The 61,484-nt window shown below is 32.6% G+C and overlaps 3 protein-coding genes across 3 annotated transcripts; 1 reads left to right on the top strand and 2 right to left on the bottom strand.

Annotated features, from left to right (window-relative positions):
* The first annotated feature begins 4,457 nt into the window (after positions 1-4,457).
* Positions 4,458-5,749, top strand: LOC107863987 (NAD(P)H-quinone oxidoreductase subunit T, chloroplastic). The gene is made up of 2 exons (XM_016710220.2): positions 4,458-5,011; positions 5,274-5,749. Exons 1-2 carry the CDS (start codon positions 4,683-4,685, stop codon positions 5,692-5,694), a joined length of 750 nt encoding a protein of 249 aa, XP_016565706.1. The 5' UTR covers positions 4,458-4,682; the 3' UTR covers positions 5,695-5,749.
* Positions 5,750-5,921: 172 nt separating this feature from the next.
* On the bottom strand, positions 5,922-9,098 carry LOC107863988. The gene is made up of 2 exons (XM_016710221.2): positions 8,869-9,098; positions 5,922-6,280 (listed from the first exon to the last, which is right to left on the bottom strand). The coding sequence occupies exons 1-2, from the start codon at positions 9,081-9,083 to the stop codon at positions 6,088-6,090; spliced, it is 408 nt and encodes a 135-aa protein (XP_016565707.1). The 5' UTR covers positions 9,084-9,098; the 3' UTR covers positions 5,922-6,087.
* Positions 9,099-27,963: 18,865 nt separating this feature from the next.
* Positions 27,964-29,575, bottom strand: LOC124897053. Its single transcript, XM_047409279.1, has 2 exons — positions 29,272-29,575; positions 27,964-28,318 (listed from the first exon to the last, which is right to left on the bottom strand). Exons 1-2 carry the CDS (start codon positions 29,295-29,297, stop codon positions 27,964-27,966), a joined length of 381 nt encoding a protein of 126 aa, XP_047265235.1. The 5' UTR covers positions 29,298-29,575.
* Between the last annotated feature and the right edge of the window lie 31,909 nt (positions 29,576-61,484).

Below are 61,484 nucleotides of genomic sequence, written 5' to 3'. Positions count from 1 at the left end.
TGCGCTATGGTGCTTTCTCTTATGTTACACCATAGGTTCAGAGGCACGAACTCCAGATCAGCAGTAGCAGTTCAGTGTTTAGAGTTTGCGGTGAGTCCTTCTCATTCGAGGATAATATGATTATTGCTACATTTACTATTCAATTGCTAGATGGAGTTAGTTGGAGACATATTTTTTCAACTTTTTATTCAGACAATTTAGAGGCTTTCAGACTACAGCATGTCAAACAGTTATTACAGTTTTGTTTTGGTATTGTTATACCTTTTTCAGATATTTTGTTATCAGACGTTTGTTCATTTCGAACCTTATGGCCTTTCATGTTCATGTTTCCGTATTTTATGATATATTATACAGTATACAGGTACAGATATTAGTCATGGGTTAGCTTGTGGTCCTTCGGGGTCATGAGCACCGTGTAGCATTCCGGTTCAAAAAAATCGGGGTGTTATACCTGCATCACATAGTTGACTGATACTCATCAGATTGTGTTTGAGTCCTTCCACGAGATAGAATTCAATAAGCTCACAGAAAGAGTTGAGCTTTACATAGACGATTCTGACGATGTCACCTTTGGCATTATCTCCAAATTGATTGATCCTCCTTCAATTTTCTTTAGAGAATAAAAACTTTCCTTTTTGCCAGTCATATGTCTAGAACATCCGTTATCTATGTCCCATATTTCTCTCTCATAGCTTTTGTGTATTTTCTCCTTTAATAAAAGAAAATTAATTTTATTTAGGTACCCAAGTGGTCTTGGGTCCTTGAGGGTTAGATGTGTTTTCTTTGGGTCGCCACATCCACATGCCTTTAGACTTTTGTTTGCAGTTGTGAGATTTTTGTCCTTTTTATCATAGGTGTAGCATAGTGGTCCTTGAAAGGAGAAAAAGGTTTTAGCTGACTCAAACAAACTTGATAAGGAGCTTGATTTAGTTTTAAAGGAATTTGATCTAATGGAACTGTGACTTGGTGATTTTCTAATGTTGTTTAATTGCATCTTCACATCATCAAGTTTTTCTTGAAGTAAGTCAATTTCAATTTAACATGCTTCAAGTTTAATTTGTCAGTTCCTTATTTCCTCTTCAAGCTTTCGTTTTGATCAAGCTTCTAAAGTTTTCTGTATCCTTGAGGTCTCTGTTGCCTTTGTTTTAAAAGATGCCTTACTTTGCAATTTATGAGAGTCATTCCCTCACTGTTATCTTCTGCTAGGGATTCTTCTTCTCCAGTTGTGACAACATTGAAGGCTACTGGTTTCTTCTTTTCTCCTTGTTGTACCTGTTGATATAATTTCGTTCATAGGCAATGAGATTATCTCTTAATTTTTTGTAGGTCATATCATGGAGATCCCTATTTTCTAGAATGGCAGCTTTGGTTTTTCAAGCTTTTGGGAGACTTTTTTCAAGCCTTTGGACTTGCAGACTGTGTGGATAGATCATCTCCAAGGACTTCAGTTCACATACAATTTTACTAAATCTAGCAAACATTGATTCCACGCTTTCATTTTCTTCCATCTTGAAGAGCTCGTACTCATTAATCAGAGCGCTGATTTTTTCCTTTTTGACTTTGGTGGTTCCTTCATAGGTTACTTATAATTTGTCCTACATCTCTTTTGCAATTTTACATGTTGATATCTTGTCATATTCTTCACTACTAACTGCACAAAGGAGTAAACTTATAGCTTTAGCATTAGTTTGAATTACCTCTTGTTGTTCTTTGGTGACTTTAAAATTTTTTAAGTCTTCCACATCAACACTACTTAAGTCCTTGTCCTTCTGTTTTTCTTTGATTCCCAAAATGAGTTTTGGTCCCTTCTTAATGACAACCCACGCTTGGAAGTCATTTGACTGAACAAAGATTTTGAATTTGTTCTTCCAATAAAAGTAGTGTTGTCCATTGAAGTATGGTGGTCTCGTGGAAGAGTGACCATCTTAAAGGAGAGCTCCTGAAATCTGATAGTTTGTCATTGGTTTTTTGATCATGTGTGGTTAAGCAACACCGTTGGTAAGACCTGCTCTGATACCAATTGAAATTCAAGGGGGTGAATTGAAAATTTTTCTTGAGTTGACTAGTCAACCTTGACAATCAACTCATCAGTATACTTAACAGAATAGATTAGATTCAAATAAATAAGCAAGAAATCTATTAATAAATACTGGTCAGCCTTAACAAAGATTTATCCTGGTTCGGAACACCAATGTGGTGCCTACTTCCAGTCTCCTTGGATTTCAAAGATTCCTTACAGCTTTTCAAAGTAGAGTCGAAGTACAGATGTAGTGAACAAGTTCTGAAGCTTATTTTGATTTTCAGATCTTGTGACATAGCCTCAACTGGTGTGACTAAGTCGACTCGATCTTACCCTTTTATAACTATTGTAAACCAAAAAGTACAAAGCTTTATTGAGACTAAGATTGAGACACACTAAGAATTTCCTGTGAAGTTGTGTGATTCTTTGAATTTCCCGTCTTCTCTATTTAAATTCTTCGGTTGATGCTGCTGCTTTTCTCCAAAAGGAAACCCATGGAATTTCTTCTCAATCAAGGATTTGATATGGTTCCTTGATTGAGGGTAATACGTCATATCAGATATATGTCCATGTATAAGATGTTATTTTCCTTGAATCACGACCATTCATGTTCATATCAGATATGTCCATGAAGCGGGTGTGGTTTCCTTTCCATGTTGCTCTACGATCTTGTTGATTATTTTCCTTGTAATTTGGAATCTGAGAAGATCTTGAGGGATTTTCTATTAATGTCCCGTCCTAGATCTTCCTTGTGGCGAGGGATGGTCTTCCAAGTATATCTTCCTAATGATCTTTCTCTTGATGTTGTATCCGATCGAGATTGGTTCTGTCTTCAAAGTATATCTCCATGATGATCTTTCTTGCCTTGATTATCTTTCTGGTGTATCCTGCATATTAGCAATAGATTAGTTTGTCATTATTAAAATATATTACTTGGATATGGGAAGCTAACAGACTCTTCTCTAAACCCCACACATAACGGAAGCTTTACTACACTGAACTGCCATATTTAAGCTATTCTTCATTGTTGCTTAAACATTACTCGATCTGCCTTCCTAATTAATTAGCATGTAATGGTATTTGTATATGTGTGCTTTCCTCTGCTTTATATTCCTGCATTCCTGCTCTACTCTGTTTTATATTCCTTATGGGTGCCGTATCTATGTTATGTCATCTGCTTCTGTGCTGTACTATGTGTTTGTGTGATATCTCGTGACTTGAGCCGGGGGTCTTTCGGAAACAGCCTTTCTACTTCATCAGAGGTAGAGGTATGGACTGCGTACATCTTACCCCCCCAGACCCCACTAAGTGGGAATACACTGGGTTTGTTGTTGTTGTTGTTTGTAATGGTATTTGTATAGAGATCCTCCTTTAGGAATGGAAGCAAGGGAGATTATGAGGCTGATTATAAGTATTTTTTAATATGTTTTAAGTATCCGGTAAGTATCAAAATACTTATAACTTAAGTGCTTAGGAGTCAAAAACAGTCAAAAGCTATAAGTTGGTTGTCCTCAACTTATGATTTTTCAACTTACAAGCACTTCTAATTTGACCAGATATTTACAATCTTAACTTTAATAATTTTTCTTTTCACAAAACAAAACTCCTAGCTTCCTCGTCACTTTGTATTCATCATTTCTCCTTTTCTTTATAGGGATACTTTTAAATTTTATAATCTTTGGCAAACCTTTTAAGGATTCTTTAGTTATTCTAATAAAAAAATAACTTATCGACACTTTTTGACCAAACACACACTATTAAAACACGAAATTATTTATTTATAAAATCAACTTCAGCATTTAAAACTTATCACTTAATTCAGACGAAAAGGGGCATATACTTAATAAAAACATTTTTTGGCTAGAGAGAACAACTTGGCTCTCTTTTTCCTGCTACATAAAGATCATAAAATCACATTAAACTCCAGTCCTGCTGTTTAAAATCAAGTGATTGTGTGAAAAAATTCTAGTACTAACATATTTTTTGGTCATCGAACCCTTTAGAGAGGAGTGTGATGGTATTTATCCCCTTGGATTTAGTAAGAAATAGATGCATAGAGACCACACAACTCATTAAATGTGGAACCAGTTGGCTTTGTACTCAAAATTTTGGACCATCTGAAACTTGAAACAGATATACCACAAAAAAAATAATTAAGAAAAAATACAAACCACAACTATAGTGCCCTCGTATAGTTTTTATTTGCTGACTTGACTAACCAGTTCATAGGTTTTGAACTGCCAAGATGTATCTATCCAGTTTTTCTAGGAGTACAAGAACATGGATTTAACTTGTACATCCACTGGCACTATAAATATTTTATATTACCATTTAGTACTTTGATTTTTTATAACAAGTAGCCTACTTTATTTTCAAGTTACTGACCGACGTTTGATTTCGTACTTGAGGCAGACGCTAAAGTCAAGGACGCCAATGAGCAGAATTAATGTATTTCAATTTATGGCATATAAAAATTCTCTTATAAATTGTTGGTGTACAAAAATCACTCCAAAATTATTGATATCTCACAAATGAGGACAAAAGCAAACAAAATGTTTAGTTATTTCCTCAGCCACACAGAAAGACTAGGTGGTGACTGGTGAGAAGCCCCCTCCTCTTAGACTATACTCCAAGTCACAGACACAAACAAATTTCTATTTCCATGGCCTCAGCAACAGCTCCACCAGCTCCATTAACCTTCCTTTCCAGGAACCAAACCACTGAGCACAGAACTGATGGCCGTTGGTTGACAACAAAACAAAGAAGCCGGGGTGCTGGCTTCCAGATTTATGCTGCCCAAGAAGGGCCCCGTGGGCGAAAACGTGCCCCTCTTGGTGTTGACACAAGAATTCACTGGGAGAATGAAGATGAAGGATGGATAGGAGGAAGTACATCACAATCTACACAAGAACGAATCAGAACAGATGAAAAGAATCTCCTTGATGAAAAATTCTCTGACCTGCTCAACAGTTCAGCTAATTCTCACTACCAGTTAGTTTTCATTTTCTAGTTTCTATCTTCAGAAAGTTTGCTAATATCTTATCTCTTAATGTGTGGCTCAGAGTTTACATATAACTTGATCGAAAAAATATACGCATAACTGCCTGTTCAATCATAAAATATACATACAACAGTTCAGCTAATAAACCTGATGTCACAAGAGATAAAGTTCAATCATAAAATTCTAATTCCCATGTTTCGAGATCCATAGCACAAGGAGAAACCAGTGATCAATGTACGTTTGTCAATTCAGGTTCTTGGGAGTATCTGCAACAGCTGACCTGGAAGAAATTAAAGCTGCTTATAGGAGGCTATCAAAGGAGTATCATCCAGACACAACTAACCTTCCCATAAGAACAGCATCAGAGAAATTCATGAAACTAAGAGAAATTTATGATGTCCTGAGTGATGAGGAACAACGTCGATTCTATGATTGGACACTTGCTCAGGAGGCAGCGAGTCGGGAAGCTGAGAAAATGAGAATGAAGCTGCAAGATCCACACATGCTAGAAGTAGAAAACTGGGAATCTGTCCCAGACATGGTGGACCGACTTGGTGGAAGGAACATGGAGCTGAGTGATCAGGCAAAAACTGCCCTCACATTCGATATCTTGATTATTATCTTTTCATTTTGTTGCATTATATATGCAATATTCTTCAAAGAACAGTATTAACAGGAACAACTATCCATATGATTTCTTAATATACAACAACATTCTACACTGTCAATACGCTACATGATTTTCTTCGAGTTTCTTGAATAAGTACCGTGCAAAGATGTCAAGAAACTGGGGATTGATGAATAGTCAAAGCATGTATTGAGTAAATTTTTGCCACCCCAGACAATTTTATTCAAATTTCTGATTTAGCTTAAGGCAACCATAGTGACGTTAAAAGAGAATGGCAACAAAAATAAAACAGTTCATATTGCAATGGCAATGGAATGGCAAATAGAACAACCGGTGCTTTAGTCATAAGCATAACTATAGCTTATTTCTATTGAGCTTATAAACACACATTATTGTCTTTTCATGATATGATTGATAGAAAACAAAGAAACAAGCCTCTCATGCATCGATAAAATCTTTCATGATCGGGCTATGTTTCTCAGTGTTAGCATGCCTTCGCCAATTACTCACTGCCTGCTTAACAGTATCACTGGCTTTCTGTATTTCCTCAGCAGAAAATTTATGTTCCACAATGCCCAGTGGACCAGGTTGTAGTACCTTAACTACAGTTTCCATATCCAGCTCCAGTTGCCTGTCAAAACAAGCACCCAAATATGGAAGGCTTAAAGCAATGGTAAAGTCATAGAAACTCATCATCAACAATTTGAGCTCTGTGTCTCATTCTCGTCTATAAGAGTAAATTATGAGTGCTTTAAAGTGCACGCTCCTATCAGTCTGCAATTAAATACCTACTCTTCAATCAATAATTTAATAACAAGGAACCGGAAGAAACTCCAAAGGTGCTAAATAAAAACAAGAGTTCATTGTTTCCTGATAGGCCAATTCCGTAATTCTCAAGTGTTTGGCAGGCTGTAAATTTTCACTCACCTTCCAATATCAAATGAATTAACTAATGTACTTCTACCTCTTGTTAAGTATAATATATCGAGAATTTAGTTTATTGACACAAGGACAGGACAGTAGATGTCTAAGATGATTAATCAGTTGTGTTAGACTTCCCAGACTTTTTGAGTCGAATGTTTCCAATGTCTTGGGAGATTCTTGTAATTCAGTATTTTCCTATCTTGCAGTACCTCCTGGGTACTTGCTTTAATAAAATCTAGTTAGCACGGGCGAAAAACTCCTTGCAACCAAAAAGGAAAAAGTACTACGTATTATTTTATAACTAAACTTCCACAAACATTGGTTTCTGCAAGATGTAACACCCAACACTTTAACCATTTACAAGGCAATGTATTGGAGAACTAGTTTCCAAGAAGTTCTATCTTAGTTGATTAGTTGCTTAAACATAATAATATAGGGAACAATGCATTAAAGACACTATGGTAAGAGCTTAAACTCAAGGCCCACAAGATATAAGGATCAAAATTAAAAATCAGATGAACTTCGTAGCCAGCGCAATAAAAATCAACCAACTATGCTTCCATTCACACTAGTTGGAATTGCATACAAATCCTATGAATCCATTTGGCTACATTAGGGTTCATTCAACTCTCAAGTCTCTAACTCTCTTGTGTTGCTCTTTTTGCTTTTCAAATAGAAAAATACAAAGGAAAACTCATGCAGGAGTCTTGCAAATTGTGCACATGAATTGGGATGAATAAACTTCAGCGAATCTCAAAACGATGTAACCAAATGCCGCTTAAAATGCAATACAACCATCAAATAGAATTGCGTGATCAGCAAATCCATCACAACATGAACAGAATATCACAGGAAAGTACTTACATAGAGCTTCAAAATGGCAATTATTCCCAATCTCACCAGAATACAAGCATACAGTTAGTATATTGAAATAAAGCCTAAAATAGCATAAGCTATGCTTGCTGAAAAAATAAAAACAAAAGAGGGTTCAAGATAGAAACTTCAATAGGTTTCAAACTTTCAAGAGACAATTAAGGACATTGCCTAAACAATCAAAAATTAGTGGTCAAGGAACCACAAATACATAAGAGTCCGGAACAAATATGACACAAAAAAAATATTCTTGTGATGAAAACGAGTGCCAAAAACTAAACGTAACAAAGTTATGTTAATTTTAGATTTTGTCACATATTCTCGTCATGGATAGTTGTTTGCATCATTTAGATTTCACACTCAAAATACAAACTCATCAAGGAGAATGAAGATTATAAAGCCTATATATCAATCAAGTATCCAAATTAGTTGGATTCAACTACTCCCTCTGTCACTGTTATTTGTCTACTATTTCAAAAATAAATTCGTCACTTTTAACATATCAAGAAAAGACAATTATTGTTTCTACGTTTTACCCTTAGCATTAATTACTTAATTTTCCCAAATTATTTTTCAAAACCTAATACTAAACATCAATAGTATGGTTACTATGGTAAAATACTCATATCAAGTATTGTTTCTTAAGGGGTGGGCAAAGTCCAAAGTGGACAAGTAAAAGTGAACCTAGGGAGTATATGAATCTATGTATTAATTCATCTATATTTCGGTTCATTTCCTTCCAGTGATAAATATTTCAGTATTCAAACATTCATCACAGTTAAACTATTTTTTCACTAAATCTCAAGTTACAGCAACCTTTCCCTTCTATCCCAGCCTCGAACCAACTATATTCAGGGGCGAGGACCCGGTAGCTTTTGTCTAGACCCTGTATATATATTATATTTGATTGTGAACCTAGTTATATATATATATATATATATATATATATATTTTATTTTATTTTTATTTTTTTTTTTGGTTTCCAACTCGGTGTCCGTTACTCGCATGGAGCCTGAATAAATCAAGATTCATGACAGCAAGTCCCACATTGGGGTGGGGTGGGGTGGGGTGGGGTGGGGGTAAAATACTCTCTAACAAAGGGACTTGGTACCAAGAGGACTCGAACCCAAGACTTCAGTTAAAGATGAAGGAGTACTTACCACACAACCACAACCTTTGTTGGTGTGAACCTAGTTATTACTGTATATTAACTTGAGGTCGATGTAGGAACCATAAACTTCAAATCTTAAATTCGTCTCATATCATCCTTCACTAAACTCATAGATTTTCGAAGCATAAATAAATCAGTAATCTCGCACGTTCTTAACGATCAAATATAACAGTACAATAACCAAATTAACCAACATTTCCATATCATCCCCAAGCATAAATTAGCTTATAAAGACACAAATGTAGAATTACCTAAAGAGCCTGGAGAAAGGTAACACTTTCCCGATTTTCGACAGTGATATAGTCATTTTCTTCTGCCTATTCCTATCAATTTCCCTAAATTTCTGTCTGATTAGGGTTCCAGCTACAGGGAAATAGGGCGGGGGATATAGGGGGTAATCTCTGTTTCGGGTCGGGGGATCCGACTCTCCGGGTTCCTCCAACACAAATCCCTTTTTTTTTTCCATTTTCTACGGGTCCTTTAGTTGGAAAAGCTATATCGAAATTAATTATTTTAGGCCCTGTTTGATCATGAAAATCATATTTTTTTGGAGTTTGAGTTAGAGTTAAAAAGTTGAAATTGGTGTTGGAGTTGTGTTTGGTGAAAATAAATTAAAGTTGTTTTTGAAATTTTGTGAAAGAAGTATGAGTGAAAACAAGTAAAACTTGTTTTCACTTTTTCAAATACAATTCTGGAATTGTATTTGAAATTTTTATGGCCTAACGCTCCTATTTTCACTTTTTTCACTAAAGTGAAATAATTTTTCAAAAAAAAGTGAATAATTTTCATGGTCAAACAGCTACTAAGATTGTTAGTATTTCATTTTCAATGTGGATAAAAGTTATTTGATAATTTTGAAATAAGTTATCTTTTATCCCTCGTAACAAACAAATCCTAAAGTCACATAATTTTTTTTAAAAAAAAATTATTAATATAAAAGAGTCGCAATATAAAGAAAAAGTAAACAAGAAAATAAGAAGATAACACAAGAGAGAAGAGCTTTTCATTCTTCTTTCAAGTATAAGTGTACAGTCTTTCAAGTGTGTCCATACAAACTCTTATGCCTCTATTTATAATAGGGGAAAACGTCAAATTTATCCCTCAACTTTAAAAAAATGGCTAAATATATCATTCGTCATACTTTGGAGTCAAATTTAGCCCCGTTGTCGTATTTTGTGATCAAATTTACCCCTCTACTTTAAAAAATTGACTAAATATACCCTTCGTCATACTTTGGGGTCAAATTTACCTTCGATTTCATACTTTGGGATCATATTTACCCTCATTGTTAAAAAACTTTTCCCTTATACCCTTGCTTTAACATGAAAACTCAAATCAATGTTGAATTGTTCAATTTTTAAAAATAAATCATACCGTAATCTAATTTGCCCGTTTCAACCCACAAAAAATATACCCCTCCCTCAGTTCTATTGGTCAAATTTTTTCAACGAACAAAGATATTTCCCTTTCAATGTGGAATGTTGGTAAGTTTACAAATGAACAAAATGTAAATGAAATGGGATAATGTGGAAGTATGAAACTAGAGAAAGTGACAAACTCTTCTCTTGTTCGATTATGTTCAAATTTTAAAATTTGATATGCAGTTCTATGTGCATCTAGATTCTAAAATCAGTGAATAAATTTTCTGAGCAATGACATCATAAAAAATTTATTGATCTAAATTGCATATAAAGATATATGAATGAAGAGATGTCACGATTAGCACATAGGGAGACCTCTTAATTCAATCTCCAGAGAAATATTCAATGGGCCTAATCTATTGCATTTGACAGTGAAGTGTCATTTTTCATGAGTTTTGCACTGATGCAGATCCATGAATTGAGAGAGCGATATATTTCTGTGTATTTGCACTGATGTAGATCAATTTTCATGAGTTATATACTGATAAAAATCCAGTGGTTTCATCTCGTTGAAAAAAATTGACCAATAGAATTAAAGGAAGTATATTTATTTTTGTCTTTTTTGTGGCTCAAGTCTGATCGGATGGATTTGATTAAGGTGTATTTTATTTTTAGAAAATGGGGCATTTAACGTTTTTGAGTTTTTCTATTAAGAAAGGGTACATATGAAAAGTTTCTTAACAACAACAGTAAATTTGACCTCAAAGTATGACATTAAGGGTAAATTTGATTCCAAAGTATGACAAATGATATATTTAGCCAATTTTTCGAAGTAAAGGGATAAATTTGGACCCAAAATATAACAAGAAGGGTAAATTTGACCCCAAAGTATGACGAAAGATATATGTAATCAATTTTTCAAAGTAAAGGGGTAAATTTGACTTTTTTCCCTTTATGATATTGCACATGGAGGGTATAAGAGTTACACCCTATAATGGTGTGTGGAGTAGTGGATGAATAACTATACATCATGAAAAAGTTTAGTGGGAGTAAATTCTTGGAGTAGTGGACATCCACAATAACTATAATATTTTATAACACTCCCCCTTGTATGTCATAGATAATGTGTCTCATTAAAATCTTACTAGAAAAAATCATGTAGAAAAAAAATTCTAGTGAAACAAAACGAGTACACATATCTTTTAATACGCGTTTATTTGTTGCCTTGTTAAAAATCTTGCCAGGAAAATCTATTGGGACATAATCTAGGTCAACGAAAAAAAAACTGCAGACCGTATTTTACTCCCCCTGATGCAAACGTCATTTCACTTCTCAAAGACGACACATCCCGTCTTATATGTCAGCTTTCAAATGTTGATATTGATTGTACCTTTGTGATCATATCACATTCTTGAAGATGTTGCATTCTTGAAATCATCCTGATATATCACTTTCTTGTTTCTTGGATATGTTAAGACTTTGAATTCAACCAAATAATTTTTTGGCAATTACTTTATTTGTGACCTCATTGTCGCAAGCCATTTGCGCATTGAACTTGTCCGTAGCAAAATTGTGAAAACTTTCATTTGCATGATATTAAAATTGACTATAAATCAAATATTCATCCTACATTTGCATAACCAAAAATTCTTTGACAATATTTGTTAGAAATAATAAATCCATATCAATTATTTTTTATTTCACTCACAGTCACATGATAGTGAAATTATATCTAGTCTGCACATTAATAAAAATTATTATCTCATGGATAGAAACTAGCAAGATACATAAGTGCACCAAATACACTAATTCATGATACTTTCTCAATCATTGAAATATTCAGTGGATCGAATCTCTTTTAAATCCTTCAAGGATTTTTCTATAGTATTTACTTTCTAGCTAGACATGACAATCACTTGTAATATGAATTCAAGTTTTTTCATACATTGCTAAATTGAAAGAAATCTTATTGCATCCATCGAAGAAGAACACATCTCCAAACAATAATGCCAGATGTTCTGCGAATAACATTTATGTCTCAAGGCACAAGTCGTACTTTATGCCTTATGATTTTACTTTTCGCACAATTATCTATTTGTAATCCACTGACACTATATTTTAGTCTATGAACTAATTTCAAAATATCATTTTTCACGTAAAATATAATATGCTTGAATTGTGTATTTTATTTGTCCACATTATTTGACAAATTTAAATTGAAGATCCTCGTTACCATTTAGAATGGTGAGCGCCACATTAAACCAAAGATATCGTTGAAGGCTATTTGATATATATTCCAATAAGACATAACTTATCGAGATCTATTCATTTCATCATTTTCAGGTACCTGAATCTTTGTCAAGGTTTTATGAAATGTTATGTCATGGTGATCTTTTAAAGAACTTGTCTCATTATCAAAATCATTTTTCTCATTTTCTCTTTTCCTTCTTTAAGGAGTCTTACATTTGGAATCAATTGGTCTATCATGTTTCAGGGGTGTCATAGACTATGCCCTTCAAGGATTTTTCATTAGAGCATTTACAACTGAATTTTAACATAGGACCAGTCTGGCAATAAACTTGCAACATTTTGCAAATCATGAATTACCCATTGAACTTTAAGTTCACTTTTTACGAGGACCTAAACAATTCATTCTATACAACTTGGCAAAATGCAACAAATGAACCTTAGGGAAATCAAATACCCAAAGCCATTAGAATGAATTAAACCATGCAAGTCTTCACAAATGTGACTAGAGAATAGCCCAACATAACACAATTATCACGTTAGCGGGACTAGTGACTCTGTACTTTCTTTGTCCGAATTCATTTGATTTCAAGTGCTCCCTATTCCGATCGAAAAAGGATTAAACTAAAATGAGAGTCAGTTTGATGATAAAGAGCTTTTTTTTTCTTTTCTTATGAACATTTCTTTTAGAAGCTCTCACTTCTTATAACTTATAATAAGCTATGACATGAGACTTATGAACTCATTGGTTTTCTGCCAATTTCATTATCAAGAATTGTATCCCCTCTTTCTTGCACCAATTTCTCTTGACACATTACTAATTCTCCCGCTGTAGATCTACTTATTGTTAATAGATCGGTAAGAGTCTTGTTCCGAGAGATACCTCTTCTATAGAGTTCATTAATATCCGAGCTTATTAGCTTACATCTATCTGAAGGATGGGTCGTAGTTCAGTAGAAAGAACTGGTAGTAGACATAAAATAATCTTCCTTATGATTCAACCACAGCGGATATTTAGTCAACTGCGATTACGCTTACACCAAGGGCCTTTTAGTGCATCTATCATCCAGGAAGACGGCTTTATCATTTAAGATTTCTCTAAGCAAGCAAGATAAAATATCTTCTTTATTGGGGAAAACAACCAACTCCCCAACTCTAGAGCTGTCGCGAAAGAACAAGCAGCAGGAACAAAGGTGAAAGCAAGTGACATACATAGTGACTGTCCAATGGTAAGTAGTTAGGTGAGAATCTATATCAAAGCTCAAATACTATACTAATGATATAGAAGAAATGAATATCTGACGAATATTCCAACCAGTCAATATCATAGAGTTGAAGAGTCAGTTGTAGTTGTTCTATCATATTGATGTGTGAAGTAGATCATAGTGGAATGGTGGTTGTTCTATTAGATAGCGGACGCTTCGAGGGACCGTAGATCGTAAAGCGCCTTTTAAACCACCCCATTCATCCAAAAGAGAAGGGAAGGGGCCTATGTATTTGCATGACCCCTGCAGATTTCACCTTATCTATACCTGGGCCACTCCCCTAGCGGTCCTGCCACCACGCCGCAGAACGGGAGCTCGTATGGAATCTTTTATTCTGGCGTAACAGCGGTAGAACGTAACAAAATATTATGGCCGCCTAACATCAGCTATTAGTCATATCTCTCCCCTAATATTAGAAAATCTAATATTCACCCTAACCTTATTTGGGGATTCATCTTTGTGTGTGGTGAATATTGCACATTCAAATTTTTAGATGAATTTATTTTTTTCCTTACCCTGAACCAATCTGTTGGCTTGACGCATACAAATGTTGTAACATTTAAATAAACTCGTGTCATATCATTTTTTTAAAAAAAAAAATATTTTCATAACCAATGGTTCAGCTATAATTGGAGACACACAATTTTTTGCTAAATCAATTAGCATTATCAACTTTTATAGTCTGGAATCATGCTTAATTTAACAATTTAAGCAAATAACCTTGCAAAAATAAAATTGCAAGTTGATAGCAACGCATGTGATCAACCATAAATGCATCTCACTTCATAGTAGGCGGTCCACATGATAGGTAAACGGCCCATATTCACCTTATTTTATGTTTCAAAAATTTAGGGAATACAACCATAACCTTATTTGGTATAATATTTTATCGTGAGAACAAGCAACATAAGAGAATTCTTTAAAAATCTTTTATTTCTTCAATGTAAAATCGTATGAATTCTCTTTTTTTTTGCATCACATTTGAATCGGGATGGTCAATTGATCATGCCAACTTATATATTTTCTGTAAACTTTTAGTTTACTGTTGCATGTGATTTCATCACCATGCTCATATTTATATAAACAAACATAAGAAAAACATGTAGACTGTCTTGTTTCAATTGTAGTAATATGAAGATATAAAAAAATGATAATTTATAATTTCAAAATAATAAAAAAAAAATTTCTTGTCAATTTTTTTGAAACTTTAAAAGTTTCTTAAGAGACTTACTACAATCTCAATATCATAAATAATTTTATTCCTCTGTGTAGTAACATATTAGCTTTTTGAAGCTATCAAATACTTGTGTACTACCTCATATTCCAAAACACCATTTGTATGGTGACCATCTCATTTTAGGGTGAAAATTATTATAAATATAATCAAAATCATTATGTGCAAGTCCTTATTCTTGCTTTACTTTTGTCTTTAATAATTTATTTTTACAATATTTGACAAAGTCCTTTTTAGCATATCATATTTACGCGACCAGTGATAAATTCATTCTTCCACACCATAAATATTCATTTTCGTCATGGCTAAAACTTTTATAGACAAGAATCACTTCTTGATTTTGCCCATTGGTAGATCATGATAAAACATACTATAACATCAGTGACCTTTTTATACCAAATTAAAATTCTTTATTTCTCTCAAACCTCCTATAAAGGTGAGTTTTGGTGTTTATCCAACCATATATAAGAACATTTTTGTTCATAAATTTTATCATATATTAACACATTCACTTTCATGAATGATCAGGCATCTACAATTTTTATCACAAGTCACATTCTCTTCAAGAAATGAACTAATTCATTATATATGTTTTATTATAAGTTTTATATAATATGAATGTCATGTTACATATGTATGTGTGAAATGTCATTAATTAGAGATAACAGTTAGTAGTCAAATTGAATTTGAATACCAAGAGTTACTTGTTCAATCAGGATTTGAATACCTAAGATAGTTGACCAACTTGCCAACTTGAAGTCAAGTTTGGCAATCTTAGGATCTAAGTTTGGAGGTCTATAAATAGCCACCCTTTGTACATTTTATTCATATATCCAAGTAGAAACAAAAGTACTACTAAAATTCTCTAGTTCTCTCATTTCTTTAAGTTTGATATCGATATTTTGTCTTTATTTTATAACACGTTATCAACACGAGACTCTGCCGTCTCAAAATTTGAAGGCTAAGAAAAGAAAATTGAATCGAAAGATGGAGAAGACAAGACCGCAAGAACTATGCGATCATAACGATTTGGATTTCACCTATCTACTATTTATGATAAGATAAGTATATTATTAACTCACGTTTAATTAAATTTGAAAATAATATTGATAATCACAAAGTGGTGATATTGTTATAGGCTTAAGTTTGAGTTTATTATACTTTGGACTAATATGTTATTGGTCGAAGGTGTAATGATGGATTTAAATCTCATGTCATTAAGAGGGTAAGGCATCGGGTTAAGAGTCCTCATTCACCAAGATGGTAAAATGTTGGGTTTAAGTCCTATTTCATTTTGGCCTAAGATGTCTTTATATGGATAAGATATTGAGTTTGAATATCAATGCACCATATTAATGATATAATGATGACTAAGCCAAAATTTTGATGAAAGTTATGAAATATTTTCCATTGAATATGCTTCATTCCCTGAAGTGAATTTAGGAGCATGCAGTGCATAGTATATCTGAAAGAAGACATGTGATTGAATTTATGAATACGAATATGAGCATAGCAAAGGACAAAATCTTTCGTTACATTATATGTACGCCTCAATTTGCTCATGAAGGAGCAATATCTTTAAAGAAATTCTAAGTTATCATAATTTGATAGGCTTAAGACATCATTATATTTCGTTCCCAGGAAATTAGAATTTTGATTATTACAACTATAAATTTATTTTCTGGGGTGAATGTGATAGGAGTAACACCTCTATAAGAGGTACAATAATTGAGAATAAATATTATGAAATATACTCCAAAATAGCAAACTTGAAAAATTATTCATGTTCTAGTAAATCTGAAATTTACTAAGTAAAACTTATATGTCATGGTAAACTTGGTGTTTACTAGTACAAATAATTTCATAAGTTGGCATGAATGATTTTATTATCCCGAAGATGTGCACATTGAATGTTATACAATATATATATTAAAGAATTAGAAGATTCTTCGAAGAACATTATGAGTTCTTAAATGATCCTTCAAATGGTGATGGTAGTTTTTGCCACTAATGGACATGATATAAAAGGTCATTGGACACGTGATTGGCGTGCGACCTAATTTGGTCTAAGTTTTATAAATCCTCCTTCAAAACAAAAGGATATAAAGTGATGGAGCACTTGAGCTTTCAAAGTGATGCTGAGGTTTGTCATGTAAATATAATAAATTTCATGGCGTGAGAATGAACTTCTAATGAAAATTTATGAAGCATGTGCATATGATTATAATTCATTCCTTGAAGAGAATGAAATTTATGATAAGCATCATTGATGCTCGACCATTCTTGAAATGAATATGTCAAGATGAGATAAAAATTATGAATAAGGAAATGTTCATGCATGGTTGGATAAATGTCACATCTCACTTCTACGGAAGGTTTAAGAAAAATAAAGAAAATTTTATTTTGACATAAACAGTCATTGATCCGTACTTGTAGTATGCCTTAAATATTTTGATATGTTTATCAAGGATTACCAAAGGGTAAAAGTAAGAAAAAAGTCTTGCCTATATAATATTTTAATATTATGACTATACTTATATGATTTTCTCCTTGAAGGAGATGTTCACCATATGAATGGTGTCTGAAATATGTGATAATACACAAAATTAATTGAGAGCTCTAAAAGAGCTTAAGTGTTACTATCTAGAGGAATGAAATTGATCATAATATTGGAATTATAGTAAGTCTAAAAAGAAACTTATTAAGTTTCAAAGACATTGACCAAAGATAAATTATATTGATGCTGTAAATAATGAAAAGATGTTATATCTTCATATTACTACAATTGAAGCGGGTTATAAATATTTATGTAAAAAGTTATCCGCTCTTTTCCTCCTATTTGTAATACATAAATATGAGCATGATGACATAATAAGATGTAATAGCAAATTAAAAATTTACTGAAAAAAAATATCAGTTGGCATGGTGGTTGACCATCCTAATTTAAATGTGATGCAAAACTAATTGAGAATTCATGAGGTTATATATTGAAGAAATAAAAGGTTCTTCACGAATTCTCTTGTGATGTTTGTTCTCACAATGAACTGATTATTGTGGCTAAGGTTGAAATTATATTTCTTAAATTTGTGGAACATATAAAAAGGTGAATATGGGCTCGTTCACCTCCATGTGGACTGATTATTATTATATAGTTTAATAGATGCATCTATGATATGATCGCATGTGCTTTTCTATTAACATGCAATTTAATTTTTGCAAAGTTGTTTACTCGAATTATTAAATTAAGAGCACAATTTCAAACTATAAATTATGTTGATAATGGTGGTTAGTTTAGTATAAATTGTATGCCTCCAGTTCTAGCTAAATCATTGATTATGAGACAATCTCCCAAAAGAAATTTGGTATGAGGTGTGCCATTTAAAACATAGCAGCATTCATATGCATCAAGCCAACGAGGCCCCCTATCACTAGGTTTAGGGTCAAGAACCAAATAATTTTCATCTAAAAATTTCAGTCTGCGAAATATGATGCAATTGCTTCATCACAATGCACAAATATGAATCCCAAGATAAGGTTAGGGATAAATGTTAGATTTTCTAACATTAGGGGGAGAGTTGATTAACAATTGAAAATTATGCATCTAGATCCTCATAATATATATATATATATATGTGTGTGTGTGTGTGTGTGTGTGTGTGCGTGTGTGTGTGTGTACGCGTGTGAACTTGAAGTTCAAGAGATAATTCATTTGCAAAATATTGCAAACTAATTGTCAGATGTGTTTGCTGACTTTATATGATAGTTCAAATATAAATGCCCTAATAAAAACTTCGTAAAAGGATAGAGTCTATGGCACATCTGAAGTGTGATAGACCAATCGGTTCGAAGGTAAAACTCTTTGAAGAAAGAAATGAGCAAATGATCAAGATGGTCTAATAATGAGGTGAGTGCTTTGAAAAAGTACTGACATAACACTTCATAAAACATTGGCAAGGGTTCATGTGCCTGAATAGTAATAAATATGAAGAGATCTTCATAATTTATGTCTTATTGGAATCGATATTAAACAATCATCGATGATATGTTTGATAATGCTCAATATTATAAATAGTATCAAGGATCTTAAATACAAATCTGTCAAAGAAATATGTACAGATAAATTATTGGTCAAATAAAAGTATGTAATTCAAGTAGTTTATTTCACTTGAAAAGTGAATATTTGAACTCCTAACCAAAGACCAGAGGTATAATGTCAGTGGGGGTACAAATGATATACTATGCGAAAATAAACTTTGTAAGATATAAAGTATGAATTATACCTTGAGACGTAAAGGTTTCACAAAGTTTCTGGCGTTATTGTAGGAGAACTGTTCTCTTCTGATGGATGAAATGGGGTCTATTTTAATCTGACAATATTGAAAAGCTTGAATATGTACAATAAATTATTGTCATGTCTAGCTAGATGACAAAAGTTACATGAAAATCCTTGAAGGATTTAAAAGAGATCACAGTAAATGCACCAATGATTATAAGATCACTTTACTTAAAAATAGATCAATTTTGATATCATGTAAATGATTAGCAAGTATCATATTTTAGTGTAGTTCGTGTACTCATGAATTGTGGAGCATCATTTATAAGAGTAAACTAATGTTTTAATCGATGCAAGCATAATACTCGCTGCACTCTTTTTTCCTTAGTCGAGGTCTTATCCCACAGGGTTTTCCTGATAAGATTTTTAATGAGACAGCTAAGAATACATATTACTGGATGTGTACTCGGAGCGTTTGACAAATGAAATATTTGTTCATTGATGAACATACATTGAAAAGGTATTTATCTGATCCACATAAAATTCAATTTATTTGATCCACATAAAATTCTATCTTAGATGAGATATTTACTTATATATGGAGATACAACTACATCATGGCGTTCGGTGAAGTATACAACAACTGTCACTTTTTTAAATCATGCTAAGATCATTGTTATTCATAAAGCAAACTAAGAATGTGTATGGTTGATATCCATGATACATCTCATTCGAGAAAAATATGGTCTGGAATGTGATAAAGTGCCTACAATTTTATATGAAGATAATTCAACATGCATAACACAACTAAAGGGAGAATTCATAAAAGGAGATAAAACGAAGCACATTTCACCAAAACTTTTACATACTTGAGCTTCATAAAAATGGTGATATAAACGTGCGATGCATGTGTTCAAGTGACAATATTGTTGATTTATTCACCACGTCTTTATCAACTACAACTTTCGAGAAGATGGTGCACAAGATTGAAATGTGGAGAATCAAGTCATTAAACTGAAGTTCCATTAGGGGGAGTAAAATACGCGTTGTACTTTTTTTTTCTTAACCAAGGTTTTATCCTAGTAGAATTTTTCTGGTAAGGTTTTTAATGAGGCAACATTAAAGACGTACTACAAGATGTGTGTTCTCTTTTTCCTTCACTAGGCTTTTTTCCATTAATTTTTTCTAGTAAGATTTTAACAAGACACATTATCTCTTAATGGACATCCATGGGGGAGTGTTATAGATGTCATGTGACATATATATGTGTGAAATGTCATTAATTAGAGATAATAGTTAATAGTCAAATTAAATTTGAACACCAAGAGTTACTTGTTCAATTTGGATCTGAATACCTAAGCTAGTTGGCCAAATTGTCAACTTGCCAACTTAAAGTCAAGTTTGGCAACCTTAAGAACTAAGTTTGGTGGTCCATAAATAGCCACCCTTTGTATATTTTATTCATATATCCAAGTAATAACAAAAGTACTACTAAAATTCTCTCGTTTCCTCATTTCTTTAAGTTTGATATTGATATTTTATCTTTATTTTATAACAATAAGTCCATTGTTATTCATTGTTCATTTGTCATATTTATATGGCCCACCTCAATATCATTTTAGAAAATCAAGTGTACCACCACTTTATATTCCTTTAATTTGATGGTGATTTTATAAAATTTATTGAATTCGATCACACTATTATTGAGTGTCCAATACCTTGCGTACCAAATTAATGTTAAAGATAACATTAATTTCTTGAAGGACCATTTTGAGAACATGTAATGTTTTTTTTTTTTTTCTATTTCCACAATGATAACTATATTATTATTTTATCTTTCCAGGTCCGTACTCATATATTTAATCATTGTCCTCTTTCAGACATATTACATCTTACTATCATAATCACGTATAAGAGAATGGAGCAAATTAATTGAACGAATTTCATGACTTTTCATCAAAATTTTACCGTAGTCATCATTATCATCATTTATAGTGTTGGGACTTTGAACCCATATTCTTATCCATAAAAGGCATTTTAGGCCATACTTTCAGGGGACTTAAATGTCTTACCCTTTTTTATGTGATAGGACTTGAATCCACCATCTTACCCTCAATAATGACATAACATGTCAAAAAAAAGATTAAAACTCATCTTCAAGCTCTTATATATACTTTTAACAATGTCAATTGAGTATTATTAGCATTCATAAAATTTCCTGTACCACCTAAAAAATATAAATAGTACAAGCAAATTTAATAGTATAAAGCATGAAAACATCACCCATTCTCTTCTAATCAAAAAGAAAAATTGAATCAATACATTAGTAATCTATTATTTTAATAGAATCAAGTAGATAGAGTCGAATTCATATACAACCTTTGCTTTGATTTTCAAGTTTTTGAGTATAATTTTTAAAAAATTTGAACTCTTGGTAGTGATAATAAAATAGGACAATCAAATGTCACAAACAATAACATTTAAGTAAATCACATGCTTGACCGGTAACTTTAGAAATAGAGTTTCTCAAATTTTCATAAAATAACTATACTCACCTTTTATAGTTACAAGCATACCTTTTTTCGTCTGTGAGCTTCGTGTTGATAACATGTTAAAATTAATCTAAAAGAATAGCAAGATTAAAGAAAAAATGGACAAGAAAATAAGAAGACAAGACAAGAGATGAGAACTTTTCATTCTTTCAATTATAAGTGTACGAGTCTTGAAGTGTATCCAATACAAACTCTTATGACTCTGCCTATACATTACACATAGGCATATAAAAGATTGTTATAAATATTACATTAACCATGAAAGCTATGGGGAGGTTAAAGGGTGTAAGAGTTAGAGAAAAATACATAAAGACCCCCATGATCTTGTCCGAGTTTTTCAAAAAGACACTTAAACTTTACTTTTGACCTATTACCCCATGAATCTTACTTAAATCATTGCAAATATACCATTTTTACTAAATTCCAATCACAAGAAAGAGAGTGAATGCATGCACCAATCAGATGCTGCCACGTGTTAAATGATTTAATTTCATTTTTTATTTATATTTTTGAATAAATTTTTATTTTATTTTATTTATCACCCCACCCACCCCATATCTCCCACCCCTACCCCTATCTAGTTTCTGATTTCTCCATTTTTCTTTCTCTTTGGATTTTAGTATTAATTTTATGGTTCAGTGGTTCTAATTTCGTGTTTATGTTAATTTTGTATTGCTTCCTAATTTTGTATTGATTTATGTGTTTGTTGATTGTCTAATGACGAGATCAAAACTTTATTAAAATGGAGCTTTATAGTTCTTCTTAAGAGGATATATATTGGGTTTTATAAAATTGTTCAAATATAAAAAAAAAATTGAAATAAGAACTTGAAATTGAAGAAAGTAGACATGGTAATGGTAAAAGGTGAGTAGAGTTATGGTGATAATTGAGAGGATTGAGGAGAAAGAGAGTTATGGTGATGATGATGTTGTTGTTGTTGATGTAATTGATGTTGTTGTTGCTGTAATTGATGTTGTTGTTGAGTTATGGTGATGAAGAAGAAGCTGTCAATGGGGAAAAAAACAATGATGGGTAAGGCTGTTGCGGGGGAAAGGGGAGGGGGAGGGGGGGAGGGGGAGGGAGTATGGAATAATTTTAAAAAGTAAATAATTATTCATTTTTTTTAAAGATAAATTATATATCAAATTATTTACATGTGACAACTTTTAATTGGTAAAAAAGGTCAATTTTGAGCCTTTTCACGCGTCTGTTGTGCGTGTATACACGTAGAGCGTCAAAATGGTGTATTTGCAACGATTTAAGTAAGATTCGTGGGGTAATAGGTTGAAAGTAAAGTTTAAGTGTCTTTTTGAAAAACTCAGACAAGACCAGGGGGATCTTTATGTATTTTCTCTAAGAGTTACACCCCATAATGGTGTGTGGATGAATAACTATGCATCATGAAAAAAATTAGCGGGAGTAAATTCCTGAAGTAGTGGACATCCACAATAACTATAATATTTTATAACAGTCACATACTGATCCCTTTGTTAGGATATCTTAGTAGTTCAATGGATTGACCATCTAAACTTTTACCTTACTGATATGATTTCATTTCTCACCTTGTAATTTTCTCTTTGTTTTTCACAATACCAAAATATAAAATATATAAAAATATTTTTTAATTTTATAATCTTAAATATGTCATGTGAAAATTACATGGTTATTATTATATATAGAAATGAACAAATATGAATTAGTTGTCAGTCCAATCTTCTTCCACTTATTTTATATCCTTCCGGGCACTATTTTTTCTAGTTGAATTATGCTAATTGGTTTTCTTGACACGAGGGATGAAGGTTAAAGAATACCAGGTCAGATAGCATGCATTGATGTATCAAATTTTTAAAAAGTTACTCCCTCCATTTCGTTTTAGTTGGTCATCTTACTAAAAATATTTGTTTCAATTTAGTTATCACATTTATGAAATCAAGAGAATTTTAGTATGTTCTTTAAATATTATCCCTATTATTAAATGACCACATAAAGTTTATATAATCGAATATATATTTTCAAAAAATTAGCAGGCTAGTTTGGTCAAATAAGCTCCTAATAAATTTTTTCTTAAGGGAAACATCTAGTCAACAAGGGCCAACTATTTTGACATAGGAGAGAATAGTAAATATTTCCAATTATACTCTTAACTACTTCTAAATAATGTCCAATTTACAAGGCATACCTAACATCCAATTTACAAGACATACCTAACAATTAAGGATAATTTAGTAAACTATACGTTTGTTATAAAATATAAAGAAGGGAAAAAAATGGAGAGAGGAAAGGAGAAGAAGAAAAATGGAGAGAGGAAAGGATACTTCTTTATTTCTCTTGAGGATTTCTTTAAGAGGTAAATTACAAGAAAGGAAAACTTTTTTATTTGTAGGAAAAAATTAACTTTGTCCCAAAAGTTAGGGTTTCTAAATTTTCCATAAATAGACATTCACTATATATGATAATATATTTATAACACTCCCCTTGAATTTCTAATTGATAGAGAGTGTGCCTCGATAAAAAAATCTAGTGAAGAAAAAAAGAGTACACATCTCTAATAAGACACATATAGACTGTCTCATTAATAACCTTACAAAGAAAATCCAGTTGGACAAAACCTCATAAGGAAAAAAGAGTATAACGCGTATTAACTCCCTCTAATAAGAACATACTTGCACCTTTTCATCCCGACCTTGTGCACCATATTCTTGAAAGTTGTAGTTGGAAGAGACTTAGTGAATAAATCAGTCACATTGTCACTTGAACAAATCTATTGTACGTTAATATCACCATTTTTTGGAGCTCATGTATATAGAAAAGTTTTGACGAAGTGTGCTTTATTTTATCTCCTTTTATGCATCATCCCTTAAGTTCTGCTATACATGTTGCATTATTTTCATATAAAATTGTGGATACTTTGTCACTTTTCAAATTATATATTTCTCTAATGAGATAGATCATGAACCTCAACCACACACACTCTCATCTTACTTCATGAATAGATATTACTCAGCATTGGTTGATGAAGTGGCTACGATAGACTACTTTGTAGATCTTCAAGATATGACATTACCCCCATATATAAACACATAACTTATTTAAGATCAAGCTATATGAGGGTCAGATTATACCAGCATTTGCATTACCATCAAGATCGGGACTGCAATTTTTAGAATAAAATAAGTCCATATCGGTGGTCCCTTTTAGGTACCGTAATATGTATTTGATCCCATTTTGATGTCTCCTAGTAGGAGCAGAACTATACCTTGCTAACAAATTAATGAAAATGCTATATCAGATCTTGTAGTATTTGCAAGATACATTAGTGAATCAATTGCACTAAGATATAGTACTTCATAACCAATCCAAATAATCTATTTCTTTTGAAAACTCCCCAAGAGATCCAATAATTTTCAAGTTATAAATTTATGCAATATAAGGACTATAAAGAAGTTTCCCAAAAATTTTTATATACTTCAAACATTTTGAATCCTTAAAAAGTTTTCACATAAATTTTATCAAGTGACAATATTCAACATTTCATATGTGACATCTTCAAATGTTTGGACTGCAAATCAAATAAGTTTTATGCTTAACAAGATGCATCCTTCATGTCACTTGATAAATATTTCGACGTCAACATGCTTAAATAAATATAGAATTCAAATACTCATAATATTTTAAAATATCGTACAAATATTGTATCAAAGATATTATCAATGACATATCATTTTGTATCGATTCACAATATGACATAACATGTTGAAATCTCATCACTTAATTATTTTTAGGTAGCTAAACCTTTCATAAGATTTCTTGAAGTGTTTGCCATAGGCTTTTTAATAACACATGACCTCCTTATTATGATCATTTGCTCATTATCATTTTCAAGAATCATTGTTTTTAAACCAATTGATCTATTGTGATTCATACATACAGTAGACTTTTTTCTTTAGGGACATTCAATTAGAGCATTTATAGCTAAATATAATATCAATTTTTGAATCAGCAAATGCTCCTAGAATTTGAACTTGAATTATCTTTTGAATGAGAATCATATTGATGATAATTCACAATATATTACTTGGTTGTTTATTATCTCTCCCTCATGTTGGAAAAATTAACATACATCTCAAATTAATTAAGAGACTTCATCTTTGTGCATCATGATATATCCATTGATCAAATACCATATATCAAAACAACTAAATGGAATAATTGATTCATAACCTTGAAACAATTGAGAGGGAATAATTAATCATAATTTTTAGTCTAATACAAATAAGTTTTATTGTATGCAATATATGATACTTCAGACCAACATATGAGGCTTTGTTCTCATAAACAATGGTTCAACTATTTATTGGGGGCGTTTAACACCAACTTAACTAGGATTATCAAGATGAATTGTCTTGATTACACAATTTGAAAATCATGCTCTTAACTCAATTTATATTGATCAAACAACTTTATGAATGTCAAACTAGAGGTTGACAATAAATGTACATGTAATTATTTTATTGAGACATCTTTTCAACATATCACATGATAGGTAAAAAGACCTTTATTCACCTTTTATACTTTCTAAATTTAAGAAATTCAATCCCAACATTAGTTGGTCCAACCAAATTATCATGAGAACAAGCAATATTAAAAATTCATGAAGAATTTTCTAATTCTTCAATATATGTTTAATACTAAATATGCACATCTTTTGAATGTCACAATCATTCATATAAACTTATGAACTTATTTATAGTAGTACACTTCAAGTTTACCATGACATGTTCTTTTTGCTTTAGTTAATTTTAAATTTACTACTTCAGAAGTAGATTTCAAAATAATTCTTCTCAATTACTTTTCTCTTTCAGAGGTGAGTTGTGATACCATCACAATCAATTGCATGTTCGTATTGATAAACTTCACTAAATATTATCACATTCACCTTAGGGAATGGATCTATACTTATAGCAATCAAAATTCTCATTCTCCAGGAATAAAATATAATTGTGCCTTAAGCCTATCAAATTTCAATATCTTAGAATCTCTTTCAAGATATTGCTACTATAAGAGCAAATCGAGGCATACATCTAATGTAGAGAATTTTTCTATAACATATCTTATAGTCATAATAAGCGTGTAAAATATTATTATTTTTTATTATTGTTATCACATTGTCCCTCCATGCTTATATTCGTACATCCAATTATTTGTCTTCTTTCAAATATATTATGCACTGCTATCATATTCACTTCACGCAATGAAGCATATTCAATGAGACAAATTTAATTTCTTTTTACCAAAAGCACATTATTTTTCCTTAGCCATCATTATATCATCAATATGGTGCATTGAGATTCAAACTCAACGTCTTATTCATATAAATACGTCTTTGGTAGTAAATCAATGAGACTTAAATCCAAAATCTTCATCATGGTGCATCTGGACTCTAACTCGATATCATACCCTTTTGTAAGTGTGATGACTTAAATTCATCGTCCTATCCTCAACCAATTATATAGTAGGCCGAGTGCAACAGACTTATCCTTGAGCCTCTCAAATTCACTCTAAACAATGTCAATTGAATCTTTATATACATTTATAAAATTTTCTATACCACCTTTACAAAGTAAGTAATGCAAACAAATATGACAACATAAATCATGATAATATCACCCAAAAATTCTCTTCTCAACATTTGACTTTTAAAAGAAAAATAATTTGAGTCATTACATTTTTAAAAGAAAATGTTTATACCAATTAAGTATTAATTATTATTTCAACAAAAGAATATATGAGGGAATTAGGTCAAACCGTAGCTCGTGATTACAGCTTCCACAATATATTACTTTACGTAGTATAATTTTGTTTTATCTTTCACCTTTTTAATTCTTTCTCTCATGGTTGAGTCTCGTGCTAATAACGTATTATGAAATACAAAGCAGAAAAGAAGAAGAAGAATGGAAAGAGCAAAGAAGAGACTTTTCTATTTCTCTTGAGAATTTGTTGAGGGATAATCACAATAAAGAAAAATCCCTTTACTTATAGGAAAACACTAACTTTGTTTCAAAAGTTGGGGTTTTAAAATTTTTCATAATAGGCATTCACTATATATAATAATAGACATTCACTATATATAATAATACATTTATAACAATCTTATTTTTTAAAATTTTTTTTTAATGAATATGAAATTATCTAAAGCAACACTTCTTACTTTGGAATTGAGAAAGAATCATACACATTTATTAAGGAAAGATAACATGATGCAATATTTTAAGAAAATAGTCGAAATACTTTTCTTATTGATTTTTTTTAAGGGATGAGTAAATGAAAAACATGATAATTATTTTGTGAAAGATTGAGTACTAGTTTATATTAATACTTTTTTTTTTGGTGAAATAGGAACATATTATATATAACTTAAGCAGTACAGAGCAAAGGGGCACTCTTAACAGAGGTCCTTATAGTAGCAGAGGTACAACCAGAAACATTAATACTAGTAGGCTTAGCATTACTATTTAGATATGAAGATACGGACGAATTCCCTACACATAACATATTATTAAACATAGACCAAGACACTAAACGAGTACTAACAATTCCCTCAACGTCGTCGGCCAGATGAGTAGCGGCAGCAAGAGGCGGAGAACGGAGAGAGATTACAGTTCCAGGCAGATTTAAGTTGGCACCTAGTTTTACTAAACAATCAGCTACTTTGTTTGCTTCTCGAAAGTTATGTTGCACCACTGAATTCCCTATGTTCCTCAACATTAACCTGCATTTAGTAGTAATATCAATAAAAAGCATAGCCGGCTGTTGAATAAGATGTAAAATTTCAATCGAGTCAGTTTCAACTATCAAGGGAGATAAGTTATGAGTTATAGCAAATTCCAGGCCATTTTTTAAAGCTTCGAATTCTGCCATAGTGTGGCAATGACTGTTAGCAGAAGCGGCAAAATCAAAAATCCACTTGCCTTAAAAATTATGAAAGACCCCACCGAGACTGCATCTAGCATTATTCTCTGTGAAGGATCCATCTGTATTTAACTTAAAAAATCCTTTGGAAGGGGCAACCCATCTAATCTGGATAGTGATAGAAGCAGATGGATTAGGTTTTATTAGCACAATATGAAGATACTCAGTTACTTTAGAGTGCGTCAAGGTAGGGTCAGGAAGGTTGATTTTTTGGTGGAAAATATTATTAGTGAGGTTTAGCCAAATATGCCAAATGGCAAAAGAAAAAACAGACATCCAGTTAGTAGTTTTATCTCGGAAAGGAGGGGAAGGAGATTTAAAGGAGTTAATTCAATGTAGGTTGGAAGTACCGATGATAGATATGTGTAAACCTATATCCAACAAGAATTTCATAGTTATATAATAGTGGATAAAGATTTGAGTAGGAGTCTCAGGTTCTAAATAACAAATAGGACAGTTTGGGTGAGGAGAGATTCCTCTATAGTAGAGATAAGCATTGGTGGAAAGTCTACCATGTGACCAAAGCCACAAAAAATGTTTAATTTTTGGGCAAGGTATTAAATTTCCAAATCCAAGAAAAAGCATAGTTATTAGGCGGCGGCTGGTAAAAGGATTCATAAATAGATTATGAAGAGAACAGGTCATTAGAAATGTATGACCAGTAAGGCTTATCCCATAGGCCGAGAGAGGGGTCGGGGCAGATGTTAGCTGCTTTGGTGGTGAAGAATTAAGGAATTTCAAAGGATAACTTACCCCAATCCTATCCTTGGCCTGTCCATATGTCTGAAAGACGGAGATTCACTTCATCGTAATTTAACAGGCCCTGAATAATGTTCCTAAGGGTCGAGAGATTGGGAACCCAACATTGAGTTCAAAGATTGATATTGGTGCCCTCAGCTGGAGACCAGGCTGTAGCTTGGGTACAAAAAGACCCACTTCCAAGAAAATGAAGAAATCTATGGTACTTTAGTCAAATTGAAAACTTGATCATAATCATAATTTCTTGTCAAATCTTGCATGTTTCTTACGGGTTCTCGTGTTTATTTTTAGAGATGCAATTTTTACGAACTAGATAAATATTACACTCATAAAGCACTGATTATTCGTACTATTTGAATTCTTAAGATATTGTCTTCACAGTTCACATAAATTGAATTCACATAAACTTTGCATGATTAAAACTCAAAATATATAAAAAAGAATCTTAAATCTTCAAGAACAAAACTTCCTACATTTTGCGCTGTCACAAAACAATTGTAAGCATTTTTTCTCTTTGGGTGCACGATAGCAAGTTTGCTAACATACAACTTTATTAAGAAATGTCTGCACGACGTACTTCTAGCTCTCCACTATTGGCTATCATTACGCCAGCGAGTGGTATTCAACAATCTTTGTGTCCTTAAATGTTTGGAAGCTTTCTGCCCTTAGGCTTTCTAGTCTATCATAGAAGATTCTGAGTTCATGAAAGATATGGCAATACTACTTGACCCTGCTGGGAAATGAATTTTTCGATGGACTGAGGAACTATAAATTCTTCGATGACTTCAATTCTCTAAGGCCGGGACTTTTTCTCAAGCCTCTCCAATTGATCCCACTCCTATTGTGCATGTCAAGGAGGAATCCCAAGAGGAGGAACAGAGGCGCACCAAGAATCAAAATTTGTTGGTGGGTAAGCCCCTCACTTATATGCCACAGTCCTTGAAAGGAGATATATTTGTGGTAAAAATTGAGGAGAAGGATATCCACAATCAAGAGGATTATTGGAGTACTGCTTTATTAGTTATGTGCTGGGTGATATGCCATACCTCAAAAAAATGGAGAACTATGTGATGCACATTTGGAATTTTATCTCAAACCCCTAGATTTTATACTAGGATGATTATTATTAGGTATTCAAATTTGCAAATCTATCAGATAGGGATCTAGTTATGAACTCTAACCTTATACATATCGTAATAAACCATTTATCCTGAAGAATTGCTTAGTGGATTTTGAATTTGACCCTGATTACCTCAATATTTTTCCCTTGTAGGTTAAGTTTCCTAATTTGCCACTTGGATTCTGGTCAGCTGACTCTTTAAACAAATTAGATAATGTGGTGGTAAGCCGTTGTATATGGATAAATTTGTTGCAAAAATAGGGTATATCTCCTTTGCTAGGGTGCTAGTAGAAATGGATACTGGGCATCCCCATCCCTATTTAGTAAAATTGCATACACTTGCGGGGGTGATCCAACAGGCTATTGAGTATGATTGGTTCTTATAGTACTGTGGTGACTGGAATAAATTTGAGCATAATAGTAAAGATTGTTGGAAGAATTAGATATCGGAAGAACTAAATTTCCCAGTTCAGTAACCAACACGAAGAAGGAGGAATCATAGACGTCGAAGAATAGTCCCAAATGAGAGGTGAAGGATAAAAAAAGATGCTCCTACTGAGAACCTTGAAGGGGTTGTTGATGCTCCTACTGAGAACCTTAAGGGGGTTGATCCTGGCAGTGATCATACAAATGATTAAATTTAGGTAAAGACTTTGAATATAAGTATTACTTCTCCTAACCTTGGGGTAAATGATTCTATTGATGGTAGTGATAATAAGTGAAGGGGAGGAATGATACAAGAATAATCACGGATATGGACTTAGGAGAGTGGGTGTTGGACCCGAGACTTAGTGTGTGCAATTGAAGTGGAAAAGAGGCCAAATATGCACACTAAAACCATCCAAACACTACACTTACTCTACACTTGAGGGGCACCCCTTAGTGAAGGGGTCTTTTGGTCATTTTAGTTTCTTTGATGTAATACACTATATAAAGAACAATGTAGGGTTTCATTACTTAATTTTTGCGAATGTTGTAAGTCATAAGACAAAAAATAACACAAGTCCTCTCTCCTTTGAGGCACCAAACCGAAACTAGGTCAAGAACTAGCGTGGAATCACTAGTTATTGAGTTTTGCTTGGAAACGTCGATGCTTAAGAGGTGAAATCTGATCATGTGTCACGTAAGGGATAGGTCTTTGTTGTGCGTGATGTTAGGGTTCTTAAGATTATACCAATCATTGGTGTATCTATCTATCCCTTTACTTTTAGTGTAATATTGTTAGCATTTGTAATTTGTAACCGTTTGTTCTTTTGCTAGTGAAATCGTGACTTGTTGTTAACTTCTTGTTGTTGTTGTTATCTTCGTGTTCTTAACATTTTGTGGATGTTTGGTGTCAAATACACCATTATATCTTGTATTCTTGTTGTTGGTAGTGAATCCGAGAGTGGTTACCAAAGAGGCCCTCAGTTTTCTTGAACTTGTAGACTGATTTTGGTGTGTGTTTCATGTTTTCCTTGTAATTCTTGTATCATTTGGTATTATAGCATGGCTTGATCTTGTTCCCACAAGATCAATCTTGGGCTCGTAAACTTGAAAATAAAAAAAATTGAAAAAAACTAAAAATTCCAGAAAAAGGTGCAATCTGTCCATTTTTGTTCTTGGCTGAGAAATTGTTGTTCTTGTTGTTGTAGTCTTGGATGAATTGTGGTGTCTACATCTAAGTGTTCTCTTGTTTGTTTTGTTGTTTCTAGTGTTAGTTTTCTTCTTATCTAACACTCTTGAGTCTAGATCTAAAATTGAGTTTGAATTGTTGAGATTGTTGTTGTGAACAAGGCATGATTGTGTAGTAGACATTGTTGTTGAGAAAACTTGACTTGGCCATGTGTTGTGGTTTTTGTTGTTGAAAGGAGTGTTGTTTTTGTTTTTCTTGAAGTTCTTTACAACCTTCATCTCTTGTTTAAAATCTAAATACAACACCAAGAGACTAGGCCGTTTGTTGGAGGTTTTGTAGTTGACCTTGTTGTTGTGGAATTGTTGTTGTTCTTGGAGATTGTTGTTGGATGTTCTTGTTGTGGTTATTGTGTTCTTGAAGTTCATCATATTCCTCACCTTGTTAATATTAAAGTGAACTTAGATCTTTAAAAGGTGAAATACAAGGTATAGAACTTGTTAAATCTTGAAAGACTTACAACTACCAAGGACTTGTCAATCACATCTCACCTACTTTTCCATAATTCAAGGGCCTTGTTTTGTGGAACAAGTACAAGTCAAGTCTTGCCTTTTGAGTTTGAATTTGAAAAGAGACTATAAGACTTGTGTTTTCCCTCTAAAGTCAATTTCTTCCATTCCAATTGTGTAAGGATTAAAATTTTAAGAATAGAGATTAAAAACTTATGGGACCGTGGCTAATTAGGAGGTGACACATCATCAAATTACTGTTCACACGATAAATTTTGGCTCAAATTTTGATCTTCTTGTTGCAATTTGTTGTTCTTTATTCTCGTTTTTTGATTCCATTACTAACTTACAACTAGTACTAGATTGTAAGTTAGTTTTAAAACCGTTATTCGTGTTAACTTTTCTTTGTGTGTCTTAATTCTTTTGAGTCATTGTAATACGTCCTTGTGTTTTCCTTTCTCTTTGGAGTCATTGTAAATATTGGATTCACTTCTCTACACCTTTCGGAGTACAAACAAGTTTACAACACTTGTGAGATTGAGTGTGAGGGATCCGAGAGACAAGAAATAAAAGGAGAGAGTGAGGATATTTTTGTACAACTAACGTGTTTTTGTTTTGTAGGTAACTTCTTGTCCATAATGGAAACCATTTTGGCCCACCTTAATGCTATTTCCCGATACATGGCTAGGGCGAATGTGGGTCTTGAAAAATTAGGCTCGGATATGTCTACTATACTTGAGAGGTTGGAACAAATAGAGAGTCGAAGGAACTCTCGTGTTTCTAGTCCCCAAACTTTACCTCAAACGATCAATCCTCCAAGACCACCACCAAATGACATAGACATAAGCCAAGCCACCAAATGTCCTCAAACCCGAGACCTAAATAAGTCACTTCCCCCTGAGTTCGATCAAGTCCAACAAGAGGGACTTGGAAACCAATTTCCTTCCATCCAAGCTCCACAACCGAAACTCCACTTCACCAAAACCAATATATCCATGTAGAGGAGTATAGTAAAAAGTAACGTAAAAGATATGGAGTCTACAATGATAATTATATGATGGAAGAGAAGTTGAGAGGAAGACGTAGAGATCCACAAGGAACCCGCCACCAAGAAAAGAGGTGGGATGTGTTTTGTATGAGATTGAAGACAAGGCTCAAGATGGAGAGGAAATCGAGGGTCAAAATGAAGATATTGGTCGAGACTTGTGTTATTGAGCTCTCGGTTTCCTCATACTTTTGGGGACTGTTTTGTGCCATCTCATGTTTTGCGGGCTGTTTTGAGTGATTTCTTTTGAAGTGGCCAATTGAATGAGGTGAAGCGTGAATTTGAGGACAAATTCCTCTTAAGATGGAGAGGATGATACAAGAATAATCACGGATATGGACTTAGGAGAGTGCGTGTTGGACCGAGACTTAGTGTGTGCAATTGAAGTGTAAAAGAGGCCCAAAATGCACACTAAAACTGTCCAAACACTACATGTACTCTACACTTGAGGGGTGCCTCTTAATGGAGGGGCCTTTTGGTCATTTTAGTTTCTATTATGTAATACACTATATAAAGAACAATGTAGGGTTTCATTACTTAGTTTTTGAGAATGTTGTAAGTCATAAGACACAAAAGAACACACGTCCTCTCTCATCTGAGGCACCAAATTGAAACTAGGTCAAGAGCTAGTGTGGAATCACTAGTGATTGAGTTTTGCTTGGAAACGATGATGCTTGAGAGGTTGAATCCGATCTTGTCTCATGTAATAGATAGGTCTTTGTTATGTGTGATGTTAAGGGTCCAAGAGTGGAATAAGCTCTTGGGTTCTTAAGATTATACCAATCATTGGTGTATCTATCTATCCTTTTACTTTTAGTGTAATCTTGTTAACATTTGTAACTTGTAACCGTTTGTTCTTGTTTCTAGTGAAACCGTGACTTCTTGTTGTTGTTATCTCCATGTTCTTAACATTTTGTGGCTGTTTGGTGTCAAATACACCATTATATTTTGTATTCTTGTTGTTGGTAGTGAATCTAAGAGTGGTCACCAAAGAGGTCCTCGATTTTCTTGAACTTATAGACTAATTTTAGTGCGTGTTTCGTGCCTCCTTGTCTTTCTTGTATCAAGGAAGTATAGCTGTAAGTCATGTTGGTACTAGTGCAGGTGGTGGGAGTCATTTCCATCCCGTATGATCATTTATACATGGAACGTCAGAAGACTTAAGGCCTTTTAAGCAAAAAGAGATAGCTATCTTTCTGAAGAAGAATAAGGTGGAGATAATAGGTGTTATTAAAACTAGAATGAAGATTCATAATTCTAAAAAGATTAAGACTAGGGTGGCTAAAGATAGGAATGCAAGTTTTAATTATAGTCATACTCCTAATGGTAGGATTTGAATTTTATGGAAGGTTCATATTCATGTTCAGATATTGGAAGTTGGGACTCAATTCATCCATTGTGAAGTAGCATATTTTAATACTTAGCTCAGATTATCATTGATCATCATATATGTTAGTAAAGACTTAGGGGAAAGACATCAGTTGTGGGATAAACTCACTCTTTTAGGAGCTCAAATCTAATTTGAGTGGCTTAGCAGCGGGGATATTAACAATGTGTTAAATTTTGATGATAGAATTGGTGCTCTAATTACTCAAGTAGAGACATAGGGGTTTAGAGACATGATTGAAACAACTCAACTTAGCCCTTTTAAGAGTACAGAGTATCATTTTTACTTTGTGTAATAAACATGGAGAAGACTAGAGTTTATAGTAAAATAGATTGGGCTTTTAGTAGTTTTTAGTGGCTCTTACAGCATGGTGATATCGAGGTTGAATATATGAAACCAGGGTTTTAGATCACTCCCCTATTTGGATTAGTTGTCAATTAGATAACCCCAGGAATTTGCACCCAAAACCTTTTAACTTTATACTACATTTTTGAATTACCCAAATTTTAGTAAATTAATGGTAGAGGTATAAGGAAAAAAGGTCCCAAGACAATCTATACAGGCTATATGGGGCTAAATTGGAGGCAATGAAGGTAGCTATTAAGATTATGAATGTCTATTTTGCTTCTTACCAACAGAAATTGAAGACTGCAAGGCATAAATTGGAGATTAATGAGACAGGTATATTAGTAAATCCTTTGAATACTCCTCTTTAATAAGGAAAAACTTGCACTATAATATGTGGAGAAGTGGAATACTATAGAAGAAGCGGTTATTAGACAAAAAGCTAGAGCATAATGGATTAAATGTAGAGATTCCAATACCAGATATTTCCATGATCAATGGAAAATCAGGTCCAGTGTTAATGATGTTACTTCTTTTCATAATGAGGCAGGGGTTAAACTTACTGATCCTACCCATATAAAAGTTGATTTCATCTCATTTTTTACTGATCTTAAGGATAAGAGATAGGTGCTCATCATTGCCTTGATGCTGAGATTATAAAGGAAGGTTACCATTTATCTAGAGGATTAGTCTTATTAAATAGATTACATTAGATGAAATATTAGCAACAATCAGGGATATGCCCAAAGAGAAGGCTTCGAGGGTGGATGGTTTTTCAATTGAGTTCTTTATTAATTGCTGGGAGGTGGTGAAAAGTGATCTTGTGAATGCTATACTCCCTTTTTTCAATACTAGTGAGATGGATATGGCTATAAACTGTACTACCGTGACCTTATTTCCTAAAGTTCCAGCTCTAACACATGTTAAGGAGTATAAATTTCTTGTTGTACTACTGTGTGCAAGATCATCACTAAACTTTTAAATTGTTGGATCAAAGGTGTTATTGGCAACTTGATTATGGATTCACTGTCTTCATTTATTGAAGATGGGTGTATCACTAATAATATCTTATTTGCTCTTGAGTTGTTTAAAGTACACAATAGGAAAGGAATCTCACCAAGATGTGTACTTAAGGTGGATATTAGGAAAGCTTATGATTCATTAGATTGGTATTTCTTGGAAAGACTTTTGATTGAATTGGGATTTCCTAATAAGTTTGTGGTATGGATAATGACTTGCATCTTTACTGTTCCCTATTTTTTGACTATTATTGATGGATTAATGGCACCTTTCCTGGTAAGAGGGGCATCAGACAAGAGGATCGTATGTCCCAATATTTGTTTGTTATAGCTATGGAGTACATGCATAGAGTTTTGAATCAACTGGCTAGGACAAGGATTTTAATTTTATATCCTAGGTGCAAGAAATTAAGAATCATACATGTATGCTTTGTTGATGACAACTTGATGTTCTACAGGAAAGATTTAGCCTCTGTTAGACTCTTAAATCGAGTATTTATGAAGTTTTCTCAAGCTTTAGAGTTGCAGGATAATGCTGACAAAAGCTCTCTTTATTAAGCTGATATTTCTGCTAAACTGAATCAAGACATCTTGGAGAGACAAGCTATAGTGCCGGTTTACTTTCTTTTAAATATTTGGGAGTTCCTCTTACTGTTAGGAAGTTATCCATTGCAAAATATTGACCTTTGGAAGAAAAGATTACTGCAAGAATTAATTGTTGGTCTTCTAGATTATTGTCTGATGTAGGTAAACTGCAGCTGATTAATTCTGTTCCGTTTAGTATACAATCATATTAGGCTCAAACTTTTTTGATTCCTAAGAAGGTGAGACAAAGTATTGAGGCTATCAGCAGACCATTTTTATGGACTCGCACTCTGATATTTCAAGGAAAGATATTGTCTCTTGGGAAAGAATATGTTTACCTCAGGCTACTGATGGATTGAATGTGTTAAATTTGTATTTATGGAACAAGGTTGTTGTTAAGAATCAGAGAATTTGATGAAGGAAAAGAGGAAGAAGAAGAAGAGAGAAGAGGAGAGTGATTTCTTATTGATTGAGAATGAAAAACTATTTTGTACAATATGATCGACTTGTGTATTTATACACAAGGTAGTTATTAACTAATCACCTATAACTAACACTTTAACTAACTATTTTGACTTTATATACAAAGTCTGTTTTGCCCGTAATACTTCTAAGTAATAGACTGCTCAATACTCCCACTTAAACTAGGAGGTGTAGGGGGTATAAATACATTTAGTACTCCTAGTTTGGCACATAGGTATTGATGTTGAACTTTGTTTAGCCCTTTAGTAAACAAGTCTGCCTGTTGTTCTCTTGTAGGAATGTACTGTGTCTTGATCATTCCCTTTTGAATCTTTTCTCTAATGAAGTGACAATCAATTTCGATATGTTTTGTTCTCTCATAGAACACTGGGTTGACAGCTGTTTGTATTGCTGCTTTACTATCTATTTGAACCTGTGTTGGTTGAGTAATTTGAATTCCTATTTCCTTGAACAATCTTAGTATCCAAATCAATTCTGCAGTTGTAGATGTTAAGCTTCTATACTGAGCTTCTGCTGAGCTTCTTGAGAATGTGTTCTGCTTCTTTGATTTCCAAGAGATCAAAGAATTTCCTAGTTTAACAAGGAAGCCCGCTACTGATTTTCTGGTATTTAGACATGTTGCCCAATCATCATCACAGTAAGCACTAACTTGTTCTTAACTTTGACTTGACAGTAAAATTCCTTGTCCAGGCTGCAATTTCACATATCTAATTATTCTCATAGCGGCTTCTAAATGAGACTTTTTGGGTTGTTGAAGGAATTGACTTAGTGTTTGCTCACCATAAGAAATATCTGGTCTTGTTGTGGTGAGGTGCAGTAACTTTCCAATGAATTTTTGATACATGTTAACATCAGCCAAAGGATCTTCATTGCAGTAACTTTCCAATGAATTTTTGATACATGTTAACATCAGCCAAAGGATCTTCAAACCAAAGAGCTTGTCTTATCTATCATATCACTTAGTTCTTTGGTTGTCAGCTTTGCATTCATTTCAAGAGGATTAGAAACTAGTTTTACAGCACCTAGACCAAGCTCATCAATTAATTCCAAGGCGTATTTTCTTTGATGCATCAAGATTCCAGTTTTAGACTTGGCAAATTCAATCCCTAAAAAGTACCGTAACTCTCCAAAGTCTTTCATTTTGAATGCTTTATGTAAAGCTGTCTTTGTTTCTTCTATCAGTTTCAAGTTGCTACCTGTAACCAACATGTCATCAACATAGACAAGAATAATCACTAATTCACTTCCCGATTTCCTTATAAATAAGGAGTGATCATGTTGACTTTGGATAAATCCAAGTTGAAGAACTGCTTACATAAGTTTTGTATTCAACTGCCTTGGAGCTTGTTTAAGCCCATACAAAGATTTAAGAAGCCTACACACTGGCCTCTTCTCCTCATAGCTCTTAAATCCTTGAGGAAGATCCATATATATTTCATCTTCTTGGTCCCCTTGAAGAAAGGCATTGTACACATCCATTTGATGGATATGCCAATGTCTAATAGCTTCAATAGATAGAATTGATCTTACGGTCACCATTTTTACTATGGGAGAGAAGGTTTCGTGATAATCAATACCTTCTTGTTGGTTGTAACCTTTGGTTACTAATATTTCCTTAAATCTCTCAATTTCACCGGTAGCTTTATACTTTATTATATACACCCATTTGCATCAAATTTATCTTTTCCCTTCTGGTAATGATACCACTTCCCAAGTGTTGTTACTAGCCAATGTTTCTATTTTTGCCTTCATAGCGTCTATCTGCCTTGGATCTTGTATAGCCTCTTTGTAGGATGAGGGTTCAGTTTCTTGAGAACTAGCAACAATAACAAACTGATAAGAGGTAGGTAGGTGATCATAGGATATGTAGTTTCCTAAATTGTAAGGAGTTTTTGTAACGCCTCGATTTTCTGAACCGGAACGCTACATGGTGCTTATGACCCTGAAGGACCACAAGCTAACCCATGACTGATATATGTACCTTTACACTACAATATAAGACGTAATAATGCGGAAAACATGAACAATAGACTATAAGGTTCATCTGCATAGAATATCTGACAAATCATAACATCCATATGGGGTAACGAATACATAAAACAACTGAAATCTGAATCAAATCTAAGCTAAATCTGAAAGACTCTAAATACTGTCTGCATAAGGAGTTAAAAGAACATGTCTCCAACTAACTCTATCTAGCAAAATTGAACTAAAATAATAAATGAAATAAATAATATAGTTCTCGAATGGATGAGGACTCACTGCAACTCTGCGACTGGAATGCTACTGCTACTGCTGATCTGGAGCTTGTATTTGTGAACCTATGGTGTAACATGAAAGAAAGCACCATAGCTCAAATGCGTCAGTACAACTGGGAGTACTGAGTATACGAGTGAGGTAGGCTAAATACAAAAGGGTTTACATGCATGAACGATGCTAATTGACTGACTGATATGAGCGTAAGAGTGCAGACATGCATACATAGTAGCTGGAATCGTGAATACATGATAATTAGATCTGTATGCTAATACATGGTTTACTGATATCTAACATGAATAATACTGGAATCATGATAACATGGGTGGTTGTGTCTGACAATCCTGAATCTGATGGAACTACCTGAGTTTCGTATTGTAACTGAATTGATTGTATCTGATAGTCTTGGAATACTGAAATCTGAAGAACTATCTAAGTTATTTTACTGAGACTAGAAATGAAACTGTGGGAGGTAGTTGTTTAACCGACATGTCCCAATAGCACATGTAGCTAAGTTAGGCTTCAATCTCTGCCCCGACTGGAAGGGTGTCAATACCGCGCCACTGGTAAAGACAGCTGTGAGTGACCTTTATCTGGTAGGTACTCAAAATGAGAACGGTGGGAACCTTAAACTGAAAGATTAAGCCACCTCATCAAACCTAATCTGACAGGTTAAGATGTCTCAACCTACGCTGACTACATAGTTCTGGAATACAAAGATGACTGCTAAGAATCACACCCTAAACTGGCAGGTGAGTTCCCATCCTTGGGTTCACTCGGTGCTAACTTCTACTCCCATCTGAAGAGACTGAACATGATTTAACAGACTGTACATGGACTGAGTAACTGACTTTCGTTGACTGAAGAAATAGTACTACTATCTGAGAATTAACTGAGATCATGAGATTTCGGAGATTTCCTGAGTCACATGACTGACTAAGTTCTATAGATCATCGCTTGACTGAGATTATTGTGATAACATGACATGGATCTAGGCACACAACTATATTTTTTGGGTACAAGTACCCCCAGGACTCGATGAAAGGAAACTGACACATATGACTGGTTTGATCGTAAGAGTAGAGTCCACAATTTACAATATCATAAGTAGGGGATTTCACACTAAGCATATTTCTCAACATCTTACACATTGGAGGGAAATTCATACAACATGTATATACTTGCATAGCCTCAATATCATGCTTAATCCATATCACAACAACAATGCATATCAATCACGTGGAATTCATATGAAATAATAAAGCATAGAGCATGGACTTGTCATTTAAGCACTATTAAATCATGGGACATGAATTCTATCATCCTAGGCATATTATCAGACACTTTGCATGCATTCTTTTAGCTTAGGTGTGTTCATGAATTTCACCATATTAAGCCACATAAAGATCATGGGTTTCAACTAACAAACACATATACTTCATGAAAACACCTTTAGATATCATCTTGAAACTTAAACAAAAATCATCAACATGTATATGCTCATATCACAACAAGACAATCACAAAATAATATTTAAAACATGGTTCTTGAGCTCTATGAACGAAATGGATCCATAGATGAACACTACGCATACCTGACTTAAGGTTCTTGATGTTTTTGAACTTAAAGGATTTGAAATTCTTTGATTTTTGAAGAAGATTGGGTCTTGTTCTTGGAGATTAAATTTAGGGAGAAGCCCTAGTTTTTTTTTATTTGTGAAATAATATTGAGCAAAATGGCTGAATTCGGACTCATTTGGGTATATAGGCGAGTGGTAAGTGACCAAAATACCCCTGTTAAAATGGCCTGGAAATAAACTAAACGTCGCGTGTGACAACCCAACTGACGGTCCATCAGAAACTTGACAGTCCGTCTTTTTGATCGTCATATGTGGACCAGAAATGGGGTTTACTGGATAAGAGTTGACGGCCTGGATGACGGTCCATCAACTCGTCCATCAATCCTTATCCAGAATGTGGTCCTACTACCTTGGATGTGACGGTAAAAGTGGTAGTCCATCACTTGTTTGGCAGTTCGTAAATTTGGACGTCGCACCTGGACGTTTTGGTCAGTTCTGAGTAAAACATCCATAACTTCCTCGTCTGGTGTCAAATTTGGACAAAATTGGTATCGTTACAAACCTAACTTAATTTCCCATGTGATAGAAAGTAGAAATCTCAAAAATACCATGGGTACAAAAATAGATTTGTATTTCAAAGCAAGTAATAACATCCTTGAGATGATTTCTAGCTAGGAATAAGCACGGGTATTACAGTTTTTGACTTTTTTAGAGTAAAGACAAAGTCTTTCTTCAAAGAGGTGGTACTTTAGTTCTTGAAGACTTCCTGGACTTTGCTGGAATAGATGTTAAATTGTCACTTGTAAACACAAGCAACTGATATGTAGCAGCATGCATCTGAGGATTTGGATCAACTGATGTGGATGAAATTGAATCTTGATTAACTAAATTCCTACCTACTGAATCACCATTTTGATCAGCACTTATTGAAGCTGGTACTTCATCATTGTAAAGTGGAATTTAATTGGAGAAAACATCTAAAAAAGGAAGCTGCTTATTCTTCTCAATAGACTTGAAAGGAAATACTTCTCTAAATTCAACATCTCTGTTGACAAAAATTATATGATTAGATAGATTAAATAGTATATACCCTTTTTGAGAGTTTGAATATCCCATATGCACAGTAGTAATAGATCTAGATTTAAGTTTATCTAATTCATTCACTGTCTTGGCAAAACATAAACATCCTGAAGTTCTAAGATGTTTAAGTGAAGGAGGAACTTTATATAATATCTCAAAAGGAGATTTGTAGTTAAGCACTGAGGAAGGCATTCTATTTTTTAGGTATGCAGCAGTAAGAATACAGTGACCCCAATATCTTATTAGAATGTGTCCCTGAATCTGATAGCTCTACAGACCTCTAATTCATGCTTGTGCTTCCTCTCAGCAACACCATTTTGTTGAGTAGTGTAAGCACAAGATGTTTGGTGAAAGATACCAAGTTGTTCAAACATAGAAGCACATACAGAGTTAACAAATTCATTTTCATTATCTGATCTAATAATCTTAACCTTTTGCTCAAATTGATTTAACACATAAGACAAGAACTGTTTAAGTACAACACACATATCAGATTTGAGCAAAAGTAAAAATAGCCAAGTCATTCTAGAAAAATCATCAATGATTGTCAAAAAGTATTTATTGCCATCATATGTTGCCACTTTGTAAGGTCCCCATACATCAAGATGTAATAATTCAAAGAACCTAGTACTCTTTATACTACTAGCAGGAAATGGTAACCTTACTTGTTTAGCATAGGACAAACAAAATAATTTTTGACAATGCTACTACAATTATCAAGAGTAGAAGGAAATAGTTTGTCCAAAACTTTAGACGATGGATGACCAAGCCTCTTATGCCACAATTCAAGGCTAGTTTTGGTTTCATTAGCAGAGTTTACAGAGATTAGTAAAGTTCACAGAATTCTTAGCAACTAGAGAATATAAATCCTTTGTTGTTCTTCCAGAGCTTGAAGATAAGAGATATAACCCATCCCTTTCAATACCAATCGTTTTCACCTTCCCATTGTAGAGATCCTGAAAGATAAAAAGGTTAGGAAAGAAAGCCACTAAACATTGTAAGGCCTTTGTTACTTGAGATACAGATAGAGGATTGAATTTGAACTGTGGAATGTGCAACACATTATCAAGTTTTTGTCCTCTGAATATTATACTGGATCCAACATGAGTGACATATGCAATATCACCAGTAGGTAGAAAAACTTTTCTGTGTTTGTTATTATCTAGTTTAACAGTGTCTATTAGTAGACTTTCATCAGCTGTCATACGGTATGTAGCTCCTGTGTCTACAATCCATATATTCTAATTGTTAATAGCTAGTAAGGCATTAGTCATACCTGTAGTGTTAGCTACTGATGTAGATTGAGGCTCATTTAGCAAATTCAGAATTTGAGCATATTGATCTGGAGTGAAGAAATAAGGCATCTGAGTTCCAACATACTTTGAACTTGTATTAGGACCTTGAAAAGTTGTAGCTTGTGAACTGTACTATCCCCTTTCCCAAGAAGTAAACTCAGGAAATCTACTATACTTGACTGGATTTTCAGTAAGCACGTTGTATGCAGTAGATTGAGGAGTGTAACCATTAGAAGCTCCCCTTATTTTCTTGAACCTTGAGTTATTAGGATACCCAACAATCTTATAGCAATTTTCCCTAGTGTGCCCCTTTAACTTACATAAATCACATTGTAAATTGTAGTTTTTCTTGAATTTTTGAGAATTACTTGTTCTAGCACTGTATAGGGTAGTTGATTCATAACTTCCTGAATTAGTACTAGGATAATTTCCTGAAGTAACACTAGGAGATGCACCAAGAATTCCAGAATTAGCAGCAGTTATACTCTTCTGATTTTCATCACTAACTAACATTGCATATGCCTGATTAACAGTGGGTAATGGAATCATGAGCAAGATTTGACTTCTTGCTTGATTATATGAATTATTAAGGCCCAAAAGAAATTGATATAACTTTTGTCTTTGAAAATGAATCAAGAAATCCTTAGACTTATCACAGTTACAACCAGGTAAGGGAATCAATGTTTCATACTCATCCCACAAATCCTTCATCTTTGAGTAATAAACAGGAATTGACAGAGTACCTTGGGTCAAAGTTGCAATATCTCTATGAACATTGAAGGAGCGGGATCCATCGATTTTATCAAATCTTTCACGAAGATCTTCCCAAACTGATTGTTCAATTGAAGCATAAGCCACGCTACTTATCAAATTTTAAGCTACTGAGTTTATCAACCATGAAAGAATAATCGCATTGCAACGTTCCCATTGATAACCATATTTTTGATGAAATTTCTCTTTTTTCCATGACCTATCTACAATTCCCAGCTTGTTGTGACCCAGCAGTGTTATTCTCATGGATCTTGACCATAATCCATAGTTTTCAGTGCCCACTAGTTGAAGTGAAATCAGCGATATACCACTTGTATCTTCGGGAGCCAAATACAATGGATGAGTGGCTTCAATAGTAACTCCAATTCCAAGATTCTCATTAGTTGAATCGAAATTAGATGTTTGCCCTAAATTTTTAGTTTTTGCCATTGATAGCTCTTTCAAGAGACCTTATCAAATACAAGAATTTTGAAGGGTTTGAGCGGAAAAAGAATTAGAGCATTGGTGGCTTTGATACCATGTTAAGAATCAGAGAATTTGATGAAGGAAAAAAGGAAGAAGAAGAAAAGAGAAGAGAAGAGTGATTTCTTATTGATTGAAAATGAAAAACTATTTTGTACAATATGATCATTTTGTGTATTTATACACAAGGTAGTTATTAACTAATCACCTATAACTAACACTTTAACTAACTATTTTGACATTATATACAAAGTCTATTTTGCCCTTAATACTTCTAATTAATAGTCTGCTCAATAGTTGCAGTAGCTAATATTTGGGTAATTGCTATAAAAAAAGATTTCTTATTGATCCACTATTTTTATTTAAAACAACAGCCTTTAGAGCTTAGTCATATACCCAAGAATGCCTCTTGGGTGGTGAGGAAAATCTTGAATACTAAGAAACTGGTACTTGAATTGCAAAAGATAAAAGATGATTTGATGATTAGCCTTATATAACTACAACATGGAGATAGCTTCAACATTAAGAAGTTGTATCTATTGCAGATATCTTAAATCCCCAAAGAAACTGATTTTGCTGACTCATATGCAGCCTAACCATAGATCTAACTTGTGGTTAGCATTAGAAAAAAGTTTGGCAATAGTAGATAGGCTAATGAAGTTTGGAATGCAAGTTATCAAGACCTATACTTTCAGTATTTTAACTGATGAGGTATTTGACCATCTATTTTTTGAATGCTCTATTACTAGAGATATTTGGTATAGATTATTGAGGTGGCTTGGCCACTCCAAAATTATTAGAAACTGGCAAGCAGAAATTAAATGGCTCCTTATAGAGGTGAAGAAGAAGTTTGACTATCTAGATTGTTTCAGTTGTGTTTGGTATGATGATTTACTATATTTGGAGAGATAGGAACAAGTTCGGATTCCACAAAGGTATTTTCTCAAGTGACAAATTATGAGAGAAGTTGCATTCCATATTCATACAAAAGGAGACTCTATTGCAAGATATCAAAATCACCTTGTAGCTATAAATTGTTATCCGTAAGGAATGTTTTAGACTATAGCTGATTTGATTTTCCTAGGCTTAGTTATTTGTTCACGTTTTTAACTTTTGTAGATTGTGAGATGTAATAGGTCTGCAATCACCAAGATTTTTAATGACTACTAAATGTACCCACGCGATGCGCGGACAAAAAGAAATTAATCATTAAAAATATTATGTGTTGATAAAATAAGAACAAAAAATTTAATGATTAAATAAAGATAAAGAACTTCAAGTTGCCTTAGTAAAAGCTTTGCGATATTCCTGTGTATTTAACTCAAAATTTTAGTAAGATGACATATGATCATACTAGAAATAAACCCGAAGGCATAGGGTAAGACATAGTAAATAAACGTGAAGGCATAAATGTTCCTTAAGACCACTCAAGTTTTCATCAAGAAACTCATAGAAAGATTTCTCAGAATACTCCTTTGCAATAGTTTGAACAAAGTTAATCCTTGTTCCTCACTTGTTTTTCTTCAGACTTTTCCTCTGTTTTTCATATACTATACAAATAGGCTTGATTTCATCACTCTAACTTAGTCTTGTTCACAGGAATCTTAGCATGTTCATTAAAACTTGATTTTATATATGTGAATATATAGTCACAGTAGAGAGAAAGATTACCAATCAAATCCAGTGGGAAAATAAGATTAGGGAGATGCCTACTGGAGATTTGATTTGTGTCTTTTTAAGTTGAGAACTGAAAATTAAAAAACTAATTTGATATAAGTTGATTTTTTGAAAACTCAATTATACATAACTTGTTAAAGAAGCAAACTTTACCAACCACACAATCTCCATATTTGCATCTTTGATCTGTCATGTCAACTACTAATTTGATAGAGAATCAGTTCTATTATCTAAAAATAGTAGAGAAAGAAAATTTCAATGCCATTTAAATGGATAAAGACAAATCTAAATAAACAAATAGAACAAACCAAAAATAATTGGGCAACTTACCTAGAAAAATTAGAGGTTGAAAAGTTGTTGGAAAAGGATTTGCAACCCAGTTGAAAGAAAATCAAAGCAAGAAACAGAGCGATAAGTAAACCCAAAGTACTTATGACGTTTGTAAATAGAGTAGAGAAGGCACCTCAATTATCAACCGCAACAACTCAACACAACCACATCTTTAAAAAGATAGTTGTCCAAACCACTCATTAATAGGTACAAAAATTAGGAGAATACCCATAACAATAAGCCAATAGAAAAAAAAAATAGACAAAAAGAAAAAAAAAATAGACGAAACAATGGTGGAAAAAATATTTCAATTGAAGTCCGAAAAAATAAATCCTCAATCAGTATATCATCTAAAATATTTCAAAATAAGCGATTTATACCAATAAAAATATTCCATCCCAATGCAATGAGGCGTCAACCATCCTATATGATACATCCATCTATTGAGAATTTTTATTTTTATTTTATTTAAAAAAAATACAAAAATCATATGAGAAGATAAATAAACTACTTGGCAGAGCAGACATGATCATTCATGAAAAATAGACGATAAATTGGAATAGATGAGTTCAAAATTTGCCATATAAGTCATTTCATAGGTACATCTTCATCATCAACCTTCAACAGTAAGTAAGGTCCCTTAAAATTGCCTAAGTTTCACCAAGAAGTGGAAAGCTTTCTTAAGATACTCCTCAGTACCAGTTTGAACATATTTAATCCTTGTCCCTCACTTATTTCCCTCATGATTTTCCTCTCTATTTCCCCTACAAAGCATAATAGGCTTGAGTTTTTTTTTTAAAAAAAAAAACAAAAGCAATGTGACCTGCATGAATTTTGAAGTAGTTACGCATTTACCACTTATCAAAATTCCTATATGATTAGGAAAAAAATTCTCTGAATTGCAGGTTGTGAATTTTTAGTAGATGATTGTCATAAGTATGCTTACAGGGCAAATCGAGAATAGTCAATATTTTACATTTGCCATTGAAAGAATGAATGATGTCATACCGAAATCAAGCGAGAGGTTTATAAATATCACCTTTTGTACACTATCTCTTATATGTTGAACAAAGATATCAATTTTAATATCTACAACGGCAACCATTCTTTGAAATCAAGATGATAATTGAAAAGTGATAGAGGATTGGCTTTAGCTAGAGGGTCAGTTTCATCATCTCCTTTAGCGCATCATTTCAATCCATTTTAATGTAAGAGAATATTTGCATACCTATTACTATTCTTCTTCCGCTTTCTATAAGATTTTATCAATTGTATGAAGCTGAAACCTGGGATACATGAAAAAGAAAGAGAATGTAAGGTCAGAGAAGCTATAAGATGTCAATAGAATTGATATGTTCTCGTGAAAAAACTATGTGTCCGTGATAACTTTGAGAACATATTTAACAGGTTGACAGTAGAAATCTTGATGGTAATATGGGATACATATATATGCTGGTCGAAATTCTAATTCTAAGATAGATCTCACCATAATTTTGAGATATGTGATAAAATGCACGTTTGAGTTGAACGTCGTTACAATATAGGACAAATATTCTGTCTATCACGTTACCGGTAGCATTTGCAGATAGTGATGGTGGCATAAATGCAATCTAGACACATATTATGGTGATCTTTTTTGCTGAAAATGCTGATACAATAAAAACTTGTAAGAAAGCAAATTCTATATTTTTGCAAGTGAAGTTGAGGTGATTGTTCTTATTCATTAAACATGATCATAATATCACATCAATGTAGTATTTAAAACTCAACCATATAGGCAGAGAGCTTTGAAAATAAATAGAGCAAATTAAGGTAGCAATTGTACCATTATGCCTCCGGATGTCCGTCTAAAGTTCAAATTTGTTGCATGGATGCATATAATTGTGATATACCAAAAAAAAAAAAAAATGAACCAATAGGAAAAATATATGATAACTTAATCTAAAAAAAATGTATTGATCCTCATCCATTATAGAAAACTGATTTAAAATATTAAAACCGTCAATACAAAAGTTGAATATTGACTCAAATTCCCTAAGTAAGAATAGAGTTCACTTAACAAACTTTAGGTCAATTGTGTCATTTTACCTGCACAAATGCATTATAAAGGTGTTGTGAATGCCCTTATTTACATGTCATCAATTGTTCAATAACTTTTTAAATCAGTTACAAATTTAATATTTTTGGTTACTAGTATAATGCAAACACATGACAATGTCATTGTCATATGGAATCAAGCAAGAAAATGTTATATTTTGTTATTAAAACATCATTTTTCTCTCATTCACAATGCCTGGATTGTAATATAAATCTGCGAAAACAGAACAATGACTTTTGCTATTTATTCTGTTTAGCCTTGTGAGATGAAATCATAATTGAAAACTTGATAATTGAATATGAACATCGTAGATATGTCTATCAAAAAAAATCTTACAACACACAACAATTACTGTAATTAACACGCAAAAAATAGTGTTTGATGTCAGAGTCAAAGTGGGATACTAACCTTATCTACCGATGGTAAATCAAGCAAGAAAAAATAATGTAATTTTCATATACACATTAGCATGCCAACCAATTGTGCTTCAAAAGTATAGACAAATCGAGAAATCTCTTAGAAAGAATTATACCCAATTCATAATTAAGAACTAATTCGTAGATAGAGACGCATTAAGAATTTGGTTTGTATATCAAAAACTTTTTGAAAGTAGGGTTCTTTAAATATTAATACATTTTTGTAGAATCATAGATGGATAAAGCTTAAAAATCAAATCGGCTAAAAATTGGAGATTCCCGATGTATCGGTAATAGAAGCAAATTGAATACTTTGCAGTGAGAACTGCAGAATTTCAATAATATGCATATTAATCGCTTGACTAATTGAACTGATGGAGTATAAAATTTTATTTACGTGGATTATCCCATTTGGTTTTAACTGATGTGTCAAAATTAAGTTAAAGGATAATGCTAATCACAAAACAAAGCAGTTTTCAATTCAAATTGTGAACCGTAATGTCAGAAGTTGCAAAATCTTAATGACATTAAATAAAACTCTTTTTTTTAAAAAAATAGAAAAGGGTAAAAGAACCTACAAGAAAAAAATACTTTTTTTTTATAGGAATCAATAATTAAATTACAAAATTACATAGTTTGAATATTATAAAATCTTTTCATCTACTTCAATACATTGTAATAAGAATATTTTACTTTCAATTCCAACGTACAAAGTATTAGGATGTGGATGAGGATAATGATTAAAAAATAGTATATTTTAAATAATTTTAAAAGAAAACATTAGAAATAATTTTTTTTCTAAAGCAAGATAATTATGAAACATTATTTTTAGAAATCAGTTATTAGTGAATAGTTAATTAGTTATTAATATACATGTAGCTTTTTCTGGTCATGCCACATGACTTAATGACGAGACTTTATTCTCTCCTTTTAATAATATATATATTTTTTATGGAACAGAATGTCTTCTATTCAAAAATAAAACAATTGTATTTCCCATAAATCGACTCACATAACTATGACGACATCTTCAATAAACTTCAGTGTAAGTTTAGAGTAGACTAAAAATACTTGGGTAAGATTGAAAGAAAAAGTATGCCTGACATTAAATGATCATTAAAAAAGTTGAAGAGAACTGAAAGAATAATCTAAAAAGACAAAAACGAAAGCAGAAATAAATGGAAGGAAAGGAATTCGAAGAACATTAAAGAGAGAGTTTTAGCAGAACAATAATGACAAAAAACATGAATTTAAGCCATTAAATTGGTAAATATGAAGAGAATCATAAGAAAATTAGGGCAAAACTTTGAGACAAAAGCAAACAAGAAATTACAATCCTAGAGGAGAAAATGATGAGAACTCAAAGAGATGTTCTTGATAGTCCAAAGAAATAGAAAGGAGTAGCTCAAATGAAGAAGCAATGGCAAAATACCATAGAAAATGCAACAAATCAACTTGAATAATAGTCAGAGCAAGATAATACGATAATCAAAGTATAAAAAATAGTAATCAAACTCAAAGGACAAAAAAGTACAAGAATAATACTATGACTAATAGTACAACTAATAAAACATAAGGAAAACATAAAATGCATAAATGAAACATAACAATTTTAAATGGCAAAATTCCAGAAATTGCAACATTTTAGCAATAAATGAGGCATTATAGCTATAAATTTGCCTAATTACGGGAGGTAGTCGCAGTTTGATAGATAAATATATAAATTAGAAATTGTATATGCAAATTTGCTTTATCAATTGTATAAAAGCCCAAAATTTCTTTTGTCTACAAACACAATCTTTAATTATTTGTATATGAGCCTTGAAATTTAATGTATACAAATTCTATAATATAGAAGCGTGAAGGGAAGCAGGTGACGATCGTCATGTTTGTTTCCTCCATAATTTTATTATATCTCCCCTAATTAATTATTATATGACATTTAAATATTAAAAAATTAATAATATTTAACAAAAAATATAAAATAGATATTTATGACATGTCTGCTTCCGTTTCTTCAACCATAATTTTATTACTTCATCCCTAATTAATTATTATAAGTCATTTAAGTATTAAAAAAATTAATAATATTTAATAATAAAATAAAATAAATAAAAAATAATAAACAAACTATTGATATTTTAAATTAACTTGACATCTTATATAAGACCCGTCTAAATTTTTTCCACAACTATTTTTAATATTAATTTTGTTATATCACTTCTAATAAGTTATTTCTAATTGAGTATTATATGTTATTTACGTATTAAAAAATTAATAATATTTAATAAAAAATAAAATATACATTTATGACATGTCTGTTTCAGCTGTTTCAACCGTAATTTTACTATTTATCCCTAATTAATTATTATGAGTCATCTAAATATTAAAAAAATAATATTTAATAAAAAATAAAATAAATAAAAAATTAATAAATTAAATATTGATGTTTTAAATTAACTTGGCATCTTATACAAGGCCCGCTTAAAAAAATTTCACAGCTATTTTTTATAGTAATTTTATTGTATCACTTCTAATAAGTTTTTATGAGTCATTTAAGAACATGTCTGCTTCGCGACTTCAATCGTTATATTCGATTGACTCTCGAAATTATATCAGTGTTATTAAATTGAAATAGAAGAAAAAGTATTATAAATTTCAATAATTAAAAACTTAAATTATTTTAAAAAAATAATAGACTATCAATGCTATAAAAGTTTGGACAAGGAGTATTATAAATTATAATGGCTAACAACTTAAAATAGTAAATTACAATGCCAAAAAACTATTATAAATTACAATAGCTAACAACTTAAAATATCTAAAAAAATATTTAAAATATAATTAATTATCAAAATTTTATTTGTATCACAAAAATTGAAACTAAAAAAATAAGGGAGAAAGACAAAAATAGCCCCTTCTATAAAAGTTATTACGCAAAAGTAGTCCCTGAATTTAATTCCCACTTAATAGTCGTTAAAATAATTCCATCTTCTAACAATCTTCTAATCACCGCTAAAAAAAAGCCACAAAATTTTCCTAATATATATCTTTCCTTTTCAATTAAAACTCACACTTTCCTTCCCCAATTTTACCTCAGGATTCCTTTCCATTAAAACCTCACAATTCCTCTTTCAGATACAACATCTTACCTTAAATACCTTCATAAATTGTATATAAAATATATAAAAACCCTCCATTAATTAGCTTCGTAAAGTTTTTTTCATTCACAATTAGCTGAAATTAATACGAAATTATGGCTTTAAGTTCAGTTTTAGTTCTGATTATGCTACAATACGGAGGAGAGTGGTTAAGTGATGTGCAATTTGAAAAATTTACAATCAATGGAGTACTTTTGAATTTGGATTGCAGGTAAGAATATTTTGCTGATGAATTGTATAAACAGTTGAATCTAGAGTAAAATTCTGGTTTAATGACAATAAAATACATTGTAAAGAGTGGATCTATGACTATTTACAATGATATGAGTGTTAGACTTTATATGGAGATGAAGAAATTTTTTTTGGATATAAATGAATTTCCATTGTGTATAACACTACAAAACACATTTGAAAATGGAGAATTCTCAATTGAAAATTTGATCGAAACATCCCCGACTGCTATTAAAGTTCATCCGATGCCTATTTCTTATTATACAATTGAAGATAATTTTTCTGAGGAAGAAATGGAAGAACAACCTGAATCTATAATAAAGGATCCACTTCATAGAGATGTTGAAGAAGGGCAGCTGTACTGGGATAAAAATACAATATCAAGTATGATGAAACATTTTGCAATTCGTGAGATATTCCAATTTAAGGTGAAAATATCATCATCATCAAGGTATGAACTATATAACTACTTTATATAACCTGTATCAACAATGTATAAGTTTTATATTTTGTTGGAATATAGATATAAACTTACATAAATACTGCATATAATATTGTAACTGTTGATGGACACGAACAACATGCCTTGCACCATACATTGAATCATACACATATATGCACTGATCTTTAAAATACAGCCTCGCCAAAATCCAGTGAAACTCCTCAGCAAGATTAATTGTAAAAAGAACGTTGTCAATGCTATTCCACGGGATGTTGCAACAACAACAACAACAACAACAAACCCAGTGTATTCCCACCTAGTGGGGTCTGGGGGGGTAAGATGTACGCAGTCTATACCTCTACCTCTGATGAAGTAGAAAGGCTGTTTCTGATAGACCCCCGGCTCAAGACACGAGATACCACACAAACACATAGTAAAGCACAGAAGCAGATTACATAACATAAATACGGCACCCACGGGATGTTGCATCTCATAAAAAATTCAAGCATGTACTCAAGATTTGATGTTCTTGAGTGATAAATGTTACATCTCTATTGTTCTCTACTAAAGGTGTCAAATAGGCCGGTTTGACCCGGCCCGGTCAGCCCCCGGGATGGGCCAATTTTTTTTGGGCTTGGTTAAATTTGATCGGATCAAAACCAGTCCTGACCCGCCGATTAAATGGACTGGCCTGGACCAATTATATATATATTTTTTAAAAAAAAAAATCAGTTTTGTGACCGTTGGGCCAAAGTAGCCGTTGGGCCCAACGGTTATATGGCTGTTTGGATCCAAAAATGGCTATTTGGGCCATTTTTATTTTTATTTTAATATTGTAGTATATGTTTTATTTAAAGTAGTCCATATATTGAATGGTACGTATATATGTGTATATATTTTCTATAGACTCTATAATAGTATATATTTAAGGTATACATGTGTATATGTTTTATAAATTAGTATATATATATTGTAGTATATGTTTTATTTAAAGTAATACATATATTGAATGGTACGTATATATGTGTATATATTTTCTATAGACTCAAAAGTAGTATATATTTAACGTATAGATGTGTATATGTTTTATAAATTAGTATATATATTATAGTATATATCTTGTAGTATATGTTTTATTTAAAGTAGTATATATATTTAACTAAAGTATAGTCGTATACATGATTACATGTGTAATTGTGTATATGTTTTTTAAATTCTAATGTAGTATATACTACATATATAGTGTATATATATTGTGTGTATATTGTTTAACATATTTAAAATGTATATATGTGGGTATATATAGTGTATATTGGGAAAAAAACTTTTAATTTTATTTTTTTGGTTTTGACCGGGTTTAACCAGGTTGGACCGGATTACGTGTAATGGGCCAGTCCCGGGTTGTTCCTTAAAAATTTACTGTTGGGCCCAAAATCGGATCGGCCCGTTAAACCAGGCCCAGAATCGGACTGACCTACAACCCGGTTAAAAGTGATGGGCCGATTTTGGGTTGACCCGACCCGGCCCTGTTAATTGGTTTATTCTCCACAAGCCGCTTATACAAAGTCTGAATCAAGCAGTTAAACCAACAATTGGTGGTTGTAAATTTAACTGAACCATAAAAAGGCCTGTATTTTGACTTCTTTTGCAAATAGTAAAAGATAACATCAATATGCTGAAAATACGAACAATAAAACCACGTTAAAATGCTAAAAATGAATACAGAAAACTAATTAAAATCTAATAAATAGGAACTACTTATATAACATGTATCATATCAACTACTGCATATAAACTGTGTACCTACTGTGTAACTACTGTATAGGACCTGTATATATACTACATATAAATTACTACATATAAACTATGTACCTAATCTGTAACCACTGCATAGGACCTATATATATACTGCATATAAAGTGATGCATATAAACTACATATAAAGTACTACATATATGCTGCATAGAACTTATATAACATGCATCATATACAAAAATTCAGTATTCCAATTAGCTTATCACTATAAAGTACAAACATAAAAGTTATATAACCTACTTAACTAACAAATTCATTACTTACTGAATAGGTTAAGGGTATTCCTAGATATGCCAATGTGAAGAACCACTTTTTTATTTTAACGGTATCAACTTCATAGTCAAATTATTTTGGGAGAGCATTGATAAAATCTGAATAAACAGTCCTATACAAAAATGTTACAAAAATTATAATATATGACAAAATAAAGTAAAACGAAAACAAACTACAAACAGAAAACTTACATCTGTTTAACGTGCAACGATCTGGTAACAAACCTGTTAAACTATAATGTCACTTTCATATCATCAATTCACTCAGTAATACTCTTCACAAAAGGAAGCTTTATAGACAAGATGCGTTTACTTGGCTGAGCATTCTCTATACGCTTAGATTAACCTTCAACTTTGCCACAACCAGAATCAAATTTTGACAAAAATGGTGATTCACATACTGTCGCTGGCTTACGTAATCGGGGAGGAATAGAAGGTGTTTCATCCAAGATAACAGAGGCAGCCACCATATTTTTCTCAATACCTTTTACATTATCACTTGCATTTACATCAACCTTTCTAACATTTTCACATACTAAACCAGTTGCATCAATCGTTGCAACACTCTTATCAGATTGAGTGAACTTAGAAATTTCAGCATCTGGAATTTCTGACCAGTCAATCTCATTCTGGCTAAACACTGCCACATCACTTTCTTTTTGTATTTTTTATCATGAAAGGGTTGAGTAAATTTAGACACTTCAGAATCAGTAAAATTAGACCAATCACTATCAACCTAACTATTTCTACCCTCCCATATAGCCTTATTTTCACCTGAGCTTTGTGTGAACTTCAAAAAATCAAAATTTAGAAAATTCTTCCAAGCACCATCCTTAAAAGTTTTGGCCGAAAATTGAACATCAACATGACCAACTACGCAATCACCTACAAAATTAACTTTCTCTCCAACCCCATCAACCAATGACCAAATACATCACCACCTACGCAATCTATTTTTTTCCCTATATCATCCATCAAATTATCACTTATATGATTCACTCTGGTGCAACAACATTTTGTTATCCCACATTAGGTGCATCATCAACTTGTCATCAGCTATACCACCAACATTAGGTGTCTCATCATCTTTTTCCTTTGAGTTGTCACCATTGTTATCCCCAATTGATGTAGCAATCTATACAAAAAACTTTATAAAATAATTACAATAGTGTATATAAGTTTTGTTTAAAAAAATAGGTAAAATTCAAGAAAATAATACCTTAGGTTCATTCTTTATATCTAGAGATCGAAAAATTAATTCAAATGAGGATTTCATAAAATTCTCCAACGAGAAAACCTTTTCCATTAGCTAAACATAAAAGAAAAAAGTCAAAATATCAATTAGAAAAAACATACAAATATTACTAAAAATCTTTGACATACCATTTTAACATCACTTCTCAAAAGTTTCAATCTATTATCTGAGCTTGAATTACTACTGTAATACCCCGATTGTTCCTTAAGCCTAAATTTGTGTTTTGAGTGGATAGGGGTAGCTTCCAAAGTAATTGATGTTTATATTGTGTTGTATTTCTCTAATTTCTACTTTTTGTGTAGATAATTGAATAAGCTTTCCATCTATACCAATTTCATTAAAATCCGACATCAGACGAGGAAGTTATGGCCATTTTACTAAGCGATGTTGGAATCGCCCAGGCCTGACGATAGACCTGAAGGACCGCCAAGTCCTTGGTGGACCGTCAATTGTCCCGTCAAGCCAAGGCAGTAACCCCTTTTTCTGGCCATCGTACGAAGGCCAAAATGGTGAACCACCAAAAATTTGACGGACCGTCAAAGGGACCGTCAAGTCGAGGTAGAATGTCCCGTTTCTGACCCTCGAGTGACGGACGATCTGGTGGACCGTCAGTTTCCTGACGGATCATCACTTTGACCTTAACTTCGAGGTAGAATGTCCTAGTTTTTGTACTCGAGTGACAGACGATCTGGTGGACCGTCAGTTCCTTTGATGGACCGTCAGTTCGACCGTCGCAGACCCGATCGACAATTTTTTCAACTCATTTTTTGGGGCATTTTGATCATTTCCGACCATTTTCGTCTTGTATATATATATCCAAGTAGATAAGAGAATATATATATATCCAAGTATATATATATATATATATATATATATATATATATATATATATATATATACTCCTTTCTCTTCCATAACCCTCTAGAAATTAGGATTTCTTCAAAAATCCGAAATCAAATCTTCTCTAAGAAATTCAAGAATTTTCCAAAGATTTCACCAAGTTGTTCAAGAATTAAGTTCTCCAAGTCAAAGGCATCAAGAAACTTAGCTCAAAAATGTAAAGAAGAGCTTCCAATCAAGCTTGTTTATCTTAAAAATCATAATCTAAGGTATATGGGGTTTGAACAAGAACACTTCTTTCGTTCTTGTGCCTACAGATTTAATTTCTATTGAATTTCATAATTTTTGCAAGGTGGGTTTATACCCAAATTACTTTATCAATGATTTATGAGATTTGAGCTAAACAAGATTGACATATATGACTAGTTCATTGTCCTATTTCTTAGATTGAGAATTTATGCTTTTCCATAAGAAGTTTGACTATTGAATATATATTGATATTTAGCTTGAGGGTCAAGAACGAGTTCTATGATGTTTTCTTGAAATTTTGATACTTGATAAGATTTGATAAGCAAATGTACTTGAAGATGAGAAAGATTATTTTGAGATTGAGTCGAGTTAGGAATCCACAAGTTGATTATGATTCATAAATGAGATATATATTTACGTTTTGGTCTTTATGATAGAACCATGAGTTGATATTGATTAAGGTGGATTTTCTAACGCGTTTTGAGCTGAGTCTGGGAGGAGTATTTAGCACTGAGTGGAAAATGTAGTATTTTTCCAAAACTACGTGCCACCGTAGTTTTGATATTGATAATTGTAGGCCAAAGGCCGAGTATGAGATTGTGATCACGAAGTTGAGGTTGTACTTCCTGGCAAGAATACGACGCTCCCGTCAATGTGGGGTTCTCTTCTTAGGAGGGCAAAACGTTGGACTCCATGCGGCTCACATGGTTTATGTCAGTTATAAGAAACTCTCAAGTCCATAATAGTCTAAGTTTCTTGAGTTACCGAGTCACTCTAAGTCATGAGTCAAAGAGTTTGAGTCGAGTCCAATGATTTATGAGATTTATGAAGCATGTGTTATTATTGATGATTTATGAAAATCATGTTTCAGGAAATTCAAGCGAAAAGAGTCATTATTGTCAACATGCATGATTTTATTTTATATTTATGATCTTATTTAAAAATGTTGCATACACCCCCACATACTCAGTACATTCCCAAGTACTGATTCTCATACTCTTCTGTGTTCTACATTTCCTCGTGATGTAGGTTCAGGTGCTCAGTCTCAATAGCGACAGTGATCTTCAAGTACCTTCATCTACATTTCTGTAGTTGGTGAGTCCTCATGGGTCGAGGACCTATGCCCCTGATTTTGTCTTATTAATAGATGGTTGTTTCCTTTCAGATCAGTACGAGTCAGTTGGGGGATCTGTCTCAATGGCTCCTCAGTCTTATATAGGAGAGGCTTTATCAGACTAGAGTACCAGTATGTGTAGAACTTCAGTATTTTGATTGTACATGACAGTATCTCTTCATATTCCAGTGTGTTCATGGCATGATTATTTTTTCTTATTCTAGCTTGATTTTCTTTGTAGTGAGTTCTGAAAGTGATGACAGGCTTAGAGGGTTATCTTGAGGCCACGTGTGGTCTTAAGCACCATGTGACGTCTCGAGATAGGTTCTCGGATCATTACAACTACATTCTTGTTTACTGGTACTAGGCAAATCAATTGAGTTCACAACCGCATCCACAAATTTGAAATCAGGTAATTGAAGAATTATTTCTTCAAGAACTGTTGGCGTAATGTTATGCAACACTACCTGCACATACAAAACAACACTCGACATTTAAGAAGCACATAACAATTTAACAAAACATATATAAATTTCGTTTTAAAACAACTATATACTTGCTCTTGCCTAATATCAAAAAATGTAGACTTGACCTCCTTGTATGTTGGTCTATGCTTTACAAACCAATTAAGTATACATGGCACACTATCGCCAACTCGATCAGAAAGATGATCATCGGAATAAGGACAACACTCGTAAAATCAACACTGAAATGCTAGAGGAAAATCAACACAACGATACATAGTTTTTCGCTGATAAACCTTAGATTTCATTGACTCCAACATCAGGAGAAAACATAATTTTTCTCAAGGAAATGTTTCATAGTTCCCAGATTCAACCAACAAGAAATTATTCTTTGTTATAACACCACTATACGTGATAGAAAAAAGAAAGGTATAAATAAAGAACAAAATAGAAATTTGTAAAGCATCTTCATCACATCGCTGCTTTTTCCATGAAACACTCTTCTAAATCAAGCTTTGTGACCTTGGACTTTCCTAAAAAATACAACTTCATCAGCTTACTTCGTTCAGTAAAAGCAAACTCATTATTGTAATTTCCAGTACATTTTAAGCCGCTAATTATAGCAAACTCATGTAAGATGAACCGTAACTTAGTGTTATTCACTTTAATCCATATTTCATCATCTCTCTCACAAACAAGTTTCCTAAGCAACATTCCATGGATAAGTTGATTTTGAGGGAAAACACTTGGTAAAGATAAGAAATATCCAAAGCAACTATTCTTAAACAAATCAACTTGCTTCTTGTCCAACTTAGATTTCAAGGCAACCACAATACCACAGTTTGTGTGCACACTGAGCTGACACTTGTAATGATCAGATGGACTAAGAAATAAATTCCAAACCTGCAATAATAAGTGTACTTTAAGGTCTAAATATTTCAAAAAGCAACATATATTACTCATACAGTATTCATTACTACACTCTTACTAATTTTATATAGTAATAATATAAATATTCAAACTATACACATTTCTTATACAATGTTGATACACAAATAGGTTTACATCGACTGTACACTAAATTTCACAAATATCACTATCCTATATATTTCATATACAATACTGACATATGTTATATACAACAATAACACACATATTTCAAACATACACAAATTCTACACAAAAATTGAAATATCTATCAGACATAATTAATACATAGAAAGCACACATAATGTACCTCAAAATCAGTTATTTTGGGTATTTTTCTCTTCCAGTGAACAGAAACTTTTTTACTTTTCCTTTTGGATGATTGAGCATCATCTTCTCCGTCATTTGACCGATTTTTTTTTTTTTTGGGGGGAGGAACAAGAGTATCTCCTTCATCATCCACACTAATCTTTTCCTTTCCTTTAGATGACTTACCATCATATTCATCATTTTTTGAATGACTCCTTTTTTTTATTTTTTTGCGAAGAACAACAAGATCTGGTTCATCACTCATATCTGTATGTGCCTTTTTCTTAGTTGATTTTTTTGTTCCACCATTGATGGATCACCTAATAATTTACCTTGAGACCTAGTAATTCGACTAGGAGTAGGATGAGTATTCTTCAAATTCTTCAATTGAACATCACGATTTGTTAAATCTTCAAAATCATCATCACTAACAACGAAATTAGGATCATATCTAATACCTTTACCAGCTAATTTCGTATCAATATTAAGCTTTTTCTTTAATTTCATCACTAGAGATGTCGAGAAACCCTAATCGGAGTCAAAAAAGGACACTGTACTTGGCAGTTAAAATTTTTTTTGGAAAAAGGACAACTGTAAGCCTTTTTTTTTTTCTTTAACTAATAGAATTGTGTCTTATTAAATGAAGGGTTAATAAATGGCATTAAAAAGATACGGAGTATTAGTTTTGTCCAAAACGTGAAACGTGGACCATTATTTTTAAAAAGTGTTACGTGGCGTCCTTTAATCACATATATTAGACCCATGATAGCACGGACCTTCGATATCTAGTCAAATGCATATGAGCCCAGAAACTTATATATGAGCTTCCAAATATATGAATATAAAAGAAATACTATGTATTTAGTTATTTAGTCTAAATCTTAGTTGCAAAAGATAATTATTTTAAATATTTGCTATGCCTAATAATTATGACTTGATGTTCTCTACCCCACCTAATATTTCCTTTAAAAATTGATGTTGAAGTCCAAAAATATTCAAGGAACCTACCAACATAAATAAAACATGAATATTAGCACAAACAATAAGAATAATAATAAG

This window comes from Capsicum annuum, chromosome 3 (assembly GCF_002878395.1).
Source record: "Capsicum annuum cultivar UCD-10X-F1 chromosome 3, UCD10Xv1.1, whole genome shotgun sequence".
NCBI lineage: Eukaryota > Viridiplantae > Streptophyta > Magnoliopsida > Solanales > Solanaceae > Capsicum > Capsicum annuum.
The sequence above is the reverse complement of the archived record's forward strand: the minus strand, read 5'-3'. Positions and strand labels throughout refer to the sequence as shown.

Bases quoted from the DNA above. Each gene is read 5' to 3' on its own strand.
- LOC124897053 (XM_047409279.1), bottom strand. From the start codon at position 29,297: ATGGACAGGCCAAGGATAGGATTGGG. The intron at 28,319-29,271 runs GTAAGTTATCCT...TACTAAATGCAG, and splicing joins AGGCCAAGGATAGGATTGGG to GTTAATGTTGAGGAACATAG.
- LOC107863988 (XM_016710221.2), bottom strand. From the start codon at position 9,083: ATGGAAAAAAAAAAGGGATTTGTGTTGGAGGAACCCGGAGAGTCGGAT. The intron at 6,281-8,868 runs GTAATTCTACAT...TTGTTTTGACAG, and splicing joins CCTTTCTCCAGGCTCTTTAG to GCAACTGGAGCTGGATATGG.
- LOC107863987 (XM_016710220.2), top strand. From the start codon at position 4,683: ATGGCCTCAGCAACAGCTCCACCAGCTCCATTAACCTTCCTTTCCAGG. The intron at 5,012-5,273 runs GTTAGTTTTCAT...TTGTCAATTCAG, and splicing joins TCAGCTAATTCTCACTACCA to GTTCTTGGGAGTATCTGCAA.